We start from the raw sequence: 60,948 nt of genomic DNA on the forward strand, positions 1-60,948 counted from the left end.
AGATCTAGAGGGGTTTAACTTAAGATTCGGTTGGCACGCTTATCTATGGCGAGATAAGGGAAGGGTTCATAAAGGTTTTTCTAACCATATTTTCAGAGGGCCACTACTGGAAGTCTGGGAAAGGAATAAAAAATTGCTGGAGCAGAAGACACCCTGGTGGCTATCACCAATTGATATTTTAACAATTAAAAAATTAAACATTGAGGGGGAACGATGGACGTATGAGGACTTACTAACCAAAACAGAATCCGGGTGGAGGATTAGACCATACGAAGAAATAAAAAATAAGTTGACTGGTTGGATTCAATATCATCAAATAAATTCAATGTGGACGGAAGACAAAAAGATTGGAATAAATGAGAAAAAATCTAGATTCCAGATTGAAATAATAGAAAGTAAAACAAAATTATTATCAAAAATGTATAACCAGTTGCTTGAGTGGGACACCAAGGATGAGGAAGTAAAGGAGGTGATGGTGAGGTGGGCGGTAGATCTAGGGTATAATATAGAGTTTGATAAATGGAAGGCTTTATGGTGTAAAGATATGAACTTTTCAGCATGCACGACACTTAAGGAAAATATGTACAAGATGATGTACAGATGGTACATAACGCCGATAAAATTGTATAAAATTTATAGAACAGGCGACAAATTGTGTTGGAAATGTAAGAGTAAAGAGGGCGAATTTATTCACATGTGGTGGACGTGCGAGATTCTCAAAAAATTATGGGAATCTATCTATAATTAATTTTAAAAAATTCTCAAATATACGTTTGTTTAAAAACCTGAAACCTTCCTGCTGGGGATAATTGGCAAAGATATTAAAGAAGAAGGTAGAACCCTTCTTCAATACGCAACAGCAGCCACTAGAACCCTCATAGCACAGTACTGGAAAACAGCAAAAACCCCAACATTAAAGGAGTGGCAATTTAAATTAATGGATTATTTAGAATTGGCAAAATTGACTCAGAAAATAAGAAATCAAAAACGTACAAAAGTTAGTAATGAATGGGATAAATTTAGAATATATATGGAAATAGAGACAAGGGGAAAATCAAAATGTTAATCAGAAATATATATGTATCAAAAAAAAAAATCACAGTAGGCACGAGATAATGCTTACTACGTTATAAATTTTATTTTGGAATAGATACAGCAGAAAGATAATTAAGATAACATTATCCGAAATCGAGATAAAGGGAAGTCGATCAATGTTGTTGTAAAATTAATTTTTTCTTTTTATGTTTATTTCATTTACTTTTGTCTGTTGTATGTTTGTGAAATATATTTATGCAAAACTTAATAAAAATATTTTAAAAAAAAGAATTGATTCAAGAATTTGGTCATGTGGCAGGATTCAGGTTGAACAAATCAAAAACTAAAGTTCTTGAGAAAAATTTAACACCAATTGAGAAAGAGAGGTTTCAGAAGGAGACAGATTTAACAATAGTTAAGAAAGTAAAATACCTGGGGGTTAATATGACGGCTAAGAATGTGAACCTATTTAAAGATAACTATGAGAAATGTTGGACAGAAGTGAAAAAAGATTTAGACTTCCGGAGGCGGCGCGAAACAGCAATGGCGGTCCTCTTTGCGCTGTGAAGAGGGGCTCCGCGAAAAAGGGTCGTCCGCTGCGGCAAAGCGGAGACCCATCAAGAAAAACCGCAGGCAGAGTGAGCCTGCGGCCGTGGGACTCGGCGGGCGCCTGGAGCCCCCCCAGAAGCGGGGAAGGAGCCTCGTAAGAGGCTCCGGAACGTGAAAGGGGGAGCGGCGCTGTGAGTTCATCGCTCTTTTCGTGGAAGCAAAGCCGCGCTGCTGCTGCTGATGAGCGCTGACCTTTCTTCTTGAAATTATCGGAATTGGAGCAACATACCCGTGAGTAAGGGTCCTAAATTTTTCAACTAAACTGAAGAAATTCGGCTGAAAGCGGGAGGCGAGTAACAGGAAGTCCGCCTCCCGACTCTGCTAATTAGATCAAAGCAAGGGCTCGGAAACGAGCTGAAGTATTTAAAAAGGGATTGTAAAAGTGGAAGAAAGGGTGCATTGAGAGACTCTGTATTTTGAAGATAAAAAGGAAAGAACTGTGGGTTGTATAGACTTTTATTCTTTAGAACTATCCTCCAATCTCTGGGCTAAACGGGGCTGAAAGAGATAACCCCGTCACCGGGCTGCCAGTGCATAGAAAAAGAACTGTCAAACTGCTGTCAAACTGACGACATTGTTGCAGAGATCGAAATTGTTGCATAGACTGAGATACTAACATTAAACATTGTTGCATGGACCTGTATCGATACTTTATGGCTGGATTTTAAGAGATTAGAAGTTCTGGAAACCTTCCTTTTGTGTTTGGGAATTACAAAACTCAATATGGGGAATTGAGGAACTTTAATGGCGGAAAATAGTTCCTTTCTTTTTTGAAGCTTTGAAATACTCCCCCTATAGGACTGTGGAAATATAGTTGCATGGGAACTGAGCTTTATTGAAACTTTTTGTGGTTCTTTATATTTGGGACTTGTTTTTCCCATGGGACAAAAGACCATTTGACCTTGAACAGAGGCAGGTGTGGAATGAGCGGCACAGGGAGAACAAGAGCAGCTAAAGCTAAAGATAAAGAAAAAGAGAAAAAATCTGGGCAACTTTTGCAAACAACTTTAACTCATCACCGCAGATCATCTGTCCCAACTGTGCTGACAGCACAGGAGGTGGAACTAGTGCAGCCTGCTGCAGAAGACATGGCAACTGGAGGATCTGAAACAGTTTTAAAACAAATTTTGGAACAATTGGCAGTCTTAAACCAAAAAGTGGACAATCAAACATCAAAGATTGACCAAGCTACATCCTCTATTGGCAAATTAACTGAACAGGTTTCGCAGCACACTCAGGCAATTGAGAAATTGCAAGGAGCTACGGCAGAAAACTTTAAATTAGCTGTGGAAGCCAACCAAAAAGCAGAACAGGCGAACTTAAAGGTGGATGAAATTAAAGGAGAGGTAAGACCTTTGAGAAGGCAGGTAGGGGAACAACAAGCCTACCTGGCATTGGTTGAATTGAAAAGTAAAGATAGTAATCTCAGGATAAGGGCTATCCCGGAATTGGAACAAAATAATCTAGAGGGATTTTTGACACTTTTGTTCTCCAAATTCTGGGGAATTGAGGAAGAAAAGGACTTTAAAATTGTGACAGCCTTTAGACTGGGAAAATCAGTAAAGAAAGACAAGCCCAGAGACTGTTTGGTTGCTCTGAGATCAAGAGAAGAAAGGGATAAGATACTAGGCCTACATTTTAAGAAATCTTTGGAGGTAGAAGGTAAAAGGGCCGAAATTTACAGAGATATACCCAAATATCTCTTGGAACTTAGGACTACCTATATAGATTTGACCAAATTGTTGAGACACAACGGAATTCCTTACAGGTGGGAGTTTCCACAAGGACTTTCATTTACTTACAAAGGAAGGAAAATAAAGATTAAATCACCTGAAGACCAGCAGAAGTTCCTACACGACCACGAGGAGGACCTGCAAAAAGGAGCTGCAGCTTCTTGGCCTCCACCACCACCGGGACCATCTCCAAGAGTTATACCACCAGGACCAGGACCAGCATTACCTCCCCCGGGATCGGGAGGAAGCTTAGATACCCCATTGTAGAACCCGTCAATTGATTCAGGATGTCTCTACAGCTTCTTAGTTGGAACATAAATGGCGGAAACTCCCCGGAAAAAAGAAGGAAAATCTTTCACATTTTGAAAAAGGAACAACTGGACGTTATCTGCCTACAGGAAACACATGTGACAAGGCTCCATAGAAAAGTGTTAATTAACAAAAGACTAGGCCAAGAATTTATTTCTTCAGACAAAGTTAAGAAGAGAGGAGTGGTGATTTACGCAAAGGAGAGCCTGTCACCGAAATTTTTATTCAAAGATGAATATGGCCGAATTTTGGCGATTGAAATACAGACGCAAGGAGAAAAAATTCTGATATTAGGAATATATGCTCCAAATGAGGGAAAGTCGGAATTCTTCAGGAAGCTGCATGAGACTATGCTGGATTATTTGGACTATAGTAACATCATTATGCTGGGTGATATGAATGGGGTTGTATCTGTAAATATGGATAAGTCACAAAGTGCCAACATATCGAAAGACGGCAGACTACCCAAAACTTTTTTTGAAATGACAGACAATATGGACTTAGTAGACATTTGGAGGGTTAAGAACCCTCTAGGGAAAGAAGGGACTTTCTTTTCTGAAGCTCATCTGACATGGACACGAATCGACCAAATCTGGACAACTAGAGGACTGGCACCTAAGACTAGAAAAGTGGAAATCTGCCCAAAAACCTGCTCCGACCATAATGCTTTGAAAGTGGAATTGAGACTAAATACAACTGGATCCTTTAGATGGAAAATGAATGACACTATTCTAAGAGATCAGGAGATTGTTAAGAAGGCCCAAAAAACTCTAAAGGACTATTTTGAGATAAATTTGAATACTACTGTGGAAAAAAGAACAATCTGGGACGCAAGTAAGGCAGTCATGAGAGGGTTTCTAATACAACAAAACACGATTAAGAAAAGGCTCTGGAATGAAAAGAAGGAGAAGATATTGGAGAGAATAAGAGAAGGTGAGAAAAAATTAAGATCTAGGCCTAAGTCGAAGGACGTGTTAAGAGAAGTGAAATTCTTCCAGGCGCAATATTCAAAACTGATAAACCAAGAGGTGGAATGGAAAATTAAACAAATGAAACAAAGATCCTTCGAATCGGCGAATAAGTGTGGGAAACTGCTAGCTTGGCAGTTGAAAAAGAGACAAAAGCTTAATACGGTTACAAATCTAGAGATCGAAGGGAGAATGGTTCAGAAACCCGAGGAAATCAGAAAGTGCTTCCAGAGGTACTTCAAAGAACTTTATACACAAGGGCCGCAAAAAGCCTCAGAGGTGGATCAATTTCTAAAAACTAATGGATTACAAAAAATACCCCTGGAAATGAGAACAAACCTGAACTGTAATATTACACAGCAAGAAATTGAAAGTGCCATTCAAAATCTTCAACTTGGCAAGTCCCCAGGCCCGGACGGCTTAACCTCCAAATATTATAAAGTTTTAAAGGACTATTTGATACAACCTTTGATGGAGGTTTGCAACCAGATAATGGAGGGAGGGAGGGCACCGGAAACGTGGAAAGAAGCTTTCATCACATTGGTACCTAAATCAGAGACTGAAAAGACCCAACTTAAGAACTATTTTGGCAAATAGACTTAAAAAAGTACTAAATGAAGTGATTCACAAAGACCAGGCTGGCTTTCTCCCTGGTAGGCATTTGTTTGACAACACAAGAAACATTATTGACATTTTGGAACTTCTACAAACAAATCTGAATACCAGAGCGGTTTTGATTTTTGTTGATGCAGAGAAGGCCTTTGATAATATTTCTTGGATGTTTATGAAGAAAAATTTGGAAGGGATGGGAGTGGGGCGGGGGTTCGAAAATGGTATAGAAGCAATCTACACAGAACAAAAAGCTAAATTGATAGTAAACAATGTGGTGACAGAGGAGTTTAAAATTGAAAAAGGGACACGCCAGGGGTGCCCTCTATCCCCCCTATTGTTTATTTCAGTCCTGGAGGTGTTGCTAAATATGATTAGAAAGGACCGGTTGGTCCAGGGAATTGAGGTCGGAGTGAAACAATATAAATTGAAAGCATTTGCAGATGACTTGGTATTAACACTTCAGGAACCAGTCTCCAGCACTAAAAGAGTGTTAGAATTAATTTCTGATTTTGGTCGGGTGGCGGGGTTTAAGTTAAATAAGCAAAAAACCAAGGTTTTAGCAAAAAATTTGACAGCTACAGAAACAGATGAGTTCTCCAAAGAAACGGAGCTGAATGTGGTTAAAAAAGTAAAATACCTAGGGGTGTACTTGACCTCCAAAAATTTGAATTTGTTTAAAGATAATTATGAGAAATGTTGGTCAGAAATCAAAAGAGACTTGGATATATGGTCAAGACTGAAACTTTCCTTGTTAGGCCGAATAGCTGCTGTAAAGATGAATGTATTGCCGAAAATGTTATTTTGTTTCAGGCCCTACAGATCGTGGACAAGGTGGAATGTTTTGGAAAGTGGCAGAAGGATATTTCTAAGTTTGTTTGGCAGGGCAAAAAGCCCCGAATAAAGTTTAAAATATTAACTGATGCGAAAGAAAGAGGGGGATTTGCCCTGCCAGACTTGAGGCTATATTATGAATCTGCAGCCTTCTGCTGGTTGAAAGATTGGATTTTATTGGAGAACACTGATGTCCTGGATCTGGAAGGGTTTGACAATGCGTTTGGGTGGCATGCATATTTGTGGTATGACAAGGCCAAAGTGCACAAATTGTTTAAAAACCATATTGTCAGAAGAGCAATTTGGAGGGTCTGGATAAAATACAAAGACTTATTGGAGAGTAAAACTCCGAGGTGGCTCTCACCGGTGGAGGCCAAGGCACGCAAGAGACCCAACATGGAGGCCCACTGGCCTAAATATTGGGAAATAATTGAAAAAACTGGAGACAATTGGAGGTTGCTAAGTTTGGAGAAATTGAAAACTAAGGTACGAGATTGGTTGCACTATGCGCAAATTCAAGAGGTATTTAAAATAGATAAAAAAGTTGGATTCCAGGTGGAAAAATCGAAACTAGAGACTGAATTGTTAGAGCCAAAAAGTAAACTACTTTCGAGAATGTATAACTTGCTGCTTAAGTGGAATACACAGGATGAGACAGTCAAATCCGCTATGATAAAATGGGCTCAGGATGTGGGGCATAACATTATGTTTGCAGACTGGGAAAGGTTATGGAACACCGGTTTGAAATTCACGGCATGTACTGCCTTGAAGGAAAATATTATGAAAATGGTATACCGGTGGTACATGACCCCAGTCAAGTTAGCCAAGATATATCATCTGTCTGACAACAAATGTTGGAAGTGTGGAGAGGCGGAAGGGACATTCTTTCATCTCTGGTGGACCTGCCCGAAAGTGAAGGCCTTCTGGGAAATGATCCATAATGAACTAAAAAAGGTATTGAGATTTACCTTACCTAAAAAACCAGAGGCCTTCCTTCTGGGCATGGTGGACCAGAGAGTGCTTAAGAAGGACAGAACCTTTTTTATGTATGCTACCACAGCAGCAAGGATCCTGATTGCAAAATACTGGAAGACACAAGATTTACCCACGCTGGAGGAATGGCAATCGCAGTTGATGGACTATATGGAACTGGCTGAAATGACTGGCAGAATCCGAGACGCGGGAGAAGAAACAACTGAGGAGGATTGGGAAAAGTTTAAGGACTATTTGAAAAAACATTATAAGTTGTATGAATGTTAAAAAAAATGCACCTTTCAGGAAACTCTAGCTTCAGCAAATGTAAGTTATTGGAATGAAAATTAAGACACAAGAACTCAGAGGTAAAATAATGAAATAACTTTATTGTGTTTAATATAAAACATATAAGAATTGAGCGACAGTAAGATTGAAAATAGGGAACATGATAAAATGGAAGTTACAATAAGTTTTGAAATAAGTTAACAAATTGCTGATGCTTTATAAGACAGAGAACGCAGGGTTCGGAGGATGTGGGGAAGTCCTATAGGTTAGATGGAAAAAGAATATGGAAATTTGTCATTTATATCTCTCTTTCTTATAACCACTCTTTATTCTTTTTTCTGTATTTCTGTACTTTTAAAAAAGCAATAAAAAAATGTTTAAAAAAAGAAAAGAAAAAAAGATTTAGAAATATGGTCAAATCTGAAGCTTTCCTTGTTGGGTCAAATTGCAGCTATAAAGATGAATGTATTGCCAAGAATGCTGTTTCTGTTTCAATCATTGCAAATTGTGGACAAAATGGACTGTTTCAAGAAGTGGCAGAAAGATATCTCTAGATTTGTCTGGCAGGGCAAGAAGCCCAGAATAAAATTCAAAATATTAACTGATGCAAAGGAAAGAGGCGGATTGGCCCTGCCAGACCTTAAACTTTATTATGAATCAGCAGCATTTTGCTGGCTGAAAGATTGGCTGCTTCTTGAGAACACAGACATTTTGGACTTAGAATGTTTCAATGATGTTTTCGGGTGGCATGCATATTTGTGGTACGACAAGGTTAAAGCACATAAAGCATTTAAAAACCATATCGTCAGGAAAGCATTGTTTAACGTCTGGATGAGATATAAAGACTTGTTGGAAAATAAAACTCCAAGGTGGTTGTCACCAATGGAAGCAAAGGCTTTGAAAAAACTCAATATGGAGGCCAAATGGCCGAAATATTGGGAAATTTTGGAACAAGAAGGAGACAAATTGAAATTGCAAAGCTTCAAGAAGCTAAAAGATAAAGTGCGAGACTGGCTTCATTATTTTCAAATAAGAGAGGCTTATAATTTGGATAAAAAAATTGGCTTCCAAGTGGAAAAATCAAAATTGGAAACAGAACTGTTAGATCCCAAAACTAAGATACTTTCAAGAATGTATAACTTGCTGTTAAAATGGAACACGCGGGCTGAGATGGTTAAATCTGCTATGATCAAATGGGCACAACATATAGGACATAACATTATGTTTGCTGACTGGGAACGGTTGTGGACCACCGGTATGAAATTTACGGCATGTAATGCCTTAAGAGAGAATATTATGAAAATGATATACAGGTGGTACATGACTCCAGTCAAGCTTGCAAAAATCTATCATTTGCCCGATAACAAGTGTTGGAAATGTAAGGAAAACGAAGGTACATTCTTTCACCTTTGGTGGACGTGCCCAAGGATTAAGGCTTTCTGGGAGATGATATATAATGAAATGAAAAAGGTATTTAAATATACCTTTCTGAAGAAACCAGAGGCCTTTCTCCTGGGCATAGTCGGCCAATTGGTGCCAAAGAAGGACAGAACTTTCTTTATGTACGCAACAACAGCAGCAGGAATACTTATTGCAAAGTACTGGAAGACACAAGATTTACCCACCCTGGAAGAGTGGCAGATGAAGGTGATGGACTATATGGAATTGGCGGAAATGACTGGCAGAATCCGAGACCTGGGAGAAGAGTTGGTGGAAGAAGATTGGAAGAAATTTAAAGACTACCTGCAGAAATATTGTAAAATTAATGAATGTTAAATTGATGTTGGATTGAAAATAAGTGGTATTAGCAACAAAGTTAAAACGAATATGCAAAAACTGGAGTGATAATGGATGAAAATATTTAGTTATAATGTGTTAAGATATAGGGTTAAGATAAACAAAAGAGGCTAAGGATTTGCTGAACTGATTATGTAAACGGGAATACAAAAAGGGGAGGCGAGAGGTCAAGGAAAGTGGCAAATGACCCAAAAGATATAAAAAGTGGATTTGTTTTTTAACTTTTTTTTCCTTTCACTGATGTGTTTTTATTTTTTTTTTGCTCCATGTATTATTGTATTTTTATTTTTTGTATTTTTTTCTTTGTTCTTATATGTTCTCCTTTTTTATTCTGTAAACTTTTGTTTATTTTTTGTAAAACCTTAATAAATATCTTTTTAAAAAAAACAAAGTGTTGTTAGACAAACCTGAGGGATCTATCCGATTTTGCCTGGATTATAGGAAGCTGAACCATGTCACTAAAGCCGATGCATATCCAATGCCACATTTAGATGACCTGATCGAAGCTATAGGCCGGTGTCATTACATCACCTGCCTATACTTCACAAAGGGATACTATCAAGTAAAAATGGACCCTAGGAACCAGGGGGAAACTGTGTTTAGAAGTCGCTTAGGGCAGTTTGAGTTTAAAGAATGTGCCAGCCACTTTTCAACGACTGGTGGACAAAATCCTGAACGGATTACGAGGGTTCACAGTTGCTTATTTAGACGATATTGCTGTGTACAGTCCAACTCGGGATAAACACAAAGAGCACTTCGGGATTGTGCTACAGCAAATTAAAGAGATGGGCTTAACCATCAAAGCTAGCAAATGCCAGATAGGGGGCTCGATTATTCAATACCTGGGACACATGTTGGGAGGAGGAGTGATGAAACCTTTAGAGACAAAGGTAGAAGCCATTTCAAAATGGCCTACCCCTACCTCCAAGAAGAAAGTCAGAGCTTTCCTAGGACTAGCCGGTTATTATCGAAAATTTATTCCAAAATTTAGTGAGTTAGCAGCGCCTTTATCTGACCTAACTCGGAAGAAGGAGCCAGATAAGGTCAAATGGACAGCAGCGTGTCAGCAGGCCTTTGATGTCTTAAAAAGCGCCTTGACGTCAGGACCAGTCCTTGTTGCTCCTAATTACGATCGTGAGTTCACCGTCTTCACCGATGCCTCCAATGCCGGGATCGGGGCCGTACTGTGTCAACAGGGAGAGAAGGACAACCTGCATCCAATCACCTTCATAAGCAAGAAATTACTTCCGAAGGAAAGACATTTTCGACCATCGAGAAGGAATGCCTTGCCAACCTGCGGTTGAAAGTTAACCAGTGCACACTTATAATTTTTCTGTAGTTAACTGAATACCTAAGATATATCAGGTTTTATGTATAAATGTACATTTTGCCAGAACAGAGTAATTGATGTACCAATGTTATGTGGGATGTGAAGGGTGTAATAACAGGTTAGTAAATGTTTATTTGCCTTAGATATGTAATGCTGATTGATCAGGAGAATAACTACTGTAATTTTCGCTCCATAACATGCACTTTTTTGCTCCTAGAAAGTAAGGGAAAATGCCTGTACGTGTTACGGAGCGAATGCACTGGACTGGAGCCCAGGCTGCCGTCAGTCAAGCAAAGCGTCTGTCCTCGCTTTGCTTGCTTTAAAGCAACTTACGGAGGAGCCGGGGAGGAGGGAGGGAAGGAGAGCCATGGCAGCAAAGCGGGCAGCAGCCGCTTACACGGGAGGAGGGACAGACGGGAGCCATATCGAGCCGGAAGGAGGCAGGCGGTTAAACGCCAGCAGGAGCTTTTAAGAGAGTTGCGTAGTCAGCAACAGCTGCTGCAGCCTCAGCTAGCACAGGTCCGCTCGCTCTCTAAACGGAGCAATGAGGCTGCAGAGGGACGGCAGGGCACAGGAGGGGTTGGATCGGGAAGGGAAAAAATTAAGTAACCAGCAGCCCAAAAAACCCCAACCTCGAGCTCTGAGCCACCAGCGAGCGCAGTGAAAACCAGGAAGTAAAAAAAAAAGCTGGGGAAGGCACGGGATGAGGGAGAGGGCAAAACTATGCAAATCCCCCGCTTTCTCAGCTGATCCGCTGGGGACAGGAGCTGGAGGTGCTTTTTTACTTCTGCAGCTTGTTTTCAGGCAGGATAGATTTGAGCATTGTCTGGGTCCTAGTGCCCCTACTGCTTTTTTGTGCTCCATTCTATTGCTGCTGGTGGCTGCTTATCACTCAAACTGAACCTGATACCAGTAGCCACATGTACAAACAAAGTAGAAGGCTGCAAGGAGGAGCACTTTTACACAGCTAATGGCGAATCCCCTGCAATCCAAGTCCTCCTCACTTGCTCAAATCTATTCTGCCTCAAAACAAGGAGCGGAAGGAAAAGGCAGCAAACTGTTAAATGGAAAAAACCCCAGGCAAAGGGCAAATACCTTAAGTATACCTTTAAAGCAACAGTGCTCTTTCCCTCCCTCCTCCCCGCTCAGCTCGCCGAAAAGATCCTTCTCCACCCACCCCACGAGTGTTCCTTGTCCCTTGAGTGCTTTTCCTTCCCTCCCCACTTAAAACGTGGTTACAAAGCACGGATCCACATGGATCCTCAGGATTTTTGCACTGGGTCACCCCAAATTCACCGTCAGATCACATGTCTGTGGCCACAGCATGAACCACAAAAATCATACATCCACTGTTTCGTTTAGAATATTTTCTTCTTCTTTTCCTCCTCTAAAAACTATGTGCGTCTTATGGTCAGGTGCGTGCTATAGAGCGAAAAATACGGTAGATTAAGTTATCCCTCCTGAGTCAATCTTCTTAAGGGGGGAGGTATGTGGCGTTAGCCCTCCTAGGTGTGTGACATCATACTGGGTCATAAGGAAAGGGTTAACTAAGTGTAAAATGATTACAAGGCCACCCCCAGGTTTGTTTGTTTTTTTCAAACGCAACCTTTTATTATTCCGCAACTTACCATACAATTTCTCTTTCAATTTGCCCTCTTAAAAAACAAAAAATAAATAAATGCACAAAGGAGGAAAACAAAATACAAGAAAATACAAATGTGGACAGGTCCGATCCTTATGGGCCAAACTTGGGTCCCCAGCAGCTCCCGGACTACAGTTACCATCATCCCTTCCCATTGGTTTTGCTAGCTAGGGATGATGGGAGTTGTAATCCAAAACCAGCTGGAGACCCACGTTTGCTTTATAGGGAAAATAGGCTGGCCCTGTGACACCCTCTGCTGGACAAAAGCACTGCCCCAGAATGTGAACCACCCCCAGTACTGCTAACTGGAATTAATAGAGCGCAAAACTGAAGCTTGATCGGCACTTCTACCTCTAGGGAGCTTCTAGGCGCTTTCTGCACCACCTAGAGTACCCACAGAATTGTGGCGTCTACTGGCAACACACAGAGGAGAACAAATGAAAGACAAACACAAGGGGCAGGGAAAAACCTGGAAAGGGCCATATCAAATGGACATCCGTTGTGAAGAGGTCACTTTCCCCACTGCTGAACAATGCCACAGGTAGAGGAGATGGAATGCTAGAAGTGTTCTCCGGGGCAAGGGGAGCTGCTGGGAAAGTGAACTACGGGCTCAAAGTATTACTTTTTTAAAAGGCAGCTGCCTGGCAGCTCTGCATCACCTGGAGCAAGAGGTCTTGTTCTGGCTCCTGCAAAAGTCAGACAGTCAGTTCTTCTCAACTTCTCAAAATTAAGGGGAAATGTGTGTGCATCCTATAGAGCGAATGCAGTCTCCCTGGCTTCAGCGATAGCAACCCGAAGCCTCTGAAGCGTGCATTCCGGAGGCTTGGAGTTGCTTTCACTGAAGCCAGGAGAGTCTTGTCTTTGAGGCTGGCGGTGGGGGAAAGCAGCGCTTCCCCCCACGCCAGCCCCACAGACTGGGGGGGGGGGGCAGTGGGAAGGCGTGCAATACCTTCGCACTACTCCCCGACCTGGTTTTGAGGCTGGCAGTGGGGAAAAGCAGCGCCAACACTTGTAGCGTTTACCTAATAATAATAATAATAATAATAATAATAATAATTTATTATTTGTACCCCGTGCATCTGGCTGGGTTTCCCCAGCCACTCTGGGCGGCTTCCACAGCAACCAAAAATACACTAAAATGTCACACATTAAAAACCTCCCTGAACAGGGCTGCCTTAAGATGTCTTTTGAATCTCAGGTAGTTGTTTATCACTTTGACATCTGATGGGAGGGCGTTCCACAGGGTGGGCGCCATTACCGAGAAGGCCCTCTGCCTGGTTCCCTGTAGCTTTGCTTCTCGCAATGAGGGAACCGCCAGAAGGCCCTCAGCACTGGACCTCCGTGTCCAGGCAGAACGATGGGGGTGGAGACACTCCTTCAGGTATACTGGGCTGAGGCCATTTAGGGCTTTCAAGGTCAGCACCAACACTTTGAATTGTGCTCGGAAACATACTGAGAGCCAATGTAGGACTTTCAAGACCGGTGTTATACCTCAGTGCGGCACGGGGACTGACTGAGCGGGTGGAAAGATGCTTTCAGCCTCAGACACTTGGCGAGTTCTAAAATGGCCGTACAGGCTAGATTGACAACCCTGGCAGGCTGGATTCATCCCGTGGGACATAGTTTGAGGACCCCTGGCCTACACTTACTGTAGTTTCAGGCAGGGAGTTTCAGGCAGGGATTTCGTCCAGCCCTTGCAGGAGATGTCAGGGGTTGACCCTGGGAAATTCTGCATGCCAAGCAGATGCTCTAGGGCTCCCCATATTTCCCTAGCCATTCAATGTTATGCTATAGCAACCGTGGAGATTCCACCTGCCTCTTTCGAAAGGAGAACACCCACCTCATCAAATAATAATAATAATAATAATAATAATAATAATAATAATAATATATTTATACCCTGCCCACTGGCTGGGTTCCCAAGGCACTCTGGGCGGCTTCCAACAAAATATTAAAATACAATTGTCCATCAAATATTAAAAGCTTCCCTAAACATAAAAATAACAACAATCCATTTTCAGTCCATTGAATTAGCAATTAAGCATTTCTGGAAAGGGAAATGGCATACTTTTTTATTAGCCTAAAAAGCATGCATGAGAAAGTATTACTCATTTATGATGAGAATAGGATTAATTTATTTTGAACTTCGCTGGGTTCCTTGGCAGCCAGTGCGATTGTTTCAGCAGGACTAGAACTCAGGACCCGCTGCCTTGAGGGACATCTAAGAGCAGTTGGGCAGGGGAAAGGTCTCCCTTGGGAGGTGGGGGACTCTCCTTCCTTGGAGGTTTCTGAGCAGAGACCGGACGGCCATCTGCCATGGATGCTTTAGCTGAGATTCCTGCATTGCTGGGGGTTGGACTAGATGACCCTGGGATCCCCTCCTATCTCTCCACTCCGGAATTCTAGGAGGAGCTTCCTTGCCTCCTGCAAAGCCCTTTTCTCTGCAGGCTCTTCCTCTGGTTTCTGGCCAAGGGAGGGAGATGCTCAGAGTCCAGCCAAGAGCCTCACCCCCAAAAGGATATCTGGGCGTGGGCGTAGCCAGGGTGGCAACTGCCCCCCTAAATCCATAAAAAATAATAGAAATCTGAGGTTCTGCCAAGCTGAGAAGGCTGAGCTGGAGGGACTCGGCTTGGCAAGGGTTAAAGGGAAGTGAGTTGCCTTCCTAGAGAGAACAGGAAGCAAGAGGGGGCCAGGTCCTCCAGAGCCAAGGCCCCTCCCTCCGTCCCCAGTCCTTTCCTTGCTTTGGGGTCTCTCCTGCAAGGGCTGCCTCGCTCTCCCCTCCTGGGATCTGGTGAGTCTCCTCTCTCTCCCCCCAGAGGGTGCAGTGGGGAGACGGGGGAGGGGGTCCCAGGGCTGCAGCAGGGGAGGGTGCCTGGGGGGTCTGATCAGGGAGGGGCCAGGTCTGCCACGCTCTCCTTCCTGGCGATCAGAGGATCCCAAACTCATTTAGCCCTACCCCCCCCCTTCAGAAAAAATCTCCCTTCTTTAAACAAAGGAGTCCCTGGGACTTTAACTCTGTGTGACGTCGCTCAGCCTCATTGCACAACAGAGGAAACATGTGCAAATGGTTTTCCAAAGCTGGACTAGGAGGTGGACTAGCCCCCCCCCCAAAGAAAACCCCACGTGGAGGGAGGAAGGAAATGTGGGAGTGAAAGGCCAGGAATAAAGAGAGGGATCCCAGCCCATAGTCTGGCTGCTGCATTGCGGACCAGTTTCCCAGTCGTCTCCAAGGGCAGGTCCCCACGGAGGCCACTGCAGCAATCCCCTCGCACCCAGAGCATGGCATCCCAGGACCACATCCTCTCTGCCCCAAAGGGATTGTTGCTGGCAAACCAGCCGGAAATGGGTGCTGCTACTCACTGAGCCTCCAGGGACCTTGGCATGAATGGCTGTGTGTTTGTTAAGCTATCTAGCAGAATAATAATAATAATAATAATAATAATAATAATAAATTACCCGTCTAAATTTTTAGGCAGATGTCTTTGGCCCTGCCCACTTGGCCCTCAGGGGGTTGACCAGATATATACCTGGCCCTCAGAGCAAGGAAAAAGGGACCCCACCCCAGGCATCTGTCTGGAGAGCGGCAGAGAGTCCAAGTGCAAGAAAAGGAGACAGAAGCAGGGGAGTGGGGGTGGGGAGCAACTCCTGAGGACCCCCAGGTGAGGACCCCCACTAGAGCCAAGCATCCATTTTTCACAAGATACAAACGATTCGCTTGTCTGTTGGTTCTGACTTCATGCATTGACTGGAAGGCAGCAGAAACCAGGTTGATTAATCTCCCAGAAATCCCTTCAGTTGCCTCCACATTTTGCATTGCTAGAAGGCTAGAGACTTATTTCTTCTCCTCTTCCTGCTCTTTCTTTTCAAAAAGATAGCTCATGGTCTGGGATCTGGTGCAGTCCAGCCCTGTTTCCCAGCAAGACTCATCCATGCTTCCTCAGGGAACCATTCCCCACCTTCAGTTGCCTCCACATTTTGCATTGCAATCTTCTTTCTGGGAGAGCTTCTTCTTCTTCTTCTTCTTCTTCTTCTTCTTCTTCTTCTTCTTCTTCAGAAAATAGCTCATGGTTTGCTTGCTAAGCGAAGCTTTTCCTTCCTCTGACCTACAAATTCTGTAACAAAACAATGTATTTTCTTTGTAGGATTTCCTTGAGCTTTTCATTACAACAGACAGAACTTGGCAGAAGTCCAAAGGGTTCCTTCTGATCTCTCAGAGGCTTCCTGAGAGCACAGATGGATGAGCGAGACTTAGCTGGCCCTGAAGCAGGAAGAGGCCATGCCAACCAAACTGGGAGCAGTGGGGGATTCTGGGAAAACCCGGTGCAGAAGATCCTGGGTGAGGAGGACACCCTCCGCTCAGAGGTGCAGAGCCAGCAGTTGAGGCAGTTCTGCTGCCAGGAGGCCAAAGGACCACGAGAGGTTTGCAGCCGACTCTACCACTTTTGCCACCAGTGGCTGAAGCCGGAAAGGCACACGAAAGCTGAGATGCTGGACTTGGTGATCTTGGAGCAGTTCCTGGCTGTCCTTCCCCTGGAGATGGAGAGCTGGGTGAGGGAATGTGGAGCGGAGACCAGTTCCCAGGCGGTGGCCCTGGCCGAAGGTTTCCTCCTGAGTCAGGCAGAGGAGAGAAAGCAGGTGAGAGAAACTTTCCTCTGGATACTCTCAAGGGGCTCCAAACAGGACAGAGAACATCCCATAATGGTCTGCTGCTGGCCAATCCGTTTTATGGGAATATGTTATATGGCTTTAGTAGAAATGTTATTAAGAATTAAGTAAGAATAGATTGATTGTGGGTAAAGGTGTAGAATTCAAGGTTAAATTGTGCTAAGATAAATTATGGAACTAAATTTGAGAAAGAGGGAAAGGACTTGCTGAAACAACTAGTTGAACTAGAATACAAAAAGGGAGGTGTGAGGAAGTCAAGGAAATAAGCAAATTAAAGAGAAGGACATGAAAATACTGGTTTTTTTTCTCTTCTTAAATGTTTTTGCTTTTTAAATGTTTTTCTTTTTTAGTGTCTTGATGTACTGTGGTTGTTGTTGTTTTTTCTTTTATTGCTTGTTGTTTCTCTTGTCTGTATTTGTTAAATCCTAATAAATATTTTTTTTTTTTTTTTTAAAGAGAACATCCCATAATGGTCTGCTGATGGCCCATCCGTTTTATGGGAAAGCATCCATGGAATGAGATCTCACAGCCTTTCTCACCATTCTCTGTTTTGAATCCTTGTTTCTTTTTCAGGGAAAGGATCTCTTTGCAGAAATGGACCTGGATTCCTGTGAGGCAGAGAGGCCTCCGTTGGACACCAGAGAGAGGCCACTGGGTAAGGAGGAAGGTGGTTTTTCTCTGTTTGGTCTCATTCTGTTGGTTTTCCAACTCATCTGTGAGACGTATTTCTGCACAACTAACATATGAAATGGGCACAAACGTCCAAATGCTCTCAGCCGGAAAGGCTTTCTCAAAGGCCCATCTGCAGTTAGAGATGCCCTGTTTCACCTGTGAGAGAAGCAGACACTCCTGGCATCCTATTTACCTTTTATCTCTTGCAGTGATGCTGGCAAGACCTCCTGATCCGTCTTTTCATGGGGACAGAAGGGAAGCAGCGGCTGTGGAACCAGATCAGGTCAGGGGAAGCTGCCTTGTGGGGCCCGAGGCCGAGGGATGGAGCAATGTCATTGACTGGTTGGGCACAGAGGAGTGGTGGAAGGAAGCAGCTGGGGAACCAGGAAGGGAAGATGGCTCAGAGCCGAAGGAGTGGAGGTGGAGGAAGGATGAACGGTCAGAGGAAGAAGAGGGAGAAGCCTGGGAAGATGAGGTGTCAGAAGCTGAAGGGCTAACAGGGCTTAGTGAGCTGGGAGACTATGTGGCAGAATGCAGAGCAGAATCAGAGGCAGAAGAGGAAGGAGGCGAGTGGGAGGAGGGAGGTCGAGAGGCAGAGGTGAGTCAGGATAAGGAGGAGCCACAGGTGGCTCCCTCTCCTTTTGCCAGAAGCCACCCTCCCTGCTTGTCTCTCAGAGCCAGGAGACCCCCCTGCATTGCAGGAATCTCTGCTAGATCATCCAAGACAGATGGCCATCCAACAGAGGCTTATTTTATTTCTAGATTGATCACTGAATGCTCAGATTGGACAAATGAGAACAAATAGTGGCCTGGATTCACCTAACCAGCCCCATTGGCTGTAAAAAGGGGGCTGCCCCCCATTCCTCCCCCTCTCCATGCACCCATGAACCCCTGGAATTTGGCTCTAGGGCATTGGGAGGGAACTCCCCAGAACAGCTCAGGAGGAGAGTAGAATGTGGATCCTTCCATCAGGCAAACTGGAATGTTTGCGTAGGCAGAATGACTTGGAAAACACAAGGTGGAGTACCACCTATTTGCACAAAGACGAATACCCATAATTAAAACTTAGTATAAAATAAGCATCCAGAATTAAAATGTGCAGCAAGGCAATCCTCTTGAAACAACTCCCCTGCGTGAGTGCCTGAGGGCCCTGCTCCTGCCACTCACCACCTGGCCCAGGGCGGGGCCTGACAGGCCTCATAAGGACGGTTGCTGCTGCTCCTGCTGGCCAGGAGGACTCGGAGTGGCGCAATGTTCTTTTTAAAATGTTTTTTAAAATTTTCTTTTTTCCTTTTTGATTACTTTTTTGTGTGTGGGGGGTGGATGTTAAGACCAGACCATGTCATTACAGAGGAGGCAGGTTTAGTCATTGTTTGAGGACTATCCCTGCCTCCGGGTCTGGTACTGACTGGACGGATTCTAGAACCAGCAAGCGATACCCACATGACCTGAAGGTGCTGCTGTGCAATGCCAGGTCAATGATTCATAAAACCACTGCCATCCATGACTTGATCATGGATGAAGGACTTGACCTGGCATGTGTAACAGAGACTTGGTTGGATGAAGCAGATGGGCCTGTCCTTGCCGCTGCTTGTCCACCAGGTTTCTCTTACGCACAGCAACCCAGGCCTTGTGGGCGGGGAGGGGGGGTTGCAGTGCCATGGTCAGATCACTTCCTGGCGCAACTGGACTTTTCCGCGACCTTTCCCCTCTGCAGGGAGGTGGGACCGATTCAGATGGTCCGCCCCCGCCACTTAATGGATCCAAATGGTTTCCAGAGAGTGGTAGGGGATGCTTTATCCCATGTTGATGGCCTTTTAGCTGATTCCCTGGTGGCCCGCTGGAATGTGGAGTTAACCAGGGCTGTTGACTGTTTGGCTCCGAAGCGCCCTCTCCGATTGCATGGAGCCCAGATAGCCCCATGGTTTTCCACGGATCTGAGGGCAATGAAACAATCGCTGAGATGGCTAGAGCGCTGGTGGCGGATAACTCATTCTGAAGCTGACCGGACATGGGTTAGAGCTCAATGTCGAACCTACCAAGTGGCGGTAGCAACGGCGAAGAAGACTTTCTTTGCCGCCTCTATTGCATCTGCAGAAACCAGCAGCAGGAGACTTTTTCAAGTGGTTGGCAATTTACGGAACCACCTGCTACATCGGGGCCCAGTATGGGCCACATGATCTCCTGCAATGATTTTGCAAAGTTTTTTGCAGATAAAGTCGCTCAGATTCAGGAAGAGGTAGACTCCACCGTGGGAGCAGGGCCGGAGCAGGAGAGTTCTTTTTAAAAATAAAAATAAAAATGAATATTTATTAGCTTTTTCCACAATAAAACAAAAACAAAAATAAACAAAAAAATAACAAACATACAAAAATACAAAACTTAAAAACAGTTAAAAACACATAAAATTTCAATTACTTAATTTCTTTTAACTTATTTCTCAGACCTCGCACCTCCCCTTCTTGTATTCCAATTCAAATTATTAGCTCAGCAAATCCTTATTACTTATTTCTCAACTTTAACTTAATAATTTATCTTAACATATTATTATTTTATTTTTTCTCCTTCATCCCTTTCCTTAAGGTTATTTTTGCTAACCTTATTTTCATTTAATTTAATTCATTTTAAAGTCCAATTCTACCTTATCCAAACTTAAACATCAATACTTATCCATCAATTCTTATTCTTAAAACCCTTTCCCAAGGTCGACCAAGATTCCCTTCCACGAATTTCCCAATTTTCATACTAATAACAAACAAAATAAAAACAGATTAAATTGTAATTATGAACCCTTTGGATTCCCAGACTCCACCCCCCCCTTTCCCGGTTTCAGCCCCCAACAAGTGTCCATCAGTCTTGATCTACTATCAGCCTGGAGATCTCATGTCCGAGGCTCTTAATTCTCTCTCAGTTCCTCTCTGCCGGTCTTTTTGATAGTCCTTAATATTGAACACCAAATCTCGGAGAAGCTCCGGCCCAACAGGATCCATGTTTCTTCCAGCCAGACCTCCATACTTAAAAGCAGAGCCTATGGGGTGTTCCAAATCTTGTTTCTTACTCTTTTCCAGTCCAAAAATCCCCAAAGCTCTAACTTCCACCTTAATCAAATTTGTAATCCTTAGGTCTTCAGATCTCCTCATAAGAAGATCTCTCCATTTCTCAATCTCCAATTCAGGCCAGACTTTCCACATCAAGTCTTTATTTTCCTTTGTTGTCATCATATCAGGCCTCAAACTCTCTTTTGACATCTGCGAAATTACAGCTCCTCCTTCCTTTTATTCAGAAGCAACATATGTCTCCTTCTCCAAATTCTCAAAGCTCACGAGTTTCTCTGTTTGTCCAGTTGCACAGGCTTCCTGATTCAAATCCTTATCAAATTCAATGAAATTATTTACTGTTAAGTCCAGAGTTGTAACATTTGTAGCCAAAACATCAATTTGGCCTTGTAACTTACCCAAGAGAACAAATACTCTGCCCAACTCAGCCTGGATTTTCCTTCCTCCAGCCATTCTTGTAATGTCCCAAAACCCCCTCTAGAGGGATTTTGGTTCCTTAAATGTTTCTTTCAGTTCAAATCCAAAAGTCAAGTTAGTTTGTATCAGCTCTTCCTTATTTTCAACAGATTGTAACAAAAATAACCAGCAGAAGCCACAGAAACAAAGTTCTCTTTTTCCGTCTTAACAGCTAATTTGACAGCTGTCAAACTCTTCAATGCCTCATCAGCAGGCTCTCTCGCAGAGCACTCCCGGCTCCGGGGGGGGGGACACTTCAGCTCTCAAAATTAGTTCTTTATCCTCCAGTACGATTTCTTATAATGCCAAACCGTGAAATTAAAGTCTTTTACAAAAAAAAAAAAAGAATTCTCTCGACCTTAGTTAGCAGGTCCTTTGCTTTAAATTATTTACAAAGAGGGGGGGCTGACTTCCTGTTTAAGCCTTCCCCACTCGCGCCTAATTCGTAAAAAAAAAATTTTAGAAAATTTCCATACTACTCACGGGTTGTTACTTTAAAGTCCAATTGTTCACAAGAAGAAGTCAGCGCTCTCCGACCATGGCAATGCGGCTTCGCTCCGCAGAAGGAGCAGTCTACTCTCAGCACCGCGCCACTCACCCCTTCCCTGTTCCGGAGCCTTTAAAAAGGCTCCTTCGCAGCTTGGGGGGGCGCAAATGGTGTCCACTGAGTCACCACGCTCACAGGCTTAACCGCCTATGATTTTTGAGGGTCCCCACGTTGCCGCAACGGCAAGACCCAATCCTGCGGAGCCGATTCCCTCCGGAACCCAGAGGGAATCCGCCATTAGTCAATCGCGCTAACCTGGAAGTCCTGGAGCAGGAGAGTTCTTGTGTCCTGTCTAGTCAAGTTGCGTGGGATCAATTCCAGTCTGTTACCTCCAAGGATGTGGACAGGCTGCTTGGGCAAGTGAAACCGACCACCTGTCTCCTTGATACTTGCCCATCCTGGCTTATAAAAGCTAGCCGGGAAGGGCTGGGCGATGGGCTCTGCAGGGTGGTGAATGCTTCTCTCTGTGAGGGAGCCTTCCCAGACCCGCTGAAAGGGGCGGTCATTAAGCCGCTTATTAAAAAACCATCTTTAGATGCTGCCAATATGGCTAACTATCGCCCAGTCTCAAATCTTCCATTCTTGGGCAAGATGATTGAGCGAGTGGTGGCTGAAGAACTCCAGGCACGCCTGGAAGAAGCGGACCATTTGGATCCCTTCCAGTCAGGATTCAGGCCTCATTATGGGGCTGAAACTGGCTTGGTCGCACTGGTTGATGATCTCCGGCGGGCTACGGACAAAGGTGAGAGCTGTTTCCTAGTTCTGCTGGATCTCTCAGTGGCGTTTGATACCATCTGTGGAGAGAATCAGAACTTACAGGGTTAAGAAGTTCTGAGTGACGTCTCTCATTCTGAGGCGTGGCTCACCAGAGGGGAGTATCTCTCTCTGTGTTCAGTCTTCTTCCGTTCTCTGACGGTGAGACAGCTGAGTGCCCTCTCACCGGGTGATCTATGAGTTGTTTTTCTACACGATTAAAGACCAGAAAGAGATAAGCCAGAACGCTCGTCTGAAGTCTGATTTATCACATACGCACTGCATCAGTTTCTACGCTGCGTTAACTCTGCTACAAGTAGCTGACGGTAACCAGAGCTGCGCAAAGGAAGTGTGCCGGGCTAAAGGGCTTCCGAAGGCTACACAAACAGCCATAAATTTCGCCATAGGTTGTGGGAGGTCAGCAAAAGCTTTGAAGCTGATGTGTGTGTGTTGAAGCCAACTGAACAGAAGCTGGAACTCGCTGGGAGAAGCTGGTCTGCTGAGTCGGGTGCCGGAGAGCTGCTGCTGTTTACGTGAGTATGCTCAGCCCCGGGGGAGAGATGGCTCAGTCCCAGGAGCATGGCTTTGAGCTTAAGCTGCCATGTGAGAAGCTGAGTTGCCAAAGTTGGTTGCAGTGGAGTTTTCATTTTTTTTTAATAAATTTTTTATTAAGCTTTTCCATAAAATCTCCAATCATACAAAATTCCACATCACATATTTTAACTTATTGGACCTCCCTCAACTTCTCTGACAATCATTCGTAGTTAAATTTCTATCTTCACATTCCTTAATTTTGATATTGCCTTTGAATACAATATTTCTGTCCTCATTTACATTCTTGCAATATTCCTTAATTTTTCACAAAGCTTCTTTAAATATTCTCTAAATTTCCCCCAGTCCTCTAAAAACTTATAGTCCCTTTGGAATCTGATTTTTCCAGTTAGTTTATCCAGTTCTGCATAGTCTGTTAATTTTATTCTCCATTCTTCCACGGTCGGTACTTCTTGTTTCCATTTTTGAGCCATCAATGTTCTCGCTGCTGTTGTTGCGTACTGAAAAAGTTTACAGTCCCTCTTATTTATGTCCGTTCTAGTTATTCCCAGCAAGAAGGTTTCTGGTTTCTTAACAAAGCTATATTTCAGCATTTTCTTTAACTCATTATATATCATTTCCCAGAACCCCTTTACTTTCTTACATTCCCACCACATATGCATAAATGTACCTTCTTTCTCTTTACATTTCCAACATTTGTTACAAGTTTTGTACATTTTTGCTAATTTGGCTGGTGTCATATACCATCTATATACCATTTTCATGATATTTTCTTTTAATGAAGTACATGCTGTAAACCTCAAATTTTCATTCCATATTTTTTGCCAGTCTTCCATATCTATATTATACCCTAAATCTCTGGCCCATTGGATCATTACCACTTTTACTTCCTCATCTAACGTGTGCCATTCCAATAAAATTTTGTACATTTTTGAAATTATCTTACAATCATTATTAACAATTTCTGTTTGAAATTTTGAATATTTTTCTTTATATCCTTTTTCTTTCACGTCCTTTTTAAACATATCACTTATCTGATAATAGTGCAACCAATCATATACATGTTCTTTTACTTGCTCATATGGTTTCAATCTCCATTTCTCTCCTCCTTTCACCACCAAATCTCCATAAGTAATCCATTCACTCCTCATATTAGCAAACAAATTATATCTAAACTCTTTTTCTTTAGAAATTGTTCCACCTTGTTCCGTTTTTTTTATTCAGTCTGTTAATATTCCAGTTCCATATCTTTAGTGCCATATTGTTTCCAATTAATAAAAATAAAAATTTCTCTAATTTATTTTGTTATAATCTTTCCTCTTCTTCCTCTTCTTCTTCTCCTTCTTCTGTCTCCTCTTCTTCATCAGGTTGTCCTCCACTTTTCTTCTTTATATCCACTCCTCCTGTTGCTCCTTTACCTTCTTCTTCTTCCTCAGCTGTTAATTCTTTGTATTTTCTCTGGAATTTGCCTATCTCCTCCGGGCTGGTCAGTCTGTGTCTCTTATTTTTGTAGATAAAAGAGATCCCTTCCGGGAACTCCCACTTGAATTCTATGTTGTTCTTTTTGAGCACTTGCACTTGTGATTTGTAAGGATCTCTCCGTTTCAGCAATCTAATTGGAATGTCTTTAAAGATAATTATGTAACATCCGTCTATAGACAATCTTTTTTCTCTATTTTTCTGAAGGACCAAGTTTCTCATATTTCTATCCTTAAAAGTTATAAGGCAGTCCCCTGGAAATTTCCTTGCTTTGGTTGTTCTCACTTTCATTCTGAAAGCATTCTGCACTGTATTTGCCACCTCCTCTTCCTGAAGCTCCAACCACTGTGCCAATTCTGTTACTATTTTTTGTCTAATATTCTCACCTTGACTTTCTGGTATCCCTCTCAACCTTAAGTTAACTTCCCGTTGTCAAAGTTCATTCATGGAGATCGCATCCCACATTTCTTCTTGTGATTTATTAGTTTCCAGGAGACCGACCCTGATTTTATCATCTTCACGTTTTAGCTCCTTCATTTCCAATTTTGTCCTTTTCATTCCTTCTTCTAACACATGGGTTCTTTTAGATACCTCTTTAATTTGTCCTTTCAACTCATTTACTGTTTCGTCTATTTTCTTATCCATTTTCCCAATCTTTGAGTCCACCTGTTCAATCTTTGTTTCTAAGTTCTTCTCACTCTGTCTGATCTCTGCGAACATTTTTAGTATTTCAGATCTAAAGTCTGATTCTTGCTTGGACCCCTTTCTTTCTGCCGGGGTCCCCCCATCCGCCCCTTTCTTTGGTACATGCGACATTTCTCACAATTATATTAATAATTAATAATAGCCTGTTTCAATATTCAAATTACAATTACCTGTCCCGAAAAAAAGATAAATATAAATTAATTTTTCCAATTTTCCAAAATTCAAATCAAAATTCAATCATTTAAGGTCAAAAGAAGTCATCAAAATTCAATATATTTAGTCCTAATATGATTATAATAAGTCTTTTTAATTAAATGTCCAATATCTTCGTCTTCTTGCCACCAATTAGGCTAATCCACCAGATAAGCTAATCCAAGAGCCAAAGAAAGATTTATGTTAATCCTTACAGAGTAACTTATTTATTTAATAACTTATTTTTTAAACCACTCTTAATCTTCTTGCCCTCAATTAGGCTAAATCCCACAGAAACTCAGATTAGCGAAAAGTTCCGAAAAAAATACAGGCAGATTGGAGTTCCTCACCCAAAAATCAGAGATAAAAAAAACAACTTCAAACACAGCAGGCCAGGCCAGAGAATCAAACCAAAACCAGAAAAACAACTTGTAGTTTCTCCCCCATCCACCAGGAGTCCACCATCCGACACAAAGGGGAAAAAAAGAGAAGAGAACAAAAAGCAAAAATAAATGCCCAATTTTTAATTTAACTTTCCCAAAACAGTGGCAGTAATATCCTGTCAGTAAAAGTTATTTAAAGTTGTTTGAAGTTATTTAAAGCTGTTTAAAGATATTTAAAGTAAAAGTACCGTACAAAACAAGGCTTCTTCCCCCTCCTTCTTCTTCCAGGCACACGAGAACAGTGAGCAATGGAGTCTCATTAGCACAATGGAATCTTCCGTTGCGCAGAACTTTCAAAAGTGAAACTAAGTTTCCCTTCTTTTCCCACCGTCACAAAGAGGACTGCAAGTAGCAAAAAAAGTAGCTAAAAATAGCAAAATATTGTCCTTTTGCTCCCCCTCTACTTTCCTATTCCGTCAGTTATTTTGTTTCTTCTAATATAGTCCGGAAAAGTTAGAGAGGAGAGAGAAACTTATCCGCTAGCGTCACTCACGTTTTTCACCGCTTTGTTTAGATCTCTGTGTCCGCAATGATTCCAGATGGAAGTTGAGCTCTCTTTTACTTCCTTTTGTTCGAATCTCTCCTTAAATAAAGTCCGCATTAATCCATCCTTATTTGAGCTCAAATTTGGTTTTTTTGAGAATCCAGCGCTTCTTCTACAGGCTCGGGGCTTCGCTTTTTCGGAGACAGCTATGGCTTCCCTCAGCCCGCTTCTCCCCCCGCCGTACTCTTCACTCCGAAACGGAGCTACCTGATGGCCGAGAGGTCAGCGATTTGGCTCCGCGGGAACCAGTGTATCTGAACACCCTCCAGATACTTTTCAGGGGACCACGGCGCCCTGTGGAACCCCTATTTTCTCCGAAAAGCTCGGGATTCTCCGCTAGGAAGAAATCCCCGCCTGAGTCGGAGTCGCGCTGAACCGGAAGTCGGTTGCAGTGGAGTTTTCAAGCAGAGTTGTGGCTGGTCGGGACACAGCTATGGGAAGTTGTTGCGCCACCACAGAAGGAGGCTAAAAAGGCTGCAGAGCTAAGTGAAGCTGAGAAGCGTGTGCTTGCTTTTTTGGCAGAGAATGTGAATGCTGATCTGAAGCCAGTTGTTCTGGATGCTAAAAGGCCTGAGGCTGCTTGGCTGGCACTCCGTGAGGCTTGTAAAGCGGGAGTGGGAAGCAAGGGCCAAGATGTGGCTGCATCCGAAGGGGAGAGGCAAGATGGCGCTGGGCACATTCTTGAGAGTCGACACACAGCTGGGAGGAGCTGTAACCCCCCACGGGGGGACGAAGGGACTGTTGCTGGCAGCTGTATGAATGCTGCCACGTGCCTGTGTGAGGAGCCAGGAGAGAGGCCAAGTGTTGGGAGCCCTTTACCCACCAGAAGGGGTGCAGGAAAATGTCCTGGGAGCCCTGAGAGCAGTGGGGGGGCAGTGAGCGGTGAAAGCTCAGAGAAGCCTCATTTTCCAACGGCAGCCAAGAGTTGTTTTCGTCGTGAGTCGGAGCCTGGGAAGCTGCAAAGAGTTAGAAGCTTCAAGGTCAGCCATCTGCGAAAAGTAAAGATAACAGCTACAGAGCTGTGTGGGAACGCGGAGACAAGTCCGGTTTCCAAGGCAACGGAGAGAGTTGCATCTATGGAAGCTGTGAAGGTCGTGGGCAAGTCTTCCTGCAGAGGGGAGTTTGTTGCCGTGACAACCAGAGATGACAGCTGCAGAGGCCCCAAGGACGGGGGCAGCGAGACGATTGTTGCTATGACAGTGCTGAAGGACAACTCCAGTGAGGAGAGAGTGCTGCGCTGGGTCATAGACTCTGGAGCCAGCAGGCACCTGATAACAGCGACACCTGCTGTCGAGATGTGGAACTGCAGAACTGTTCCAGGGGGGAAAACTGTTGAATTCGCTGATGGGACCAAAAAACCGATATCTAATGTGGCAAATGTTCATGTTTCTGTCTTGCAGGCGGAGTTGGAAGTCTACGTGGCACCTGGGATGAAACATTGTCATTTATCTGTCCCTTGTCTCTTACAGGAGGGGTATAAGGTGTGCTTCGAAAACAATGTCTGTACAATTTTCAGAGGGGGGAAGCAACTGGTCAGTGTTGCAAAAGGGCAGAACAACCTCTTTGTTCTGGAAATGCCTCTGAAGGGTGGAAAAAATGCTGGGAAAGCACAAGCAAAGTGTGAAACCGTTCCCACTCATGTTTCATGTGCTTGTGTGTGTTTCATGTTCTTTAGAAGAGATCCAGATGTTGCAGGAGTGCACTAAAGGGTTCAAAATACAGGAATGTGGCAGATCCCTAAATTGTAGGGCATGCAAAATGGCAAAGGTAAAAGGGTGCAGTTATCCCAGGGTGGAGAGGGTAACCACAAAACCTTTTGAGCTTGTGCACACAGACCTTTTGGGCCAATGCCAAAGCCAAGTCTGGGCGGGGCCAAGTATGTGCTGACACTGCAGGATGATTTCAGCCAAGTTAGTTGGTCTTTTGTGCTGAAATTGAAAGAAGATGCACCACAACTGATCAAAGACTGGGTTACAGAGGTGGAACTAAGGTTCTCCACCAAGGTGAAGGGGTTCAAGAGTGACCAATGTGCAGAGTTTACTGGGTCTGCTCTGCAGGAGTTCTTTCGACAGAAAGGGATACGTCACAAGGTGACGGGTGCTACTTCTCCTCAGGAGAGGGGAGTGGCGGACCTGACAAGTAGAGCTCTGGTTCAAGCAACAGAAGTTCTACTGTGTGACTCTGGTTTGCCTCAAAGTTTTTGGTGGGAGGCGATGAGGACGGTGCAATTCACGTCTAACAGGTCCTACAATTCAGTGGTAGGTGAAACCCCACATTTTGTGCTCTACGGAGAGAAGCCGCAAGTGCATTTCTTCCATGTGTTTGGGTCACCAGCCTTGGTGCCGGTGCCAAAAGCTCAACAAAAGCAGGGTGGCCCTAAGTTCCAGAAGATGATTTTCTGTGGGTATGAACCTGCAACAAAGGGGTGGAGGTTTGCATATCCAGAAGGTGATCAGACCAAGCTTCTGATCAGCAAACGTGCTGAGTTCTGTGAGCAGGATGGTTGGTCAAAGCGCAATGCTAGTCCTAAAGTTCTCTCAGAATGTCTGTCCGATTCTGAGGATGAGGGAGAGCCAGAGGCTGAACCTGTTGATGAGGACCAGGTCGATGACCAGGGTCAAGAACAAGGTTGAGCATCTCCACAGGTTGTTAAAAGAGAGCCCAAGAGTGAGCCTTCGTCTCCTGTTAGCATAATGCAGAAAGCCCGAAGACGCACTAAGTCAGAGGGGGAGTCCTGTGATGTAGAGGACACACTTGCTGGCCCCAGTGGGTCAGAAGGAACTCCTGAATTTGTGCTCAGGAGGTCCACTCGAGCAACGAAGGGAATTCCACCTGAGAGGTATCAGGCCACCAGTGTGTGGGTTGGTTTCGCACAGTACGAACCTGGGAGTTTTGAGGAGGTTCAACAGTTGCCTGACAAAGACGTCAGGAAGGGGCGAAAGGCAATGGGAAGGGGATTGAACTCTCAGAGGTCTGTACATGTATGTTCACAATTTCCCTCAGGATGAGAGATGAGAGGGGGTGTGGAGAGAATCAGAAATTACAGGCTTAAGAAGTTCTGAGTGACGTCTCTCATTCTGAGGCGTGGCTCACCAGAGGGGGGGAGTGTTTCTCTCTGTGTTCAGTCTTCTTCCATTCTCTGACGGTGAGACAGCTAAGATGAGTGCCCTCTCACCGGGTGATCTATGAGTTGTTTTTCTACACGATTAAAGACCAGAAAGAGATAAGCCAGAATGCTCATCTGAAGTCTGATTTATCACATACGCACTGCATCAGTTTCTACGTTGCGTTAACTCTGCTACAAGTAGCTGACGGTAACCAGAGCTGCGCAAAGGAAGTGTGCCGGGCTTAAGGGCTTCCGAAGGCTACACAAACAGCCATAAATTTCGCCATACCATCGACCATAACATCCTTCTGGACCGTCTTGAGGAGCTGGGGGCACTGTCATACAGTGGTTCCTCTCCTTCCTCCTCGGCCGTGTTCAGAAAGTCGTGATGGGGGATGAGTGTTCAGACCCCTGGGCTCTCACTTGTGGGTGCCTCAGGGTTCTGTCTTCTCCCCCATGCTTTTCAACATCTCATGCAGCCGCTGGGAGAGATCATCAGGAGGTTTGGGCTGGGTGCTCATCAGTATGTGGATGATACCCAACTCTACCTCTCTTTCAAATCGGAACCAGTGAAGGCAGTGAAGGTCCTCTGTGAGTGTCTGGAGGCAGTTGGGGGATGGATGGCAGCTAACAGATTGAGGTTGAATCCTGACAAGACAGAAGTACTGTTTTGGGGGGACAGGAGGCGGGCAGGTGTGGGGGACTCCCTGGTTCTGAATGGGGTAACTGTGCCCCTGAAGGACCAGGTGCGCAGCCTGGGAGTCATTCTGGACTCGCAGCTGTCCATGTAGGCACAGGTCAATTGTGTGTCCAGGGCAGCTGTTTATCAGCTCCATCTGGTACACAGACTGAGACCCTAACTGCCCGCAGACTGTCTCACCAGAGTGGTGCATGCTCTGGATATCTCTTGCTTGGAGTACTGCAATGCGCTCTATCTGGGGCTGTCTTTGAAGGTGACCCGGAAACTACAACTAATCCAAAATGCGGCAGCTAGACTGATGACTGGGAGTGGCCGCCGAGATCACATAACACTGGTCCTGAAAGACCTGCATTGGCTCCCAGTACGTTTCCGAGCACAATTCAAAGTGTTGGTGCTGACCTTTAAAGCCCTAAACGGCCTCGGTCCATTATACCTGAAGGAGCGTCTCCACCTCCACCGTTCTGCCCAGACACTGAGGTCCAGCGCTGAGGGCCTTCTGGAGGTTCCCTCGCTGCAAGAAGCCAAGTTACAAGGAACCAGACATAGGGCCTTCTTGGTAGTGGCACCCGCCCTGTGGAATGCCCTCCCACCAGATGTCAAAGAGAAAAATAACTACCAAACTTTTAGAAGACATCTAAAGGCAGCCCAGTTTAGGGAAGCTTTTAATGTTGAATAGATTATTGTATTTTAGTGTTTTGTTGGAAGCCGCCCAGAGTTCTTGCTGGGGAAACCCAGCCAGATGGGCAGGGTATAAATAAATTATTATTATTGTTATTATTATTATTATAACAACAGGAAGGAAACAACTGAGCATTGTGTAGCAGATCATATTTCTGCTGTTTCAGAGGAGGACATTTCCCTTTTTCTTTTAGGGTTCATTGTGCTTTGCAGACGTTGCTGTTCGTTTCACGGAAGAGGAGTGGGCGTTGCTGGATCCTGACCAGAGAGCTCTGCATAAGCACGTCATGGAGGAGAATCATGGGATCGTGGCCTCTCTTGGTAAGGCTCCCTGTGGGATTGTCATATCTGCCTGGAAATTCAAAAAATACCTCTATGGGACCAACCTCATATATTTTTACAGAGCTCAACAGCACTCCCTATAACACCTGGGAACCTAACACCCCCACAATAAAGAGTTAAATACAGTTTTTTCTTTGAACAATCTTCCTCAAATTATTCCTTTTTCTACCACAATTGGGCTGGTCTGAACTTCCCAGGCCATCTTCAATGTCAGCTTCAGAATTGTTAGGAAAGCTAAGTAGTTTCAGGTTTTTGTTTTTGCTCCTGTCAGTCTTGGGTTGACCAAAGAGACGACTGGCAGCGAAGCTCAGGTGCTGCCAGCCAGAGAAGAAGCAGGCCTAGGGAGAGGAGAGTTAGCAGCGGAAGGCAGAGAGGAGGGGGAGAAGAACTGTCATCTGAGCTCTGAACAAAGGGGAGAAGAAAAAGAGAGACAGAGTGACAGACAGCTGTGTGAGAGCTACAGGAGTGAGTCAGATGCTGGAATGCAGGAAGCATTCTCTGCCAAATCTCATAGGATCTGAAAAGTGGTCGAGAGGCTCTAAAGATACTGGAAGAGAAGGTGGGGGCTTCTGTGCTGGGGAAGGGGGAGGAGCTCAGTCTGGGCAACTCCATCTTATGGGGAGTACGATGAGTAGAGGAGCTCCATCCAAGTTTGTTGTTTTAGCAATAAATCTGAAATTATTAACCGAGTCGTCTCACGTTTGTGGGAGAGACCAAGCCATAACAAGGACTGACATCAGAGATGGAGGGATGCCATGACTGGGCCAAACAAAATCCATCCCAGAGAAGAGCTATGGAATCTCAGGTAGTAGTAGCAGTGATGATGATGATGATGATACATTGGTACCTCGGTTTACAAACTTAATCTTTTCCAGAACAGGTACCACTGTAGTAATAATAATAATAATTGTTATTTCTACCCTGCCCATAGTAATAATAATAATAATCTGATTCCATATAAAAAGAACATTAATTTTAAAATGAACAACTTATACTAGTGGCCAAAATTGTGCAAACCTTTTGTGAAAAGTGTATTTCTGAGGTTTGATGGCTCATAACACCATTTTTGTGTGGAGTAATACCATAAAATTATAGAGCAATGGAAAGACAATTTAATGAAGAATGTAATGCAATTGATTTTATGAAGGAGTATTTATTAGAACAGCAGTCATAAAGAAAAAACGTGAAACCTTTGGTAACCATTGGTAACCTGTAGCTTTCATTACAGCCTTACAAAGCCTTCCTTTGAAGTGAACCAAGTTTTTAGTTCTACAGCTGTAATAATGTGAAACCAAGATTGAATTATTGGCTCTGTTCATTGGGCATTATTGCTGGGTTGCTTCTGACTAACAAGTTTCTTTCAAGTATTTCATTTATGTATTTGGGGGCATTTACATTCCCATTAATGACACAAATTCTGCCCACACCTTTTGCTGCCATCCAACCGCAGATCATCACACTATCTGGGTGTTTCACGGTCAGTGTAATGCAAGTAGGATGTAAATCTTCTCTGATTCTTCTTGTGTATTTCATGCCGTCACTACCAAGTAAGGAGATTTGTGTCTCATCCATCCAAATAACACTGTCCCATTGTTCCTCTGTCCAGTTAATATGGGTTTAATCTTTTCAACCTTTGCTTGAGAGATAACAATGGCTTTTTCCTTAGAATTCTAACATTTCGACCAGTCCTTGCACTCAGCTTCACATTATATTGCGCCATGTCATCTTGTATACACCAGGATGATATTCTTCTTTCAGGTAGGGACAGTCTCTCCATTCTTAGATCTTCATTTCCCTCTGGGCACCTTTTCCTGTCTTTACCTGTCTGATTTTGTAGTGACTGAGTCTCCTTATATCTCTTCAAAAATATAGAAAGGTCAGCTTTGGTTATGTTTCCCCCAATCTCACTATTAATTTCTTCATAGCAGTAGCCTGGTTCACTTAATAGTACTATTTTACAACGCTTTCTGGGTGACCAGTCAACTCTTTTTGCCATTTCTATAATTTTATTATGTTTTACAACCTCAATAAATGAAAGAACACAAAAAACCCAACCAACTTGATAGCAATCACATAACACAATGACAAAAGTCAACCTTAGCAAGTTGTGCCTCCTTTTTCTGGTTATTTGACTATAACATTTGATAGAATATGGGTAATTGAACAAACTTTGTTGGATTGCATTCTTGATTAAATTATCTTTCCATTGATATACAATTTCATGTTATTCCTATAAAAGTAGTGGTGTTATGAGCCATCAAACCTCTGAAATACACTTTTTTTCTAAAAAGCTTCCACAATTTTGACCACTACTGTATATCAAACAAACCAACATTCAACAACTCATCAGAATCTCATAATAAATATGTTGGTTAATGACAAACAACACAGGTAATGAACAAACGCCCAACTTCCTTCAGTTCTTCTTCATTTGTTCCTGAGGCTCTAATCCCTTTTTGTCTCCCTTGCAGATTGTGATGAATCGGAAATCGAGAACAAAGGTGACCACGAAAAAATCCCCAGAGAGGAGAAACCACATAAAAAATTGGAGGGTGGAGAATGCTGCAGTCAGAGCTCCCATTCCACTTCCCATCAACAAAATCAAATTGGAAAGAAACTCTATCAGTGCATGGAATGTGGAAAGAGCTTCAGTCAGAGCTCCCATCTCACTTCCCATCAAAGAATTCATTCAGGGGAGAAACCCTATCAGTGTGTAGAATGTGGAAAGAGCTTCAGGAAGAGCTCCCATCTCACTTCCCATCAAAGAACTCATACAGAGGAGAAACCCTATCAGTGTGTGGAATGTGGAAAGAGCTTCAGTCAGAGCTCCTCTCTCATCACCCATCAAAGAATTCATAAAGGGGAGAAACCCTATCAGTGTGTGGAATGTGGAAAGAGCTTCTGTCAGAGCTCCCAACTCACTTTCCATCAAAGAATTCATACAGGGGAGAAACCATATCAGTGTGTGGAATGTGGAAAGAGCTTCTGTCAGAGCTCCAATCTCACTTCCCATCAAAGGATTCATACAGGGGAGAAACCCTATCAGTGTGTGGAATGTGGAAAGAGCTTCAGGAAGAATTCCAATCTCACTTCCCATCAAAGAACTCATTCAGAGGTGAAACCCTATCAGTGTGTGGAATGTGGGAAGAGGTTCCGGACGTGCTATGAGCTCACTTCCCATCAAAGAACTCATACAGGGGAGAAACACTATCAGTGTGTGGAATGTGGAAAGAGCTTCAGTCACAGCTCCAAACTCACTTCCCATCAAAGAATTCATACAGGGGAGAAACCCTATCAGTGTGTGGAATGTGGAAAGAGCTTCAGGAGGCGCTCCGAACTCACCTCCCATCAAAGAATTCATACAGGGGAGAAACCCTATCAGTGTGTGGAATGTGGAAAGAGCTTCCGTCAGAGCTCCCATCTCACTTCCCATCAAAGAATTCATACAGGGGAGAAACTCTTTCAGTGCATGGAATGTGGAAAGAGCTTCAGTCAGAGCTCCAATCTCACTTCCCATCAAAGGATTCATACAGGGGAGAAACCCTATCAGTGTGTGGAATGTGGAAAGAGCTTCAGTGACAACCACATTCCTTGTTCCACCATTCCTTGTTCCATGATCTAATCTAAGTACTGGACTCTGCAATAGCCTGATCTATTAGAAAGCTAAAAATGCATGAGAATCCTTCATTGGGGTGTAGGCAATAAGACACTATACATTGAACATAAAAACAATTATACACAAAAATTGGGTCCCCCTTTGGGAAATAACATACTGTCAGACACAGCATTCCTACATAATAACACACAACAAACTAATGAAATCTCAGTTGCATATCTTGAGGCAATCGTGATCTTTTACATATCTTTTCAATCCTGGGGCACAGAGTCTTGAGGTTTAAGAGATGAGAGAATGTGCTTGCAATTCAACTTTCCCCCCTTTGTCAGCCCCCCCGTCAGTCTATATCCTTTGGAAAGAGATAGCTGCGGCCACTCTGGTGTCTTTTGTTGTTGCTGCTGCAGGTAATAAATAGTCTTGTGATCACAAGGAATTGGGCTGAGGGTTTTCCATCGTTGGGTCTGCGTTGACATCTGTAGAAGGGATATCCTGTAAGCGGGGGGTAGCAGGACGTTTGGGACGTAAAGACACAGTTATAAAGGTAAGAGGTAAAAGCCAAAAGGGGAGAATCTCCTTCAGTTTTCTTGGGAAGCAGAAAACAATAAAAATATTGGCGAGTTAAGCATTTTTTTCATTTCAATATTATTATCACATTTCCATATAATTACGACTGTTATTATATGCTAAAAATGCAAAAAAGAAAAAATATAAAAGGAAAACAAAAGTAAAAAAGGTAGATTACCAGCTAAACAATTTTTTCCAGACAAAAAATAAATGGACTTGACAGAACAGCGGGGTTTTTTTATTTAAAAAATATTATTAAAAAATACAAAGATATTATCAAAACCACACAGTTTGTTACTGGACTGGGACCCTAAGGACTAGGAGGTGAAGGAGGTGATGGTGAAATGGGCACACGATTGTGGCTATCCAATGAAGATGAAAAATGGGGGAAATTATGAAAAAAGACTTAAAATTCACCACATGCCATCTGATTTTTAGATGGTACCTGACCCCATCCAAATCAGTCAAAATAAATAAATATCAGCAATAAGTGTTGGAGATGCAGACAAAATGAGGGAACCTTATTCCACATGTGGTGGACATGTCCCCAAAGGGAAAATAAAATAAAATAAAATATATGCTATTTATTTTAAAGAAAACCAAAGCTTTCCTATTTGATATTCTAACAATAAGCATACCAAATGAAAATAAAAGAGTGTTTCTTTACACTACAACAGCGGCTAGGATGTTAATAGCAAAATACTGGAAAATGAGTTAATATCAACAAAAGATGAGTGGCAATTAAAGTTGTGCTAGTACCTTGAACTAGCCACAATGCCAGAACTTCCAAGAGACTGAGATCTACTCCCAGTAATAAAAATCCTGCCAGTGATCTACCCATTGCCTTTGCCCAGAGTTCTTGAGCTTTTCTCAGGGAGCAGTGACCAGAGTGGTGGAACTCTTACAATGTACCGTATATAGACAGGCGCAGCATTGATTTTAGCTACCTGTGACAGAAATCTGCAGCTGTAAGGTTTTCTTCTCTAAGTGACCCCTTTAAAACAACAAATGTAAAACAAACTTTATCCATACACAAGTTTGTTAATTTGTTAAAATATGTTGGATTATGACATTATATTCATTTATATTAGAGTAAAAACAACAGATGGACCCCATGAGAGCAAAACAGGGCATTATTCCGGAAATCCTTGTCTGTTGGAGCCAGCCGTCACAAGTGGCAGTTGTTTAGTATAAAATAAAGACACAGAAGTCAGCAATATTTCCATAGTAAGAGAGAGAGCAGCTCATTCAGACTTCTCTCCGATCACTTTTTATTGTTCTTTGTTCTGTCCAGCCGCATGGCTGCATTCCAATGTCTCATGTTACCTCATCCGGTCAAGCTTTTATTGCACCCATGCCATATAAGGTCATTACATTCCAATACCTTGTAAAGCTCAGAGTGCTGGTCATGAGGTCCGGAGGTACCCTGCAGTATTTACAAACCTCTGCCATGGCTTTATGACTCCCACATGCCCTCTTTTTTAATATTTTAATCAGCGCCATAAATGTCCGTTCCAATATGGTTATATCGAGTGCGATAAGCGACTCTTGTGAGACTGGAGAACCATGCAGTACATACAGAAATTAAAGAAGGAATACATTGTATATAGCAACACAAAATAATGCAAATAACTACTATAATAATCACTAAAATCAATAAATGTCGAAGCCAACTTCCATCCGGAAGCCAAGAATATACGAATTCTGATTCCAAGCTGCATGGTAGGCTTCCTTTGTAGTTTATAGCCATGCACTGGTGTCACTCCTATAGCACTGAGATTGGTCACTGTATGTTCCTGTAAGAGAACAAGAGCTATTAAAAGTGAATTTCAATGTATATTGACAGTTTGGATATATGCCCCATGATTCTTTCCCCTCTCTAATTTGAAAACAAACGGGGGCAGGCATACACACCCAACATTTAGAAGCATGCAATAAACTGGTAAACTTAATCATATCTTGTACAAAAATATTATCCCTCTATATCTTATGATAATTTTCTCCCCTAAAAGTCTTATTCAACAAAGCTGTTCTTATAGTTCGAGAGTGGCTGAGCCGTGGATGCTGCCAGCCAGAGTAGGATTCTGATGACAGCGGCTTGCCAGCTGATAAGGTGAAATATGGTGGTTTCAACTGGACTGGGTCGTCTGCTTCTCTTCCTTGTATAACGGTGCAGCAAAGGATGGCAAGGCAAATGGTTAGGAAGGCGCTTCCGCGGTTGAAGATGCCATGGCCGCATGCATCGAGCTGGAACCCACAAAGGCTTGTCCTCTATGTCCACTGCCGCGTATGCGCGTCCCCACGTAATCAGCGGGACAGGTCCATGCCACGCGGGATCAGGCAAGTGTCGGTACACCACCAAGGGGCGGGGGAGTGCCTCTTCCTTCCTAAAATGCAATTCAGCGGGGGTATGGGTCCTGTTATGTGGATATAAGAGATGGTTAAGCACAAAAAGAACTTGGTGAACAGCCGAAGGGATATCCGCTGTTGGTATGCTTCGGCCGCCAAGCTGTTTAAGCAATAGTGTTTTGAACATCAGGTGTGCTCTTTCCACTATAGCTAGACCTGTGGAGTTAAAGGATATACCATGAGTTAATTTCACATTCCACAACATACAAAATTCCGAAAATGTTTTAGAAATATATGCTGGACCATTATCAGTTTTGATGCGCGCAGGTTTACCCATGACTGAGAAACAGCGAATGGTGTGCTGAATCACACGACGAGCTGTTTCCCCCCCATGGGCGTAGCCCATATGAATCCAGAGTGGGTGTCCACCGTGAGGTGAACCTTGAAGAGTGGAGTCAACAGAGGTGTGTGTGTGACATCCATCTGCCAACACGCCAATGCAGACGTGCCCCTAGGATTGACAGCATCAAAAGGAACGGCCAGCTGAGATTTAGAACAAGTAGCACATAGGGAAACTATATCCCTTGCTTGGGCCAAGGGAATAGAAAACTGCTTAGCCAATGCTTTCGCAGGGAGATGAAAAGTGTTATGACATAGTATAGGATCAGAAAATAGAGAAAAGGCAGAAATGTTCTTCAACGCTGCATCTGCTCTTGCATTGCCCTCTGCTAAATACCCTGGGTGCGATGTGTGGGAGCGAAGATGTGCAACATAATAAAGAAAAACTCTGTGCTGAAGTAAGTCCTGCAGGGCAAGAAACAAGGAAAATAAGTCAGAATCCAAGGAAGAAGTTATATAAGATATTGGTAAAATAGCAAAAAGGTGATATACATACTGAGTATCCACAATAAGATTGAAAGGTTGAGTAGGAAAGGATTGAAAGGCAAGAATCACAGCCGCTAGTTCAGCTCGCTGAGCAGAAGACTGTGGAGGGGTAAATAAACATTTCCATTTTCCTCCCTCCTCCCACGTCACTACTCCCCTACTTCTTGTTCCATCCGTGAAAAGGGTTAGTGCAGAGGGGAGAGGTGTGAGAGACAAGGGGGTAGCCAGAACATAGGTGACCTGTGTCAGAAATGTCAAACGGTCATCCTTTGGAGGATTAAAAATAATGACACCTATAAAATCCGCTAAGGCGATTTGCACGGCAGCATTTGTGATCAATAAATGCTGCTGTTCAGTCTGTGAAAAAGGCAAATAAATTGATGCAACATCAAAACCGCTCAAAGCCATAGCACGTGAACGTCCTTTGATAACAATGTCTGATGTGGATTCAATTACGGAATAAATGTTCTTTGGAAGGGTATAATGCAGATAGTCTTCTTCTTGTCCGTCTGAGCATATAAAATTCCTGTTGGCAACAATGGTGTAGCAAACACTGCCAGATGCAGCTGGTGTTCAGCACCTCTAGGTGGCCCATGCGGAAAAGTTTCGATGCTTCATCCATAAAATGCTGACAAAGTGTAGGGGAGTTCCGCGTGCCTTGTGGCAGAACAACCCACTGATATCGCTGGGTGGGTTGAGAATTGTTATATACTGGCAATGTAAAAGCAAACCGTTCCTGTCTGCTGTGGTCAGTGGGATGAAGACGGTTCAATGTGGCCAAAAGTCAATTGTTCAGAAACAAGCTGTTCAAAAACGAGAGGGTGCCATTGCTGCGGATTTTTCTTTTGGTGGAGGCCATTTTTCTACCCACACTGAGGTATCAGTGATCTTGGTTTGCCACGCTGGAAACGTTGTATCGGTGGCCACAGGCTGGTTTTTATTTTGCGCTGCCACCAGCAGATGGGCCTTGTGGGTGGCTGTACCAACAGACTGACAAATGCGAAGCATGGCTGCTGTGTCTGTGGCAGGATTGTGTATTATCGGGCGCAACGCAACCTTACAATCCTCATTTGCATTTTCAAAGGCCAATTGTTTGATAATTATTTGTTTGGCTTCAGGATTTTCAATTTGTCTACTCACTGCTGTAATCAGCCTGTCCATAAAGGAAGAATATGATTCTCTAGGTTCTTGTCTGATTGAACCCCACCTAGACTGGATACTGGTGGGTTCTGGGATTTTTCTCATTGCTTGTTGAGCAGCAAGAGCAGTATCCCTCAATAATATCTGCAGCAGTGTGGCTTGCACTGAAGCCTGAGCGAAGGGGCCATGCCCCATCATAGCATCCATCACATCTGCGAAGGTAAGATTAGGATTATTCCCTCTTGCTTGTTGCAGTAAAGCAGGAGCATAAGCATGACAGGCGATTTCCCATTCATGGGCAAACAATACACCTGCTGATGGGGGTAAAACTGTACGTGCCAAAAGCTTGATGTCATCTGGCACCAACAGCTGGGCTAATGTGGCTTCTAAAAGAGCCTGTGTGAATGGTGCTTGAAGTCCATTTGTCCTAACTGACAATTGGAGCTCTTTCAAGATTTTAAAGTCAAAAGGTTGGTGCTGGGCTTGCGTTCCTGCTGGAGCACCAGCAGGGGGCACAATAACAGGGAAAGCCATGGTATCCTGAGATAAGGAGCAGGCAAGGACTGCACGTTGAAAAGGGGTAGCTGGTTCTGCTGCTGAAAGAGCAGGGTCATTTCCAGCCAGACCACGGTATTTTTGCAGGATTGGGTCCTCTGGTGAGGAACTGTAGTCTGGAGGTTTGGGTTCTGGGGCTGCAGGCAAAGCAAGTGCTGGAACAGGCGGCATCACAGCAGGCTGGACTAAAGAAGCCGAAGGTTGTGTTGGCAATACAGCCATGGAGATATTTTTTGGTGATAAAGAACTTATAGCATATCGAATTTTACACCAAGCATTTAAAATTCGAATTCCTATGCTGGGATGTCCATGAAAATGAGTCCCGATCTTATCCCAATGTTTTATTTCCCATGTTCCATCCAAAGGGAACCAGGGACAATGTTCATGAATGCACAGAATAAGCTGTATCAAATCACACTCTGGAACTTCCAATTTGTTGGAGGAGAGGAGAAATTTTAAATCTCTTAAAAATTTCTGTTGTAGAGAAGACAGACAGCTGCCCATTTTTCTAAAATCAATATAAAAGGGATAGACTCACCGGGATCCTTAGATGAATAGCGCTTGAAACCCTTTCCGGGCGTGGTGAGTCGATGATATCCACTGCTTAGATCGAAAATCTTCTTAGTCTGCCTCAGACTGTTTGCTTTCAGTTGCTTCTTTTTTCTCTTATAAAAACCTCAGCCGCATCCTTTTATTCTGCCTCAGAGAGGGCACCACTTGTTGGAGCCAGCCGTCACAAGTGGCAGTTGTTTAGTATAAAATAAAGACACAGAAGTCAGCAATATTTCCATAGTAAGAGAGAGAGAGCAGCTCATTCAGACTTCTTCTCCTCTCCGATCACTTTTTATTGTTCTTTGTTCTGTCCAGCCGCATGGCTGCATTCCAATGTCTCACGTTACCTCATCCGGTCAAGCTTTTATTGCACCCATGCCATATAAGGTCATTACATTCCAATACCTTGTAAAGCTCAGAGTGCTGGTCACGAGGTCTGGAGGTACCCTGCAGTATTTACAAACCTCTGCCATGGCTTTATGACTCCCACACTTGTCAACACTGTGGAAATGTAATAGGCTCCAATTTGGACTTTTCATGTTCCACATGAAAGTATTGTCAGGACTGGTCGTTGTCCTCTTCAGATCACCACACAAACGCTTCTTGTTCTTTTATAAAACTTTTTATTGCGTATTAACAAAACAATCTTATAAACGGTCCTTAAATATCATTCCTCAGAGTCACTTATTTCAGATACCTTCTGAGCTCTGCTTCTCCATGACCAGCCACCCTCAAAATGGCGAAGGCGCCCTTCTCTTCGCTTTCCCGCTCTTTTTTCTAACCTCCTGGCTAGAGCTGGCTTGTATCTCCCCTCCTCCGAATCTGAGCTAAAACTTAACCCTTGCCTTTCCTGTGAACAGCCGGTCCCTCCCTGTTGTTCCTCTTGCTTCCTTCTATTAGATTCACTGCTCTCCTTCCCCCCTTGGGGAATGCTTTCTCCCTCTGATAAACTGAAAACTTCTAACTCTTCCCTGACAAGTATGTGGAACATAAACTACCAGATATTGGGTCTTTATGAATGAACTGATTTATTGGGACTTCCGCCTATATTATTGCACTTTATGTGTTGTTTATGTGCAAGATAAACATTTGATATTGTGATAAGTATATATAGAAGAGTATTGTTTATGTGAATCCACAGCCAGTTACGTCTTGTGTGTTTGTACATTCCAGGAACAGCATTCCTGACCCAGATTTTCACAGGAAGTCCCTAAGATGATTCCCCTTTCAAACAGGATACGTGAACCTGGGCCAGTAGGGTCCTCCTCTCCGGCAGACAGACGCCTTCCCCAAAGCCCCGTCCTCCCCCACTTCCCCATGGGGGTCCCCCACACCACCCATCACTCACCAGGATGACTTTGGTCTTCTCCTGCTTGGAGCACTTCAGGGTTCGGAGCCCCCTGAGCTGAGCTGCCTGGCAGTTCTGAATCACCTCCGGCAGGTGCAGCTGATCTTCCTCCAGCAGCTGAAATACAAAGTCAGTTCCTCACGAAGGGAGGGCTTCTCCACCTCCGAGAGGGCAGAGTGGGGGCAAGGAGGGCAGGTCTGAGTCCCTGCTCTGGTTCTCTCCAATACTCACCTCTGAGTGACAGGTGTGCAACCACAGCACATCTGCAAAGAGAAGGACATGGGGACAGGTGAGTCCGTCCCTGAGCACCTGGCAAGGCTATTCCAAGAGTTTTCTCCTGGATTCCAAGCCCTACTGTAGGGGAGGAGGGACATCCCAAGCCTTGGGGGGCAATCCTGGCCTCCTTCAACCAGAATGTGGCTCCCCAGGCCAGGGGTAGGCAAACTAAGGCCTGGGGGCCAGATGCGGCCCAATTGCCTTCTCAATCCGGCTTGTGGACTGTTCGGGAATCAGCGTGTTTTTACGTGAGTAGAATGGGTCCTTTTATTTAAAATTCATCTCTGGGTTATTTGTGGGGCATAGGAATTTGTTCATTCCCCCCCAAAAAATATAGTCTGCCCCCCCATGGTCTGAGGGACGGTGGACCGGCCCACGGCTGAAAAAGGTTGTTGACCCCTGCCCCAGATGGTCAATATCCAGTTTCACTCCACCCTTTTAAAATTTAAATATCAAAACAGATCCCAACTTTCAGGGTATGTTAATCACATGAGTGGAAAGGCTGCTGCTCCACTAGCATAAATAGGACTATACTTCCTTCTCTCACCTTTAAAGTAAACCTCCCCCAACCTCAGCTTCAACACTTCCCCATCCCTGGGCGAAACCCCCTGGCCTTTCATCGGAAGAGCCGCCACCATGCCTGTGGCGTTTACCTCAGCGCAGTGCAGGGACTGACTGAGCAGGTGGTGAGATCATCTCAGCCTTGGACACTTGGCAGGTTCTGAAATGGCTGTGCAGGCCAGATTCACGACCCTGACAGGCTGGATTCGGCCCAGGGAACATAAGTTTGAGGACCCCTGGTCTACAATGACTGGGACATTCTGCATGCCAAGCAGATGCTCTAGGGCTCCCCATGTTTCAATAGCCTTTCAATGTTATGCTATTAGCAACCATGGAGATTCCACCTGCCTCTTTCATTATAATAATAATAATAATAATAATAATAATAATAATAATAATATATTTATACCCCGCCAATGTGGCTGGGTTTCCTCAGCCACTCTGGGCGGCTTCCAACAATATATTAAAATAAAATAGTTACAGATAGGTAGCCGTGTTGGTCTGCCATAGTCAAAACAAAAAAAAATCCTTCCAGTAGCACCTTAAAGACCAACTAAGTTAGTTCTTGGTATGAGCTTTCGTGTGCATGCACACTGTATCTGAAGATACGAAAGCTCATACCAAGAACTAACTTAGTTGGTCTTTAAGGTGCTACTGGAAGGAATTTTTTTTTGTAAAATAAAATAGTCCATCAAATATTAAAAGCTCAATCCGGCTCATGGACTATTCGGGAATCAGCGTGTTTTTAGATGAGTAGAATGTGCCCTTTTATTTAAAATTCATCTCTGGGTTATTTGTGGGGCATAGGAATTCGTTCATTTCCCCCCAAAAATATAGTCTGGCCCCCTACATGGTCTGAGGGACTGTGGACCGGCCCATGGCTGAAACAGGTTGCTGGCCCCTGCCCCAGGCTGACGAGATAGGACTATACCTCCTTCTCCCACCTTTAAAGTAAACGTCTGTGTAACGAAACCGAATTGATCCAAGTCTGCCTTCCTCTGCCAACCTCAACTTCGCTCTTCAAGCCAAAAGACAACACTTCCGTGTCCCCGGGGTGAAACCCGCTGGCCTTTCATTGGTAGAGCTGCCACCATGCCAGTGGCGTTTACCTCAGTGCTGCACGAGGAATGACTAAGCGGGTGGCGAGATGCTTTCAGCCTCAGACACTTGGCGGGTTCTGAAATGGCCGTGCAGGCCAGATTCACGACCCTGGGGGGCTGGATTCGGCCCGTGGGACATAGTTTGAGGACCCCTGGTCTACACTGACTGGCAGCAGCTCCCCAGAGTTTCAGGCAGGGATTTCATCCAGCCCTTGAAGGAGATGTCAGGGGCTGACCCTGGGACATTCTGCATGCCAAGCAGATGCTCTAGGGCTCCCCATATTTCCCTAGCCATTCAATGTTATGCTATAGCAACCCTGGAGATTCCACCTGCCTCTTTCGAAAGGAGAACACCCTCCTGATCTAATAATAATAATAATAACAATAATAATAATAATAATAATATATTTATACCCTGCCCACCTGGCTGGGTTCCCAAGGCACTCTGGGCAGCTTCCAACAAAATATTAAAATACAATAGTCCATCAAATATTAAAAGCTTCCCTAAACATAAAAATAACAACAATCCATTTTCAGTCCATTGAATTAGCAATTAAGCATTTCTGGAAAGGGAAATGGCATACTTTTGTATATTAACATAAAAAGCATGCATAAGAAAGTATTGCTCATTTATGATGAGAATAGGATTTATTTATTTTGAACTTCGCTGGGTTCCTCCTTGGCAGCCAGTGTGATTGTTTCAGCAGGGCTAGAACTCAGGACCCGCTGCCTTCAGGGACATCTAAGAGCAGTTGGGCAGGGGAAAGGTCTCCCTTGGGAGGTGGGGGACTCTCCTTCCTTGGAGGTTTCTAAGCAGAGACCCGACGGCCATCTGCCATGGATGATTTAGCTGAGATTCCTGCATTGCTGGGGGTTGGACTAGATGACCCTGGGATCCCCTCCTATCTCTCCACTCCTGAATTCTAGGAGGAGCTTCCTTGCCTCCTGCAAAGCCCTTTTCCCTGCAAGCTCTTCCTCTGGTTTCTGGCCAAGGGAGGGAGATGCTCAGAGTCCAGCCAAGAGCCTCACCCCCAAAAGGATATCTGGGCATGGGCCTAGCCAGGGGGGCAGTTGCCTCCCTTAATCCATAAAAAATAATAAGAATCTGGGGTTCTGCCAAGCGAGAGAGGGCTGAGCTGGAGGGACTCGGCTTGGCAAGGGTTAAAGGGAAGTGAGCTGCCTTCCTAGAGAGGCCAGGAAGCAAGAGGGGGCCAGGTCCTCCAGAGCCAAGGCCCCTCCCTCCCCAGTCCTTTCCTTGCTTTGGGGTCTCTCCTGCAAGGGCTGCCTCGCTGTCCCCTCCTGGGATCTGGTGAGTCGCCTCTCTCTCCCCCCAGAGGGTGCAGTGGGGAGACGGGGGGGGGGGGGTCCCAGGGCTGCAGCAGGGGAGGGTGCCTGGGGGGTCTGATCAGGGAGGGGCCAGGTCTGCCACGCTCTCCTTCCTGGAGATCAGAGGATCCCAAACTCATTTGCCCCCCCACTTTCAGAAAAAATCTCCCTTTAAACAAAGGAGTCCCTGGGACTTTAACTCTGTGTGACATCGCTCAGCCTCATTGCACAACAGAGGAAACATGTGCAAATGGTTTTCCAAAGCTGGACGAGGAGGTGGACTAGCCCCCCCCCCAAAAAAAGAAAACACGTGGAGGAAGGAAGAAAGGAAAGGTGAGAGAGAAAGGCCAGGAACAAAGAGAGGGATCCCAGCCCATAGTCTGGCTGCTGCATTGTGGACCAGTTTCCCAGTCGTCTCCCAGGGCAGCTTCCCACGGAGGCCACTGCAGCAATCCCCTCGCACCCAGAGCAGGGCATCCCAGGACCACATCCTCTCTGTCCCAAAGGGATTGTTGCTGGCAAAGCAGCCAGAAATGGGCGCTGCTACTCACCGAGCCTCCAGGGACCTTGGCATCAATGGCTGTGTGTGTGTTAATAATAATAATAATAATAATATAAGAATAAAAAATTACCCTCCTAAATTTCAAGGGAGATGTCTTTGGCCCTGCCCACTTGGCCCTTAGGGGGTTGATCAGATACATACCTGGCCCTCAGAGCAAAGAAAAAGGGACCCCGCCCCAGAAGTCTAGTCTGAGAGTGGCAGAGAGTCCAAGTGCAAGAAAAGGAGACAGAAGTAGCGGAGTGGGGGTGGGGAGTAACTCCTGAGGACCCCCACTAGAACCAAGCATCCATTTTTCACAAGATAGAAAGGACTCGTCATCAGTTGACTGGAAGGATGGAGAAACCTGGTTGATTAATCTCACAGAAATCCCTTCAGTTGCCTCCAAATTTTGCATTGCTAGAAGGCTAGAGACTTGTTTCTTCTCCTCTTCCTCTTTCGTTTTAAAAAGATAGCTCAGGGTCTGGCATCTGGTGCAGTCCAGCCCTGGTTCCCAGCAAGACTCATCTATGCTTGCTCAGGGAACCATTTTTTCCCGTCCTACAAATTCTGTAACAGAACAATGTATTTGCTTTGTAGGATTTGCTAGAGCCCCTCATTAAGACTGACAGAACTTGTCAGAAGACCAAAGGGTTCCTTCCGATCTCTCAGAGGCTTCCTGAGAGCACAGATGGAAGAGCAAGACTCAGCTGGCCCTGGAACAGGAAGAGGCCGTGCCAGCCAAACTGGGAGCAGTGGGGGGTTCTGGGAAAACCCAGTGCAGAAGATCCTGGGTGAGGAGGACACCCTCTGCTCAGAGGTGCAGAGCCAGCAGTTGAGGCAGTTCTGCTGCCAGGAGGCCAAAGGACCCCGAGAGGTTTGCAGCCGACTCTACCACTTTTGCCACCAGTGGCTGAAGCCAGAAAGGCACACGAAAGCTGAGATGCTGGACCTGGTGATCTTGGAGCAGTTCCTGGCTGTCCTTCCCCTGGAGATGGAGAGCTGGGTGAGGAAATGCGGAGCGGAGACCAGTTCCCAGGCGGTGGCCCTGGCCGAAGGTTTCCTCCTGAGTCAGGCAGAGGAGAGAAAGCAGGTGAGAGAGACTTTCCTCTGGTTACTCCCAAGCGGCTCCAAACAGGACAGAGAATATCCCATAATGGTCTGCTGATGGCCCATCCTTTTTCTGGGAAAGCATCCATGGAATGAGATCTCACACCCTTCAAGTCTTTGTCATTCTCTTTCTAGTATTTCTCCCCATTCTCTGGTTTGAATCATTGTGGTTTTTTTCAGGGAAAGGATCTCTTTGCAGAAATGGACCTGGATTCCTGTGAGGCAGAGAGGCCTCCATTGGACACCAGAGAGAGGTCACTGGGTAAGGAGGAAGGAGGTTTTTCTCTGTTTAGTCTCATTCTGTTGGTTTTCCAACTCATCTGAGGGTTCTTTTCATCTTGTTTTGGTGGGAGACAGTTGGGAAGAAGGGTCCAGAAGAGGGGAGATGTATTTTTTCACAACAAACATATGAAATGGGCACAAACGTCCAAATACTCTCAGTAGGTCCGTCCTTCTCAAAGGCCCATCTGCAGTTAGAGATGCCCTGTTTCACCTGTGAGAGAAGCAGGCACTCCAGGCGTCCTGATCACCTTTTCTCTCTTGCAGGTGACAGAAGGATGCCGGCAAGACCTCCTGATCCACCTTTTCATGGGGGCAGAAGGGAAGCAGCGGCTGTGGAACCAGATCAGGTCAGGGGAAGCTGCGTTGTGGGGACAGAGACTGAGGAATGGAGCAATGCCATGGACTAGTTGGTCACAGAGGAATTGTGGGAGGAAGCAGCTGGGGAACCAGGAAGGGAAGACGGCTCAGAGCCGAAGGAGTGGAGGTAGAAGAAGGATGGGTGGTCAGAGGGGGAAGAGGGAGAAGCCTGGGAAGATGAGGTGTCAGAAGCTGAAGGGCTTACAGGGCTTAGTGAGCTGGGAGACTCTGTGGCAGAATGCAGAGCAGAATCAGAGGCAGAAGAGGAAGGAGGCGAGTGGGAGAGGAAGGTCGAGAGACAGAGGTGAGTCAGGATAAGTTCGAGCCACAGGTGGCTCCCTCTTCTTTTTCCAGAAGCCACCCTCCCTGCTTGTCTCTCAGAGCCAGGAGACCCTGTGCATTGCAGGAATCTCTGCTAGATCATCCAAGACAGATGGCCATTCAAAACAGGCTTGATCACTGAATGCTCAGATTGGTTTCTAAGCAGTGGACAAATGAGGACAAATTGTGGCCTGGATTCACCTAACCAGCCCCATTGGCTGTAAAAAGGGGCCTGCCCCCCATTCCTCCCCCTCTCCATGCCCCCATGAACCCCTGGAATTTGGCTCTAGGGCATTGGGAGGGAACTCCCCAGAACAGCTCACGAGGAGAGTAGAATGTGGATCCTTCCATTGGGGAAACTGGAATGCTTGCGTAGGCAGAATGACCTGGAAAACACAAAGTGGAGTACCACTTATGTGCACAAAGATGAATACCCATAATTAAAACTTAGAATAAAATAAGCATCCATAAATAAAATGTGCAGCAAAGCAATCCTCTTGAAACAACTCCCCTGCGTGAGTGCCTGAGGGCCCTGCTCCTGCCACTCACCGCCTGGCCCAGGGCGTGGCCTGACAGGCCTCATAAGGACGGTTGCTGCTGCTGCCCCTGCTGCCAGGAGGACTCGGAGCAGTGCAATGTTCTTTTTAAAATGTTTTTTAAAATTTTCTATTTTCCTTTTTGATTACTTTTTTTGTGGGGGGGTGGGGTGGATGTTAAGACCAGAGCATGTCATTACAGAGGAGGTAGGTTTAGTCGTTGTTTGAGGACTATCCCTGCCTCTGGGTCTGGTCCTGACTGGACGGATTCTAGAACCAGCAAGGGTTACCCACATGACCAGAAGGTTCTGCTGTGCAATGCCAGGTCAATGATTCATAAAACCACTGCCATCCATGACTTGATCATGGATGAAGGACGTGACCTGGCATGTGTAACAGAGACTTGGTTGGATGAAACAGATGGGCCTGTCCTTGCCGCTGCTTGTCCACCAGGTTTCACTTACACACAGCAACCCAGGCCTTGTGAGCGGGGAGGGGGTGTTGCAGTTCCATGGTCAGATCACTTCCTGGTGCAGCTGGACTTTTCCGCGACCTTTCCCCTCTGCAGGGAGGTGCGACCGATTTGGATGGTCCGCCCCCGCCACTTAATGGATCCAAATGGTTTCCAGAGAGTGGTAGGGGATGCTTTATCCCATGTTGATGGCCTTTCAGCTGATTCCCTGGTGGCACGCTGGAATGTGGAGTTAACCAGGGCTATTGACTGTTTGGCTCCAAAGCGCCCTCTCCGATTGCATGGAGCCCAGACAGCCCCATGGTTTTCCACGGATCTGAGGGAACAATCGCTGAGACAGCTAGAGCTCTGGTGGCGGATAACTCATTCTGAAGCTGACCAGACACGGGTTAGAGCTCAATGTCGAGCCTACCAAGTGGCGGTAGCAACGGCGAAGAAGACTTTCTTCACCGCCTCAATTTCATCTGCGGAAAACAATAGCAGGAGACTTTTTCAGGTGGTTCGCAATTTAGTGGAACCACCTGCTACATCAGGGCCCAGTATGGCCCACATGATCTCCTGCAATGATTTTGCAAAGTTTTTTGCCGATAAAGTCGCTCACATTCAGGAAGAGGTAGACTCCACCGTGGAAGCAGGGCTGGTGCAGGAGAGTGCTAGTCTCCTGTCTAGTCAAGTTGCGTGGGATCAATTCCAATCTGTTACCTCCAAGGATGTGGACAGGCTGCTTGGACGATTGAAAAATATCACCTGTCTCCTGGATCCTTGCCCATCCTGGCTTATAAAAGCTAGCCGGGAAGGGCTGGGAGATGGGCTTCGTGGGGTCGTGAATGCTTCTCTCTGTGAGGGAGCCTTCCCAGACCCGCTGAAAGAGGTGGTTATCAAACTGCTTATTAAAGAACCATCTTTAGATGCTGCCAATATGGCTAACTATCGCCCAGTCTCAAATCTTCCATTCTAGGGCAAGGGGATTGAGCGAGTGGTTTCTGAACAATCATAACATCCTTCTGGACCGTCTTGAGGGGCTGGGAGATGGGGGCACTGCCATACAGTGGTCCCGCTCCTTCCTCCTGGGCCGTGTTCAGAAAGTGGTGGTGGGGATGAGTGTTCAGACCCCTGGGCTCTCACTTGTGGGGTGCCTCAGGGTTCCGTCCTCTCCCCCATGCTTTTCAACATCTACATGCAGCCGCTGGGAGAGATCATCAGGGGGTTTGGGCTGGGTGTTCATCAGTATGCGGAAGATACCCAGCTCTACCTCTCTTTCAAACAGGAACCAGTGAAGGAGGTGAAAGTCCTGTGTGAGTGTCTGGAGGCTGTTGGAGGATGGATGGCGGCAAACAGATTGAGGTTGAATCCTGACAAGACAGAAGTACTGTTTTGGGGGGACAAGAGGCGGGCAAGTGTGGGGGACTCCCTGGTCCTGAATGGTGTAACTGTGCCCCTGAAGGACCAGGTGCGCAGCCTGGGAGTCATTCTGGACTCGCAGCTGTTCATGGAGGCACAGGTCAATTGTGTGTCCAGGGCAGCTGTTTATCAGCTCCATCTATTACGCAGGCTGAGACCCTACCTGCCAGCAGACTGTCTCACCAGAGTGGTGCATGCTCTGGTTATCTCTCGCTTGGAGTACTGCAATGCGCTCTATGTGGGCCTATCTTTGAAGGTGACCCGGAAACTACAACTAATCCAAAATGCGGCAGCTAGACTGATGACTGGGAGTGGCCACCGAGACCACATAACACTGGTCCTGAAAGACCTGCATTGGCTCCCAGAATGTTTCCGAGCACAATTCAAAGTGTTGGTGCTGACCTTTAAAGCCCTAAATGGCCTCGGTCCTGTATACCTGAAGGAGCATCTCCACCTCCATCGTTCTGCCCAGACACTGAGGTCCAGCGCCAAGGGCCTTCTGGCGGTTCCCTTGCTGCAAGAAGCCAAGTTACAGGGAACCAAGCAGAGGGCCTTCTTGGTACTGGCACCCGCCCTGTGGAATGCCCTCCCACCAGATGTCAAAGAGAAAAATAACTACCAAACTAAAGGCAGCCCAGTTTTGGGAAGCTATTAATGTTGAATAGATTATTGTATTTTAGTGTTTTCTTGGAAGCCGCCCAGAGTTCTTGCTGGGGAAACCCAGCCAGATGGGCAGGGTATAAATAAATAATAATAATAATAATTATTATTATTATTATTAGTAGTAGTAGTAGTAGTAGTAGTAGTATTAACTGGAAAGAAACAATAGAGTATTGTGTAGCAGATCATATTTCTGCTGTCCCTTTTTCTTTTAGGATCCGGTGTGCTTTGAAGATGTTGCTGTTCGTTTCACGGATGAGGAGTGGGCGTTGCTGGATCCTGACCAGAGAGCTCTGCATAAGGACGTCATGGAGGAGAATTGTGGGATCGTGGCCTCTCTTGGTAAGGCTCCCTGTGGGATCGTCATATCTGCCTGGAAATTTAAAAAATACCTCTATGGGACCAACCTCATATATTTTTACAGAGCTCAACATACTCCCTATAACACCTGGGAACCTAACACCCCCACAATAAAGAGTTAATTACAGTTTTTTCTTTGAACAATCTCAGCTTCAGAATTGTTAGGAAAACTAAGTACTTTCAGGTTTTTGTTTTTGCTCCTGTCAGTCTTGGGTTGACCATAGAGACAACTGGTAGCAAAGCTCAGGTGCTGCCAGCCAGAGAAGAAGCAGGCCTAGGGAGAGGAGAGTTAGCAACTGAAGTCAGAGAGGAGGGGGAGAGGAACTGTAATCTGAGCTCTGAAGAAAGGGGAGAAGAAAAAGGGAGACGGAGTGACAGACAGCTGTGTGAGAGCTACAGGAGTGAGTCAGAAGTTGGAATGCAGGAATGTCTCAGAGGTCTAATCTCAGAGGTCTGAAAACTGGTCCAGACAGGTGAAAGATACTGGTAGAGAAGGTGGGGGCTTCCGTGCTGGGGAAGGGGGAGGAGCTCAGTCCGGGCAACTCCTTCTTGTGGGGAGGACGATGAGTAGAGGAGCTCCGTCCAAGTTTGTTGTTTTAGCAATACATCTGAAATTATTAACAGCCAGAGTCTTCTCACGTTTGTGGGACAGACCAAGCCATAACAAGGACTGACATTGGAGATGGAGGGGATGCCATGACTGGGCCAAACAAAATCCATCCCAGAGAAGAGCTAGGCTTATGGAATCTCAGGTAGCAGTAGCAGTGATGAGGATGAGGATGATACAGTGGTACCTCGGTTTACAAACTTAATTTTTTCCAGAACAGGTACCACTGTAGTAATAATAATAACTTTTTGTAATGGCTTGGCTCTCCCACAGAAGCGAGACACTGGCAGTAATTATCTCAGGTTTATTGTTCAAACACATAAATCACTCCGGAGCTCCTTCACTCCGTGTCTGACTTCCAAGTTTGTAGTTGCCAAGTCTAAACTCCGCCCCTTCCTCTTCTTCCAAGAGGGGAAAAAACCCTTTCGCTTCCACTCTTTCCCCTCCTCTCACTGACCTTTTCCCGCCTTCGAGTTTTGGGGCTAGCTATTCCTGGTCTCTCCCCTTCTGTCTCTGAGCTAAGATTGGTATTTTGTGGATCTTTGCTATCTGCTGCCTGCTCTCTGTTCTCTGAAGCTCTGCCACTCGGCTGCCCCTCCTCCCTCTCACCTTCCAGCTCACATTCCAGTGTCCTTATCTCTCTTTGCCTGCTTTCATACATTCCAGCCTCTGTCAGCTCCGGAACAAAGCTGACAATTTATTTCTACCCTGCCCACCTGGCTGGGTTGCCCCAGCCACTCTGGGCGGCTTCCAACACATATATAAGCATGAAACATAAATAATAATATTCTGATGCCATATAAAAAGAACATTAACTTAAAATGAACAACTTATACTGGTGGCCAAAATTGTGGAAACCTTTTGTGAAAAGTGTATTTCTGAGGTTTGATGGCTCATAACACCACTTTTGTGTGGAGTAATACCATAAAATTATATACCAATGGAAAGATAATTTAATGAAGAATGTAATGTAATGACTTTTATGAAGGAGTATTTATTGGAACAGCAGTCATAAAGAAAAAACGTGAAACCTTTGGTAACCATTGCTAACCTTTAGCTTTCATTACGGCCTTACAACGCCTTCCCATGAAGTGAACCAAGTTTTTAGTTCTGCAGCTGTAAGAATGTGAAACCAAGACTGAATTACGGCCTCTGTTAATTGGGTTTTATTGCTGGATTGCTTCTAACAAAGAATTTTCTTTAGTTGGCTCCATAGATTTTTGATTGGGTTAATGTTTGGGTTATTCCCAGGCCCTTACGGCAGTGGAATAGGATTATCTTGAAAGCACCGTTTGCACACAGCAGCAACAGGACATGGAGCTGAATCTTGTTGAAATAGAAAAATAAATAAATAAATAAATAAATAAATAAATATGCTTCAGTATCTGTGAAAGATCACCTGCGGAATGCTTCAGTTTGGGCTAAAGTATTTCATTTATGTATTTTGGGGCACTTACATTCCCATTAATGACGCAAATTCTGCCCACACCTTTTGCTGCTATGCAACCCCAGATCATCACACTATCTGGGTGTTTCACGGTCGGTGTAAAGTATCATGTAAATCTTCTCTGATTCTTCTCCTCGCGTATTTCATGCTATCACTACCAAGCATGGAGATTTGGCTCTCATCCCTCCAAATCACACTGTCCCATTGTTCCACTGTCCACTTAACAAGGGTTTAGTCATGGCGTGGTGTAGTGGTTAAGAGCGGTAGACTCGTAATCTGGTGAACCGGGTTCGCGTCTCCACTCCTCCACATGCAGCTGCTGGGTGACCTTGGGGCAGTCACACTTCTTTGAAGTCTCTCAGCCCCACTCACCTCTCAGAGTGTTTGTTGTGGGGGAGGAAGGGAAAGGAGATTGTTAGCCGCTTTGAGACTCCTGAAGGGGAGTGAAAGGTGGGATATCAAATCCAAACTCTCCTCCTCCTCCTCCTCCTCCTCCTCCTCCTCCTTCTTCTATCTTTTCAAGCTTTGCTTGAGTGATAGCAATGGCTTTTTCCTTAGAACTCTAACATTTAGACCAATCCTTGCACTCAACTTCACATTACATTGTGCCATGTCATCTTGTATACACCCAGATGATATTCTTCTGTCATGTAGGGACAGTCTCTCTATTCTTCGATCGTCACTTGCCTATGTGCACCTTTTCCTGCCTTTACCAGTCTGATTTTGTAGTCACTGAGTCTCCTTATACCTCTTCCAAAATATAGAAATGCCAGCTTTGGTTAAGTATTCCCCAATTTTTCTTCTAATTTCTTCATAACCGTAGCCCTGTTCACTTAATAGTACAATTTTACATCGCTTTCTGGGTGACCAGTCAACTCTTTGTGCCATTTCTATAATTTTATTATGTTTTTCAACCTCACTAAATGAAAGAAGACAGAAAACCAACCAACTTGTTAGCAATCACGTAACACACTGACAAAAGTCAACCTAAGCAAGTTGTGCTTCCTTTTACTGGTTATTTGGCTATAATGTTTCATAAAATATGGATAGTTAAACCAACTTTGTTGAATTGCATTCTTCATTAAATTATCTTTCCATTGATATATAATTTTATGATAGCACTCCAAAAGAAGCAGAGTTTTGAGCCATCAAACCTCTGAAATGCACTTTTCTCCAAAAGGCTTCTGCAATTTTGACCACTACTGTATATCAAACAAAGCAACATTCAACAACACATCAGAATCTCATAATAAATATGTTGATTAATGACAAACAACACAGGTAATGAACACCCCCCGAGCTCCCTTCAGTTCTTCTCCATTTGTTCATGCGTGTCTAACCCCTTTTTGTCTCCATTGCAGATTGTAATGAATCGGAAATCGAGAACAAAGGTGACCAAGATAAAATCCCCAGAGAGGAGAAGCCACGTAAAAATTTAGAGTGTGGAGAAAGCTGCAGTCAGAGCTCCCATTCCACTTCCCATCAACAAAATCTCATTGGAAAGAAACCATATCAGTGTGTGGAATGTGGAAAGAGCTTCAGTAAGAAGGACAGTCTTACTTCCCATCAAATAATTCATACAGGGGAGAAACCCTATCAGTGTATGGAATGTGGAAAGAGCTTCAGGAGGAAAGACAATCTCATATTTCATCAAAGAATTCATACAGGGGAGAAATCCTATCAGTATGCGGAATGTGGAAAGAGCTTCAGTCACAGCTCCAGTCTCACTTCCCATAAGCGAATTCATACAGGGGAGAAACCCTATCAGTGTGTAGAATGTGGAAAGAGCTTCAGTCAGAGCTCCCATCTCACTTGCCATCAAATAATGCATACAGGGGAGAAACCCTATCAGTGTATGGAATGTGGAAAGAGCTTCAGTCAGAGCTCCCATCTCACTTGCCATCAAATAATTCATACAGGGGAGAAACCCTATCAGTGCTTTGAATGTGGAAAGAGCTTCAGTCACAGCCACAGTCTCACTTCCCATCACAGAATTCATACAGGGGAGAAACCCTATGAATGTGTGGAATGTGGAAAGAGCTTCACTGATAGCTCTTCTCTCACTTCCCATCAAAGAATTCATACAGGGGAGAAACCCTATCAGTGTGTGGAATGTGGAAAGAGCTTCAGGAGGAAGGACCAACTCACTTGCCATCAAAGAATTCATACAGGGGAGAAACCCTATCAGTGTGTGGAATGTGGAAAGAGCTTCAGGAAGAGCTCCAATCTCACTTCCCATCAAAGAGTTCATACAGGGGAGAAACCCTATCAGTGTGTGGAATGTGGAAAGAGCTTCAGGAGGAAGGATCAACTCACTTGCCATCAAAGAATTCATACAGGGGAGAAACCCTATCAGTGTGTAGAATGTGGAAAGGGCTTCAGTCAAAGCTCCAAACTCACTTCCCATAAAAGAATCCATTCAAAGGTCAGAAAAACCATTTTACAGCTTTAGGAGCTAAGAAATCCGCACCTTTATTACCTGGCGTTTGGCTGATTGACATCTAATGCCTTTTTAACATGTGGTGTTTTGTGTTTGTATGTTGTAACCATCCTGAGACCTGTAGGTATAGGAATAGGCGCCAATGCTTAAAGACCTAGGCGTCTCCCCCCCCATTAAATTTTTAATTTGGCCTGTGGCGTTTGCCCTCCTAGGTGTATGGCATCATACTGGGTCATAAGGAAAGGGTTAACTAAGTGTAAAATGATTAACCAATAGGAACCCAAGGGGAGGAATTAGAGTTGTTAAGAAGTGTCTGGAGTTAGAGAAGGGAGAGGGAGGATAAGTCTGTGGGTTGGGCTAGTTTGATGCGAGAGAGAGAGAGAGAGAGAGAGAGAGAGAGAGAGAGAATATCTGTTAAGAGGAGTCAGTTAAACAGCTGGGATAATCAGTTAGAAGGTATTAGGAAGGTATAGGCCGGTAAAGAAACTAAGGTTAAGAAACTGACAAGAAAAATTATCTGAAACCATAAACTATAAACTTGTTAATGCTTATAAAATAAACTTGTTTATTTGGCTTAATGTTAACAACTGTCTAGACTCAGTGTGTACCTGAGAGAAATGGGTTGGTGGCAGCGGGGAAGCGATCACAGTGGTGGCACAGGGATCAATAGACCGTCAAACATCTGGGGACCCTGTGTGGTCACCATAAGGCCACCCCCCAGGTTATTTTGGTTTTTTCCCAAATGCAACCTTTTATTCTTCTGCAACTTGCCATACAATTTCTCTTTCAATTTGCCCTCTTATAAAACAAAAAAAATAAACATACAAAGGAGGAAAACAAAATACAAGAAAATACAAATGTGGACAGGTCCCATCTTTACTGGCCAAACTTGGGTCCCCAGCAGCTCCTGGACTACAGTTCCGATCATCCCTCCCCATTGGTCCTGCTACTTAGGGATGATGGGAGTTGTAGTCCAAAAACAGCTGGAAACCCAAGTTTGCTTTAAAGGGAAGGTAGGCTGGCCCTGTGACACCGTCTGCTGGACAAAAGCACTGCCCCAGAATGTGAACCACCCCCAGTACTGCTAATTGGAATTTAAAGAGCTCAAAACTGAAGTTTGATCGGCACTTCAACCTCTTGGGAGCTTCTAGGCGCTTTCTGCACCACCTAGAGTACCCACAGAATTGTGGCGTCTACTGGCAACACACAGAGGAGAACAAATGAAAGACAAACACAAGGGGCAGGGAAAAACCTGGAAAGGGCCATATCAAATGGACATCCGTTGTGAAGAGGTCACTTTCCCCACTGCTGAACAATGCCACAGGTAGAGGAGATGGAATGCTAGAAGTGTCTCTGGGGCAAGGGGAGCTGCTGGGAAGTTGAACTACGGGCTCAAAATATTACTGTTTTAAAAGGCAGCTTCCTGGTAGCTCTGCATCACCTGGAGCAAGAGATCTTGTTCTGGCTCCAGCAAAAGTCAGGCTGTCAGTTCCTCACAACTGAAAGTCCCGGAGGCGGGGATGAGGTCTTTGGGATCCTCTCCCTCATAGCTGTCAACTTTTTCCTTTTGTTGCAAGGAATCCTATTCAGAATAAGGGAATTTCTCTTCAAAAAAGGGAAACGTTGACAGCTATTCTCTCCCTACTCTTGTTTCCTCCAATACTCACCATTGCTGGATGACAAAAGCCTGTGGCACGTCCTCAAGAAGAGAAAAACAAGTAATAAATGAAATAAGAAGCAAAATAAGAAACTGAGAAAATAAGAATCCACTGTTTGCCTCGCCTTGTCCTCCATCAACTGCCAGCAACTGCTCTCTTCTCCACTCGCCTCAGTACTAACCCAAAATGGCCGCCTGCAAGTCTGTGATCCTTGTCACCATGGCAACCCCCTCCCACCTGGACCTGGGCCCACCTGGCTCCACCTATTGGAAGATGATCTATAATGAAATAAAAAAAAAGGTTTAAGATAACCTTTGTTAAAAGACCAGAAGCGTTTTTATTAGGTATTTTAGGGCAGGATTTACCAAAAGATAAGAAAAATCTATTCATGTATGCGACAACAGCAGCCAGAATTTTACTAGTTCAAAGATGGAAAGGCAATGAAATACCAGCGAAAGAACACTTAAATTTCTTTAATTCAGTTATTAAAAGTGGCTCCTCTTACTTAGGGCCCCACAGACCTCATGGGACACCAGAGCAGATTCCTTTGTTGCCTTTTTGAGTCGACCAGCAATGGGGGTTGCATTTCCTTATTTACAGGAGGGCTGTTGCTGAAGCACATGACATGCTCTTCACACTTAGTTATCTATTAGGAACACAGGCACAAATTATTGTATGTGTGTTTGTATTTGCAAACTACCCCAGTCTCTGAGCGGTGAGATTCCAGGGGCCCCAGGCGCTTCCTCATCTTCAGTTTCCTTGGAACGAAAATCGGTGGAGACTGTGTTGTCTTTATGATATCTAGTTTTATTTACTCACATACACAACCGGAGTGTAGGACGGAGGGGCTCACAGCATCAACACCCAAACAGATCTTGCTTCTCTATTAGTGGCAGATTTGGCCCCGGCACAGAGCAAGCTGGTTTCGGGGTTTCCCACAACTCTCTCTGGGTCTTGCTTTCCTATCTAGCAGCCAGGTGAGATGGGAGGGGGGAGGACAGCCCCCCATTAGCTGCATCTCTTGCAACCCAGCTCCTTCGTTGGGGATGCTGAGGAGGACACTCTATGGCCAGCAAAGGCCCTTGTCTTGCCAAGAAACTTGTCTGTGGGAATTGTGCATCCATAATGCTATGGAAAGGGTGAATGTCTTCTAGAATTCTCTGGTGTCACCAGAAGAGGAAGCCGTTCTTTTCAGTTAGGTCTGTTCTCAACTGCAGAGGATGAGTAGCCTTGGGAGCCTCTTGGGGAGATGGAAGTGTTGAAAGGACTGAATCCATGAGGGAGAGCTACTTGCTCTGAGATGGGGGAACCTTCGGGCAAAGGCCAGCAGAGAAGGGATGCTGTTGGCTGCTGGTTTCTGTTGCTCCCCACTTTCCCAAAGGGCATAACATCGGAGGTCCTGTGGGAGGAAAGAGTGTCTCGGAGTCAGGGGCCAGTCTGGGCCAAAGCGGCCCCCATTGCCCCCACCATGGAGTCCCTGGCACTCCTGGACCATGACGGTTGCAGATTTTGGTCTTGGACCAAATTGGGGGCCAAACCGTCAGTATTTCATTCTCCCATTGCTAGTGTAACATGATATCCATGTTTACACCTTCTGTACTGTCTGTGTAAGAATGGAAGTCAGTCTGTAAATCACTTCCATCCTTTCTTCTCTTTTACTCTGACCGAGGAGGAGACGGCTGTGGAAGACAGCTCACACCATGTTTATTTGTTATCTTCTGCTGTAAATAAAGCTTGATGTCACATTTTAACACAGTTTGCAGCACATCTGCAAAGAGAAGGACATGGGGACAGGTGAGTCCGTCCCTGAGCACCTGGCAAGGCTATTCCAAGAGTTTCCTCCTGGATTCCAAGTCCTACTGCAGGGGAGGAGGGACATCCCAGGCCTTGGGGGCAAATCCTGGTCTCCTTCAACCAGAATGTGGCTCCCCAGGCTAAGGAGATGGTCAATATCCAGTTCCATTCCACCCTTTTAAAATTTAAATATCAAAATAGATCCCAACTTTCAGAGCATGTAATTCACAGGAGTGGAAAGACCACTGCGCTACTCATCGAAATAGGACTATACTTCCTTCTCCCACCTTCAAAGTAAACGTAAAGAAACCGAATTGATCCAAGTCTGCCTTCCTCCACCAACCTCAAGCTTCGCTCTTCATGCCAAAAGACAACACTTTCCCGTCCCCGGGTAAAACCCCTGGCCTTTCATTGGTTGAGCCGCCACCACACTTGTGGCGTTTACCTCAGCGGGACGCAAGGACTGACTGAGGGGCGGCGACATGCTTTCAGCCTCGGACACTTGGCGGGTTCTGAAATGGCCGTGCAGGCCAGATTCACGGCCCTGGCAGGCCGGATTTGGCCCACGGGACATAGTTTGTGGACGCCTGGTCTACACTGACTGGGACATTCTGCATGCCAAGCAGATGCTCTAGGGCTCCCCATATTTCACTAGCCTTTCAATGTTATGCTATTAGCAACCGTGGAGATTCCACCTCCCTCTTTCGAAAGGAGAAAACTCACCTGATTAAATAATAATAATAATAATAATAATAATAATAATAATAATATATTTATACCCTGCCCACCTGGCTGGGTTCCCAAGGCACTCTGGGCAGCTTCCAACAAAATATTAAAATACAATTGTCCATCAAATATTAAAAGCTTCCCTAAACATAATAACAACAGCCATCCAGTTTCAGTCCATTGAATTAGCAATTGAGCATTTCTGGAAAGGGAAATGGCATACTTTTGTATATTAGTATGAAAAGCATGCATAAGAAATATTTACTCATTTACTCATTTAATTTATTACTCATTATTACTCATTTTGGCAGGGGAAAGGTCTCCCTTGGCAGGTGGGGGACTCTCCTTCCTTGGAGGTTTCTAAGCAGAGATCAGACGGCCATCCGCCATGGATGATTTAGCTGAGATTCCTGCATTGCTGGGGGTTGGACTAGATGACCCTGGGATCCCCTCCTATCTCTCCACTCCTGAATTCCAGGAGGAGCTTCCTTGCCTCCTGCAAAGCCCTTTTCCCTGCAGGCTCTTCCTCTGGTTTCTGGCCAAGGGAGGGAGATGCTCAGAGTCCAGCCAAGAGCCTCAACCTCAAAAGGATATCTGGGCATTGGCGTAGCCAGGGGGGCAGCTGCCCCCCTAAATCCATAAAAAATAATAAGAATCTGAGGTTCTGCCAAGCGAGAGAGGGCTGAGCGGGAGGGACTCGGCTTGGCAAGGGTTAAAGGGAAGTGAGCTGCCTTCCTAGAGAGGCCAGGAAGCAAGAGGGGGCCAGGTCCTCCAGAGCCAAGGCCCCTCCCTCCCTCCCCAGTCCGTTCCTTGCTTTGGGGTCTCTCCTGCAAGGGCTGCCTCGCTGTCCCCTCCTGGGATCTGGTGAGTCTCCTCTCCCCCCCCCCCAGAGGGTGCAGTGGGGAGACGGGGGGGGGGTCCCAGGGCTGCAGCAGGGGAGGGTGCCTGGGG

General features: G+C 44.9%; 2 protein-coding genes across 2 annotated transcripts; both read left to right on the top strand.

The window, feature by feature from the left end:
• Positions 1-14,870: 14,870 nt before the first annotated feature.
• Positions 14,871-56,193, top strand: LOC310843429 (uncharacterized protein). The gene is made up of 6 exons (XM_083736809.1): positions 14,871-14,917; positions 16,269-16,761; positions 17,365-17,446; positions 47,483-47,565; positions 51,181-51,307; positions 54,741-56,193. Exons 2-6 carry the CDS (start codon positions 16,360-16,362, stop codon positions 55,829-55,831), a joined length of 1,785 nt encoding a protein of 594 aa, XP_083592935.1. The 5' UTR covers positions 14,871-14,917; positions 16,269-16,359; the 3' UTR covers positions 55,832-56,193.
• Positions 17,677-34,638, top strand: LOC310842781 (uncharacterized protein; the record flags this gene model as incomplete). The annotated part of the gene is made up of 3 exons (XM_083734920.1): positions 17,677-17,746; positions 30,869-30,995; positions 33,488-34,638. The coding sequence occupies exons 2-3, from the start codon at positions 30,962-30,964 to the stop codon at positions 34,636-34,638; spliced, it is 1,185 nt and encodes a 394-aa protein (XP_083591046.1). The 5' UTR covers positions 17,677-17,746; positions 30,869-30,961.
• Positions 56,194-60,948: the final 4,755 nt, after the last annotated feature.

Source organism: Podarcis gaigeae (assembly GCF_964106915.1).
Source record: "Podarcis gaigeae genome assembly, chromosome: 4".
Classification (NCBI taxonomy): domain Eukaryota; kingdom Metazoa; phylum Chordata; class Lepidosauria; order Squamata; family Lacertidae; genus Podarcis; species Podarcis gaigeae.

Coding starts and splice junctions, on each gene's coding strand:
- LOC310843429 (XM_083736809.1), top strand. CDS start 16,360: ATGGATGAGCGAGACTTAGCTGGCCCTGAAGCAGGAAGAGGCCATGCC. Junction 16,762..17,364: donor AGGCAGAGGAGAGAAAGCAG/GTGAGAGAAACT, acceptor TTTCTTTTTCAG/GGAAAGGATCTCTTTGCAGA. Junction 17,447..47,482: donor CACCAGAGAGAGGCCACTGG/GTAAGGAGGAAG, acceptor TCTCTCTTGCAG/GTGACAGAAGGATGCCGGCA.